This window comes from Mauremys reevesii, linkage group 4, assembly GCF_016161935.1.
Source record: "Mauremys reevesii isolate NIE-2019 linkage group 4, ASM1616193v1, whole genome shotgun sequence".
Lineage (NCBI taxonomy): Eukaryota > Metazoa > Chordata > Testudines > Geoemydidae > Mauremys > Mauremys reevesii.
Window position 1 is genome coordinate 60150702 of NC_052626.1, and position 72089 is coordinate 60222790.

The window sequence follows — 72089 nt, forward strand, 5'->3', positions numbered from 1 at the left end:
CAACACCAACTTTTTTTATTCAAAACAAAATTAACATTTTCGAACTGAACTGAAATGAAAAGAAAATGTTCGTTTTGATTGATTTAATTAAACAAATCAGTGAAATAGTCAAATTAAATGAAAATTTTCCACAGAAAACACTTACCATTTGCTGGATGTCGTAGTGCTAGGATAGCAGCTCAGTGTCATACTGAGGCTCCAGTTCAGAGGAGCATCCCCGAGAATCCCTGGCTGTGTCCCAAGGTCCCAATGGCTCCCTGGGGTTTTGTTCAGTGTCGACTGCTCTAACTTTCACAGTAGAACAGACTAGTCACTAGCTAGTCCCCGCATAGGGGGAGGGTAGTATGAAAAAGTGTTTTAAAGCCATTGTCACCCACGCCCCTTTGCTCCTGGAGAAAAAAAAATTAAAAACAGACTCTGAGACAGTTTTTGAATCAAAACAAACCGTAAATGGCAAGAACAATTTTTTTTGTTTCACTGGCTAACTCTAACAACTCTGACCTACAGTGGCCATCTCTAGAAGTGAGAGAGTCTCTGTGCTTATTAATTCATTGCCCTCTCTGCTGAGTGTGCCAGCAAGGGGGTCAAAAGTGCCATCTGTTACAGTAGCTTTGTGATGAGGACACGTGTCCATTAGAAGCTGGACTGAGGCCACCAACTCATTTCCACAGGCCTCTAAGCCATCAGATGGCTTGGAATCACTACTGACCTGGAAATAAGTCTTATATATATTAATAGCCCCAGTTTTGTGTCTCTTTACTGCTTTAGAGCACTATCTTGATCTTCTGTGTTCAGAAGGTATATGAGATGGCCTGTGAGGACAGCTGAGCACAGACACCCACTATATATTAAGAAACAGCCATAATTTTTATTGTCAACCTGGATTTTATTGCCTGTAGCCTGGTGTGCCCACTATGCCTTCTGCTTCTACAATATAATACTTTTTTTTGGTGCATTTGCAATGAGAACCACAATAGACATTTCGCTGGGAAAAAAGAAATGTTTTTCATTTTATAGGTTTGAAAGTTGCTTTATTTTAGCTGCAGGATAGTTATCGCTAATCTTCCAGAATCTGAGGTGCAGCTGGCCAAAAATATACTTCATACACATATTAATCCTAATTCCTTTGTGGATTTGGCCCCAGTGATTGCTCGGAATAAAGGTGGTTAACATTGGTCTCTCCAAAAAAATGTTTTGGTGAAAACTGTGGCCCCTTTTTTAAATTAGGATTGTAATGGGAAATTTACTTCTTTCATAAAATTTATGTTTCATCCAAAGAAAAGAAAAGAAAAGAAAACCTCCAAATTGTCAGTTTTAAGTTATTTTCTAGTTTCGGGTTTTCAGTGTTTGAAAGCAGGAAAAAAAAAAAAGAGACTGGAACTCGTTTTTTTCCTTCTGTGGCTATCAATGACATTGTCAGCTGCAGAGCACTTACTGGGAGTTCAGTTATCAAACGCTGGTTTCCTAAAGCTAGGCACCTACGTCGACATTTACAGTATGTCTAACAGCAAAAAAAGATCCACAGCAGCACCGCTTAGAGCCAGGGTCAACTGACTCAGGTCTGCAGGTCTTGGGCCAGCAGGTCTCAGGCTGGAGCCTGGACTCTGAAACCCGGATGGGGGTGGGGTCTTACAGCCCAGGCTCCAGCATGAGCCTGCCTGTACATCTACATCGCTATTTTTAGCCCCACAGTGTGAGCCCTGCAAGCCTGAGTCACTTGACCTGAGCTCTGAGACTTGCTGCCATAGGTTGTTTTTTCTGCTGTGTCTAGGTACCCTGAGGTATTTAAATGAGTGCACAGCAGCCCGATTTAGACAATGCAGTGTCCATTTAGGCACCCAGTTTTGAAAACTGTACTACAAATGACTAACGGGATGCTGGAACATAGCATGGCATCACAGACATCGCACAGCAGCCACAGAGAAACTAGGTATTTAGGGGAAGCAGCATCAGGTGACAAAAATTCTCTGCTCCCTGGCAAACTTTTAGGCCTCCATAAAAAGCTGATAGTCTGTTGTAACAAACTCTTTTCCATTATCACAGCAAGAAGGAATTTGGGGAAACTCTTCCCATGCTCCAAGGCAAATGACACTCAATATATTGTGATATGATACAGAAGACTCTTGAACTAAAGCGGCCTGTTTCGTCTCTCTCTAATACTTGCACAAACTGGGCGCAATTCCATTAATGTCAAGGGGGTTGCTCTGGTATAAGTGAGAGGAGAACCAGGCACAAGATTTCCAACATAGTGATAGGATCCCTGGTTCTGATACATCTTCCACTTAAATCAGGAGTAACTTAAATCAGGAGTAACTCCATTGCCATCACCGCATGAAATTGGGGTTAGCAGGAGGAGATTCAGGTCCTTTGATTCCGTGTGTAACACACAAATAGCTGCATGTGCCATGGTAATAAAATGCTATATTGCTGTTCTTGATCATTGTAGTCTGGGCATATTATGTAATTGTGAGGGTTTTTCCCCCTTTTCCTTGCTATAAAAATAATGAATGAAAATTGATATAAAGAGAAGGGGTGAGTACACCAGTATTGCTGATCAAACTGAGGAGTTTGGCACTGTGTGTTGGATAGCTGTGAAACGGGTTCCCTTTCCTCCCTCACTGTGTACAATCTTCGGGGAAGATAATGGAAGGCCACACTGTAAGCACTGCCCCAGGCCTATTCAGCACCTGCCTGTGACACTGAGACATGATACCTCATAGAATCTCTGGGATATTAAAGAAGAGCATTCAGCACCCTTCACTGAGACACAGCTGCCTTATCCACCTGCTTCTGCTCCTGTACACCACAGTGTAAATGAGGAGCAACTCCACTGAGGTCAGTTGAGTTACACTTCCGCAAAACCAGTGAAAGTGAGAGCTGACTCAAGCTGTCTATTACATCACAGCATGTAGGGCTCTACAGTAATAAGACTCAGCTGTGTTACCTCTGCTATGTAATAGCACAGCACCCAGGAGCCTCTAAGACTGAAATACAATTCCATACGCTACACTATAGGACAGCTGCATCCAATAACCTCCAGTGCTATGACACATTATTATCTTCGCCATATTAGACTTCAACCAGGTGGGTGAGGTAATATTTGTTATGAGATCAGCACGGCTACAACGACACTGCATATTAGCGTTCAGCAGTCAAGAAGTTCCTAAACGAAGACAAACTGGCTACATTGGCCCTGTCCTAGGATCCAGGAAACCAACAGCTCTACGATATTACTACTTAACCCCGTTTAATTACGCGTAGTATCCACATTCCTTCAGCGCTCGGCCAGGCACAGCTGTGTTATTTTACTACTACATTTATGATAGATATGGCTATATATATAAACGCTTAAGTGTCTAAACTCCATGTTTATTATACTGAAAGCAAGTCAGCCTAGGAAATGCTCCAGTTCACGCTGGCATGCGCTAAAGCTGCTGACTGCCTCTTGCTGTGGAATTTTGGAAAGAAAATGCAGTATTTTGTAAACAGCACTTCCAGTGAAAGGCTCCATGTTGTTTCCCCATGTCAGTGCATGTGGGGGTGGAGAAGGGGGAGGTCAACTGTGTTGTCAAACATCATCTAGATTGCTTGATAATGTGTACCAGGCTGTGATAAATGAAGCTCCTCCGAATAACATCAGCCTCTCTTTCTGCAGGCGTTTTCACTTTCCAGCAGCTTCTCTTTGCCCTCTGCTCTTGGTGTCACACGCAGGAGATGCTGTGGGAGGGAAACACAGATCTCACTTAGTGATACTTTACACTGCTATAGCACCTTCCATCTGCGGAGCTTGGGTCAAAATCCACAAAGGTATTTAGGTGCTTAACTCCAATTGGGAGGAGCCTCCAAAACTCCAATAGGGAGTTAGGTGCCTGAATTCCTTTGAGGATCTGGACCATGGTGCTTTGCAAACATCAATGAGTTAAGTTTTGCCCTGTGCTGTAGGCAACCCCCACCCCATGCAGTAGGTAAATATTATTAGATACTACAGCAGTGCCTACATACCACAGTGTTGTGTACATTATAAATGCATAGATAGATTAGATCAGACAGGTAAATTGTCCTAACAGTACAGATCGGAGCTAAGGCATAGTGAAGTGCCCAGAGCCACACAGCACATCTGTAACCGTATCTGGCATAAAACCCAGCTCTGCAGACTTCCAGACATGGGTCAGATTCTCGGTTGGTATAAATCACTATCCACTGAAGTCAGTGGAGTTATGCCAGTTAGAGCTAATCGGAAATTTTGTGACAGAACATTTTTCTTTGGGAAATGCCAATTTGTCAAAAGTGAAACATTTTGCAAAAATGTGTCAATTTCGGCAACAGTTTATTTAGAAAGAACAATTGAAAAAAAAACATTTCTATACAGTCAAAATATTCTGTTTCAACCTTTTTTTGGCAGGGACCATGTCCGTTTTCTGCTTCAAAATGACTCTTCATTTCAGGCTAAGATCTTGTTCTATTCTATAATATAAAAAGTTGAGATTGGAATGAAACATTTCAGTTGTATTGGAACAAAACATATTTATTGACCCAAAACATTTTTTTTCCAAAATTTTATTTCACAGGAAATTTCCAGGTGTTTTTTTTCACTCCATTTAAGAATGGAGAAAATTTCAAAACCATGGATTCCCAGCAAAACCAAAAAAAAAAAATGCAGTTCCGGCCCACCTCTAATGCCACTTACTCCAACTGAGAATCTAGCCCCAGGCACATTAGCTACCAGGCCATCCTTCTCAACCAGTGAAACTGCCTAGGACAAGATCTTTTTAAGGGTGAACTGAAACATTTTAAAAATAAATACTAGTGTTAATTAGTAAATTCAATGGAATCAGGTTTAGTGGAATCAAGTCTCAAGCCCACTTCATGAAATGGGACTGAAAACAGTTTTGATCCCTCTATGTCATGCTTTCAGCTCCAGTTCAAGGGGGTCTCTTGCTAAAAAGCAGCTTAAATAATTATACTATGGTTTTGAGCTGGTCCTGGTTTCTCAGTTGGAATCATCAGATTGGAAGAGAGACAGAATTTGCTTCCTGAAGGACCTGAAGTGGATGCTTAGATGTGAACTTTCTCTGTCCCAAGGCAAACATATTGCTTAACATACTGAAGGAGACTTTCAATTGACAAACAATATGCAGGACATTGGGCACCCCATGTTTTGGTCTGTCTGAGCCATTGTTAACTTTGTATTTGAAATAAACTTAGGTACAATGCAGGTTGTTCACTAAGCAAATCCTCCATCCATCTTTCTAATGTGGTCATTAGTCCATTTATAAAACCAGGAATTGGTTGAGCCACTGTGCGATAGAAGCCTTCTTTTAAACCTTGTTTCTAGGCTACATCTCTCTCAGTTCTTTCCAGTAAACTAATTAAATGCTGATTTACAGGAATGGTATTTGTTTACACTTTATTGTTGTTGGCAGTTGGTGAGGATGACAAAATGCCTCTGCTGCAGTTCAATCAAACAAACGATTTCAGGAACTCAAAGATAATGGCACCACAAAGAAGATTTACCATGGACCAGGTGCCAGTATCAGAAGACTTGAAATGGCAGCAATATATTAATCTCATTTGGATCGTCATGTTCCACTCTAAAGATAAAGGAGTTCTCACAACCCTTTCACACACATACATAAATTACATTTTGTTACAGTTTTCACTGGGGAAAATTACCATAAAGAAAACTGCTCATCACCCCACGATGCCCTTTTAAGTTTCCATAGTTCAGGGATTTCTGAGGCTTCTATTCCATTCCCTAAAAAGGGCTAGAGATTAGGACTGGTGGGACTGTGAGCTTCCCTACTGCCATCATTCATACACCTCCCTGTACAGCGATCCCTAGTGGGAGAAGGACAGTCACTCCTATAGTTGTAGTTTACTTAATACACGACCTTCCAGGTCAGGGGCTGGAATAGTCACAAATTCCCCCATAGCCAATGCTCATATAGTAGGTTAGGACTGGAGGTTAGCTTCCGCATTAACTGTGGTCCTACAGTATTCCCTGCAGTGACTCCTGCTGGAAGTGAATAGAGCCAACACACATGCTGTTAATTCTATGATGACTGATTGTACCACTGCCTGAATTGTGGTATGAATGCAGTTTATATAAATACAAATTGTTGTTGACTCTAGCAGCTGTGAGCGTACCTCTTACCACAGTTCCTTCATTCCTTATGTTGACCCCCTGCTGGGAGAGGTGGAGGCTGGAATAGCCGTGAGCTCCCTCACAGCCAGTTCTCCATTCTATTCCCTATAAGGCACGAGCTGCAAAATATGCAGTTGGATTCGGTTTCCGCACCATGAGAATTGGAGAGTGTTTGGATATGGGGTTCAGGCTTAGCCCATAACAGAGAGAAGCCCAAATTGTGGAATTCAGATCCAGGTTCAGCTCTACCTCAATGCGTCCCATCCCCCCCGAAGTTTATGTGTGTTCAGATTTTCACGGTTTAGTTCTGATTTCATTCCTGTCTGAAATGGGTGTTTTTGGTAACAGATGTAAATGCATTTCAGATGTTGACATTTTAAGGGTCTAATTTTATGTTAAAAGTCATAATTTATCAAGAAATAACTGAGGATGCTATTATGCTTTTATTATTATGCTATGGCTGGGTGCTGGCTCGTCTGACCAAGATGAAGATATACTCTGACTATAGCCTTGTCTGCACACAGGTTTTTTTACCAGTTTATTTATTTTGGTTGGGGGGATGATTTTTCTACTGAAATAGTTATATCAGTGTAACCCCTAGGGTGAATGCAGTGGTGTCAGTTTAGAGAGGTTATTATTATTGAAGATGGCTGAGAATTTTCCAATGGAACAGATTGCTGCTGAACATTGCTGATTCAATGGAATCAAAAGGTTCTGCAGCCTGAAAAAATAAATGTTTTGCTCTTTTTGTGTGTGCAAACCTGAGCTGCCAACGTCTATAATTTTCTTGCGAGTCTCACAATATTATGGGTTGTTGTTTTTTAAGTTTCTCATGATCTCCTGATTTCTGCCATCAAACACACAAATATTGCCCTTGGTCAACATGGCCACTGTTTCCAATGACTTTCAATAAGTCTGAAGTCACAGGCTGCCCTCAGCCAAGATGACCACCATCGTCTTCCAGCTTTTGCATGTGAAAGTGAGGCTGGCCCAATAAAGATGGCCACCATCTCCCATTGTTTTCAAAGTGAGAGAAGTCAGGCTGCCCTAAGTGAAGATGGCCACCCCTCTTGCTGTATGGTTAGGGAACTGCAAAGGGAACTATGAGGAGATGGTAATATGAGAAACATGAGGCAGACTGAAGGAGTTGCAAATGAACGTGGGGCACAGGAGAATGGGACTATAGGAGAATTTGCGGATCAGCAGGAAAATGGATGGCTACAGGAGAATGTAGGGACTAGGAGGAGACAGGAACACAGTGGAATAGAATAGCAGAGAAGGACTAGGAGGGGGTAGGATACTGAGGGGAAATAGGGGCAGAGGAGAGGGACAAAATGGCAGAAGCAGGGGATATGAGAGGCTAAGTCGAGTCCCTCCCTCCAAGCAGTAACGGATGAGGCTGGCATTTGTGTGTGCATTTAAGGTTGTATTTGGGACCTGAAATGATCAAAGGCAAACTGGGAACACATGACTTCCTCCTAATGTTTTAGAAGGCAGGTTAAAAAAAATATGACTGATTTTACTATTTTTTTAAACATCTCATTATTTTTAATCTCATGATATTTTTAGATCTAATTCCTTCTTTTTAAATATTCGGGACTGGCAGTACTGGAAAACACACCAGATTGAAATGATCAGCATTCAGCCTGATGCCATGAAAACTAATCTGAAGAGCGAAATCAGTGATGAACAAGGAACCAGCCGGAGGTAAAATGTCGACTGTTTTTTCCACAATTGAAATAATCGTTCTTGTGTTCAGTGTGTGACCCGATTTATAAAGAATCAAAATTCATCTTATCCCATCACATCAACTTTTGTGCCAGGAACAAGGGAACATGGACAAGAGGCAAATGTATCATGCAGAACAAACAAATGTGGCTTTTGCTCTCCATCCAGCCATTAGCTCCATGTTTATCCATCCCATATTGCAATAGTGTAACATGTTCCAAATGTGTGTTTTTGAGAAATGGCACTACCAACCCCTCCCCCACCCTTGATTATGAACACTTCAGTTAAGTGCGTCAGGAATTGGACGTCCTCTAAACAGTGGGACATCAACATGCCCCGCGCCCCCACTCCTAACGACACATTTCAGTTAAAGTTACAGAAATCATGTGTTGCACAATGCAAAGACACTTGACGTCTGTCTATTCCAGCATATGTGGAGGAAAGCCCCTCTTTAATTCCCTCATTTTAGCCTGAGTCTGAGATATTCCAGTAAATGTGTCCTATACTCATACCAGAGGGAAAGGAAATAGTATTTGTTCAAATCATACAACCTTTTATTAATTATTTTGTACCAAAAAGGTCAGTGAATGTTTTTTTCCCTGCTGCTTGAGGGAATGTCTGATAGTTAATGGTAATTGTGCAATATCATATTTACCATTCCTGTAACTTTCTGCTTCCTGTAACTTTCAGCTTTGCTCTTGGGATATGTGTACTGTTTCTTTAAATCTATAGACGGAAGCCAGGCAGGAGGGGAATTGGGGCAGAGCAGGCCTGCACAACATGCAGCCCGGGGGCCACATGCAGCCTGCATGGGCTGACTGCATGGGAGGTGAGTAGGCGAGTGGGCGGGTAGTGGCGGTGGGGCGAGTGAGCTGGTGGCAGTGGAGGGGGGCTGAAGAGGCGAGCTGTGACTCAGTGGCTGACCTGTTCTACTGATCTGGTCTGGCTCCCATCCCTTCTCCACCGGGTTGCAGCTGTCTGGAGGTGCTGCCTTCCACGCCTTCCTCATTCACACCTCATTCATTCAACAGGGCAATTGATTACAGCGGGGCGGGGAAGATCTTATTCTACTTCTAGCAAAAAGACATTTTTCTTTTACCTTAATTATACTACCTTAGGGGCCCGCTATAACATATTACCAAGGTTCAGTACTGCTGTTTTGGTAAGGCAGCACTGGCGAAGGAGGGTTTGTTTCCACGGGGCGGGCGGTGCTGGGGGAGACTATTTCAGGGGGGCTGGGCAGCGCTGGGGGGCATTTCAGGGAGGCTGGGCGGCACTGGGGGGGTGTTGTGTTTCAGGGCGGCTTGGTGCTGGGGGAGGTTGGCGGGGCTGGGGGGGTTTGGCCCTCAGCTGTTTTCTTTGGAGTAATATGGCCCTCACCACTTTACGAGTTGTGCAGGCCTGGGGCAGAGTCTAGGGAGAGGGTCTACAGCAAAGCAGAGACAGAATTGGTATGGAGATTATCCTTTTCTTTATTCTAATACAGTTCCTTATTCAGTGTTTGAAGAAAGCATCTCTATGATTCTTTAACTTGGTTACATGACATGGTGTCAGAAACTGATTTATTTTGATCAAATATAAATAAGACAGAAAAAAAATGTCACAGATCCACTCTCCACAACACTTTTGGTTTGATAAACCACTGGAATGGCTTGAGTGGAAGGAGCAGCTCACCAGATTTTGAACCACAACAAAATTGAATGCAGACAGTGGTGAATCACTGAATAGTGTATGCCATAAGGACTGAAGATGAAAATATGTATAAATCATTTGCCTTTGCTGAATACGGGGATAATAATCACCACGATATTATCTTTAAAAAGGTTGATAAGCATTTCACTCCAAAGAGGAATGTAGCAGACAAATGATAATGCTATTTCCAAAGGAATCCCAGAGAAAATACTAACAAAGATCCCTGCATGAACAATCAGAGCAGTCACAGATTCAGAGATATTAAGGCTAGAAGGAACCATTATGGTCATTTAGTCTGACCTCTTGTATAACACAGGCCAGTGAGTTTCATCCAGCAATGCCAGAATTGACCTCAACTGCTTGTAGTTCAACTACAACATGTCTTTTTGAAAGACATCCCATCTTGATTTAAAAACTGGAACTGACGGACAATCCACCACACCACTTGGTAAGCTGTCCCAATGGTTAATCTCTCTCCCATTGTTAAAACTTGTCCTTTTTTTCCACTTTGAATTTCTCCGACTTCAGTCTCTAGCAACTGGATCTTCTTAGACTTTTGTCTGCTAACCTAAAGAACTCACCAGTATCAGATATTTTCCTCTTGGGTAGGTTCTTGCAGACTAGAATCCCGTCACCTCCTAACTTCTTCAATAAGCTAAATAAGTTGAGCTCCTTAAATGTCTCACAGTAAGGCAGGTTCTCAGAAGATTAATCATTCTCGTAGCTCTTTCCCAAATCCCCTCTAATTTGGCAACATCGTTTCAGGTGTGGACACCAGAACTGGATGCTATTCCATTACTGTTCTCAATGCTGTATACAAAAGTAATATCACTGCCCTACTCCTATTTAATTTTCTCCTGTTTATACCTTCAAGGACCACATTAGGCCCTTTTTGCTACAGCCTCACACTTGAAGCTCATGATCAGGTGGTTATCTACAGAGATTCTTTTCAGAGTAACTGCCTTCCAGGAAAGTACCGAGTTCCCTGGGTGGATCATAGAATCATAGGGTTGGAAGGGATCTCAGGAGGTCATCTAGTCCAATCCCCTACTCAAAGGGGGACCCATCCCCAGACAGATTTTTACCCCAGTTCCCTAAATGGCCCCCTTAAGGGCTGAGCTCACAACCCTGGGTTTAGCAGGCCAATGCTCAAACCACTGAGCTATCCCTGTGGCAGGGGAGTACACAGGACAGATATGACTTGCCCAGCCATTGAAGGTATGTGCAGGACATTGGGAGTGTGTTGGATGAAGTAATGGAATCAGAGAGATAACCCAGGGAAGCCTGAATAAATGTTTGCTTCCAGAGCTCTTTGGCCAAAGCTGTATTCATCAATAGGCTTGGCCTGCTATTTTCCAAATCTGCAATACTGTTGCAAAATTTAAAGCTGATTCAAGTGTAGAGGTGATTGTGGTCTGTTAAAAGACAATGAAGGCCATGAACCCTAGCCTTAAATTGAAATAACCCATGGTGGGGTTCAGTAGCTCTCAGGGGGACAGATAAGTTGCCTAAGTCAGTTCAAATCTCAGACTAGTTACAAAGACAAGTAGTATGTGTTTGACCCCTTTGTCATTAATGGAACCACTGCTAGACTGAACCATTGAGATAAAATGCTTAGAGAATGATAAGAGTGTGTGTTTGGTGAAAATGGGTTGCTAAAAGAACTAGGGAGGAGAGATTCTACTGATAGAGGGGACACAGTACCCGATGTGCTCAGCCTACCCCCGAGGGTCTCAATCCCTCTGCTTCCTAAAGAGAATGGTGTAAGTGAAAGCAGCAAAGAATCCAGTGGCATCTTATAGACTAACAGACATTTTGCAGCATGAGCTTTCGTGGGTGAATACCCACTTCGTCGGATGCAAATAGTGGACATTTCCAGGGGCAAGTATATATACGCAAGCAAGAAGCAAGCTAGAGATAACGAGGTTAGTTCAATCAGGGAGGATGAGGCCCTGTTCTAGCAGTTGAGGTGTGAAAACCAAGGGAGGAGAAACTGGTTCTGTAATTGGCAAGCCATTCACAGTCTTTGTTTAATCCTGAGCTGATGGTGTCAAATTTGCAGATGAACTGGAGCTCAGCAGTTTCTCTTTGAAGTCTGGTCCTGAAGTTTTTTTGCTGCAGGATGGCCACCTTAAGATCTGCTATTGTGTGACCAGGGAGGTTGAAGTGTTCCTCCTACAGGTTTTTGTATATTGCCATTCCTAATATCTGATTTGTGTCCATTTATCCTTTTCCTTAGAGACTGTCCAGTTTGGCCGATGTACATAGCAGAGGGGCATTGCTGGCATATGATGGCGTATATTACATTGGTGGACGTGCAGGTGAATGAACCGGTGATGGTGTGGCTGATCTGCTTAGGTCCTGTGATGGTGTCGCTGGTGTAGATATGTGGGCAGAGTTGGCATCGAGGTTTGTTGCATGGGTTGGTTCCTGAGCTAGAGTTACTATGGTGCGGTGTGCAGTTACTGGTGAGAATATGCTTCAGGTTGGCAGGTTGTCTGTGGGCGAGGACTGGCCTGCCACCCAAAGCCTGTGAAAGTGTGGGATCATTGTCCAGGATGGGTTGTAGATCCCCGATGATGCATTGGAGGGGTTTTAGCTGGGGACTGTATGTGATTGCCAGTGGAGTCCTGTTGGTTTCTTTCTTGGGTTTGTCTTGCAGTAGGAGGCTTCTGGGTACACATCTGGCTCTGTTGATCTGTTTCCTTATTTTCTCGTGTGGGTACTGTAGTTTTGAGAATGCTTGGTGTAAGTGAGGACATTACTGAACTGACACTGTTGTGCTGTTTGATGCCTGTTACAAAAAGAAAAAGAACACATCTGTGTCTCTATAGACCTAAAGAGACTCAATGAAGTAGTAAAGGCATATTCTTCCTCTTCTGGAAAAGATAGGCCCAGATTCACTGGATTGGCTGAATGGTGCCCAGTGCAAGTCCAGAAGATGTGTCAATTAATCGCAGTTAACTCACATGATTAACTCAGAAAAATAAATCCTGATTAAAAAAATTAATTGTGATTAATCGCACTTATAACAATACAATACCAATTGAAATTTATTACATTTTTGGGGATGTTTTCCCACATTTTCAATATTGATTTCAATTACAACCCAGAATACAAAGTGCACAGTGCTCACTTTATATTTTTTTTATTACAAATAGTTGTACTGTAAAAAATGATAAACAAAAGAAGTAGTATTTTTCAGTTCACCTCATACAAGTACTGAAGTGCAATTTCTTTATCATGAAAGTGTAACTTACAGATGCAGATTTTTTTTGGTTACATAACTGATCTCAAAAACAAAACAGTGTAAAACTTTATAGCCTACAAGTCCACTCAGTCCTATGTCTTATTCTGCCAATCGCTAAGACAAACAATTTTATTTACATTGATGGGAGATACTGCTGCCTGCTTCTTATTTACGATGTCACCTGAAAGTGAGAACAGGTGTTCACATGACACTTTTGTAGCCAGCGTTGCAAGGTATTTACATGCCAGATATGCTAAACATTCATATGCCGCTTCAGCCACCATTCCAGAGGACATCCAGCTTCCATGCTGATGATGCTTGTTAAAAAAATAATGTGTCAATTAAATTTGTGACTGTATTCCTTGCAGAGAGAATTGTATGACTCCTGCTCTGTTTTACCCACATTTTCCATATATTTCATGTTATAGCAGTCTCGGATGATGACCCAGCACATGTTCATTTTAAGAACACTTTCACAGCAGATTTGACAAAATGCAAAGAAGGTACCAATGTGAGATTTCTAAAAATAGCTACAGCACTTGACCCAAGGTTTAAGAATCTTAAGAGCCATCCAAAATCTGAGAGGGATGAGTTGTGGATCAACTTTTAGAAGTCTTAAAAGAGCAACACTCTGATGCAGAAACTACAGAACCCGAACCACCAAAAAAGAAAATCAACCTTTTGCTGGTGGCATATGACTCAGATGATGCAAATGAACATGCGTCAGTCCACACTGCCTTGGATAGTTATCAAGCAGAACCCATCATCAGCATAGAAGCATGTTCTCTGGAATGGTGGTTGAAGCATGAAGGGACATATGAATCTTTAGCGCATCTGGCACGTAAATATCTTGCAATGCCAGCTACAACAGTGCCATGTGAATGTCTGTTCTCATTTTCAGATGACATTGTAAACAAGAATCAGACAGCATTATCTCCTAAAAATTGTAACCAACCTTGTTTGTCTGAATGATTGGCTGACCAAGAAGTAGGACTGAGTGGACTTGTAGGCTTTAAATTTTACATTGTTTTATTTTTGAATGCAATTTTTTTTGTACATAATTCTACATTTGTAAGTTCAACTTTCATGATAAAGAGATTGCACTACAGTATTTGTATTAGGTGAATTAAAATACTATTTATTTTGTTTTTTACAGTGCAAATATTTGTAATAAAAAATAAATATAAAGTGAACACTGTACACTTTCTATTCTGTGTTGTAATTGAAATTAATATATTTGAAAATGTAGTAAACATCCAAAAATATTTTAAATGGTATTCTATTGTTGTTTAACAGCGCAATGAATAGTGCAATTAAGCGCGATTAATTTTTTTAATCACGTGACAGCCCTAGTCCAGCTCCCTGGCCATGAGGCCTCAGGACTGTTTTATCACTGATTGATGAAGGCCCCAAAACTATTGGAACCACAGATCATAAAGACATTATGGTTCTCTGGCCACAACCTGTTTTGCCCAGCCATGTACCCTACACCAGAACCAGGAGTGGGGAGTGGTGTTGGAGCCACTACACTGACTCTCCCCACACCACCTAATGGAATCCCCAGTTAGTCTGTTATGCTCACTTTAAATCTGCTCCAACCAGAGCCGCACAAAGCAGATTTAACAGGCTGGTGAATCCAACCCATAATCTCCATGTTAGCTGGTGTAACAACATTCTCTGCACTAGATGGAGCTAGTGGATTCTGGCAAATTCTACTCCACCCTGAGATTGCCAAATTAACAGTGTTTTTGATGCCATGCAGAAGATACTGCTTTCATTGCCTCAAACGCAGTATCAAAGGGAGCTGCAAGGCCTGGTGGAGGGAGCAGAAGTTTATATGGATATCATTTTAGTCCACGAGAATTCAGAGGCAGAATATCATGTAGGGTTAAAACAAGTTCTGGAGGTAAGCAACTATGAAGAAATAGAGAAAAATATATGATATAACAAACTAACTAGAGTTCTTAAGGCATGTTATTGGTAAGGATGGGGTAAGTGCAGACTGAGAACGAGTCAAACCTCTATTGGAAATACTGCCACCTAAAAAAATGTATCAGAACTGATGTGATTCCCCTGTGTGATCAAATTTTGGGTAAATTCTTACCCAGATTATCCTCAAGAGGCCAAACAAACTCTTTAGGAGCTACAGAAAAGATTCAACATAGCTGTTGGGTAAAGCAGAGGAAGATGCTTTGGATAGTCCAAATCTCTATTGATCACATCTCCAGTACTGGCATTTTAAACTGCTCAGTCTGTACCTATGTCAGCAGTTGCCAGCAGCTACATTGTCAGTAGGGTGCTACTCCAATTACAGAGGTTACTGGACATCCATATCATGTTGTTCCAGGTTGCTTTCAGATGCCAAGACCAACTATGCCAAATATAAAGAGATGTTTGGCAAGTACATGGACATAGAAGAGATTCACAAGATATTTGCAGACTTGTTAATTTCAAACTTGTAAACAAGCCACTTGTACCACTAATAAATACTAAAGGCCTGGACAAGGTGTGCCTTAGATGCCCAGAAATTGCTCATACGTTTGACGAAATTTAAACTAATTGCACACTATGTACCAGACAGTATTGAGTGGTGAGCACCTTACTGAGGAACCCTTCCGATCACTTACATCATTCTCCAGAGGCCTGGGAAGCTGTAGATGCACACAGAAGTGGTATTTAATGGGCCTGTCAGCCTCACTACAGAAATTAGAATTGATTAAAATAGCTGCTAGACAACTGCAAGACCTTTCTCCGTTTGTCCAATGCCTCATCTTGCCCTGCCTTTCTGATATCTTCCATGGATGTCCAGCTGGCAATTTAAGCTTAAATTGGCCCAAACTGAGCTTTTGATCTTCCCCTCAAACCCTTCCCCACTATCCATGGTAGAAGGTAACACCTCCACCTCACAGCCTCTCCGTTTTGACATGGCCCTTTCTCTGGACCCATCCATCTGTACCATACTGAAGTCTTACCAATTTTACCTACATAATAGCCAATAGTATTTCAAAAAGTCAGCCTTTTCAGACTGCCAGGGCTCTTGTTCAGCCTCTCTCACCTCAAGCTTCCATTACTGTAATCTCACCATCAGAGGGTCTAGGCCTGATTCCTATTAAAGATAATTTATACTAAAAAAGGGGAGAAGATGTGAGGATATATCGTTTCTTTAAATCTCTAGCAGAAAACCAGGCAAAATTTGCAGAAATATACACGAAGGTCAAAATAATAAATGACTAGGAGATTATAAAATCTCATTTCCTCTCCAAGGGAGTCATTTCTAATAATCCCCATGTCATTTATTATTTTGACCTTTGCATATATTTCTGCACATTTTAGGGTGTGATGTCAAGTAAGATTGGTTGGGTGATGTAAGATCGGTTGGGGTGATATGGCAGTAGGGACTGGCTGAGTCCTTGAAATTGTTCATTTTCAGATATTCAGACCTTTGGGTTATTTTTTTAAAGTGTAGAATTTTTGTCAAGGAGGTATAATGTTTTGGGTGCCAGCTAGGCTCCACCAAAACGTGTATTCAGCCTTGACTATTTTCTAACAATTTGTGTTTGTTTGTTTTCAATTATATACTTTGTAAAGTGCTTTGAAGCCTTCTGAAATGAAAGATGCTATATATGTTGAATTCTGTAGTAGCAGCACTTTTCCTGTATTTGGCCTTCTGCCATTCACTGTGCAGACCTCACTGCCCAGTTTCAGAATATATCGTAGAAATGTGTATAGTAGTCACCTTTATGCATCAGAGGTCCATGATCATGTTGTAATATAAGGATCCTTTTCTGCAGAGCTGTTTTGGGTTTTGTTAAGCATTAGGAGTCTTAGAAAGCATTTTCTAGTGGTTGGCGCAGTAGATTCCTGCGTTCTATTTCACTGCCTTGCTGTGTGACCTTGATCATCTCACGTACCTTTTCTGTGCCTCAGTTTCCCCACCTGTAAAAAGGGGGATAATAATACATAACTACCTTGCAGGGCTATTGTGAGGCTTAGTTTGTTAATATTTGTACAGTGTTTTGAGATCCCCATATGAAAGCACTACAGAAGGGCAAAGCATTATGAATTATTATTGATAACTACTTCATTGGAGCTAGGAACCAGACTGCTGTGGCCTCATAGCATACTTGCTTCTTCCTGCAGTGGAGAAACACCTGTTGCTACGTTGTGTCACCTGATGCATTAATCACAACATCTGATGTGATGAGGCCCCAGCGTTTTACTGTAACAAAAGCAGGGATGCAACAATTGTGAAGCCTTCAGTGTCTTTCTGAAAAAGGAACAGGACTAAAGCAGGTGACATGCTTCATGCTCTGCTGCCAGATGCTAGCAGACCTATTTTAAGCAGCCTGTCCACGTGCTCTCCTCTCACTTTGAGACTGCAGGCCAGAGAAGGGACATTATCCCCTGAGACTAGGCCTGTTGCTATTAGCCTCTCGGCATATGGAATCTGAAATCACATAGGACATCCCTGGCTGACTGCTGGGCTTCCCTTCTGACGCTCCTGCTTTCAGCACATCCCATTCTTTGGGCTCAGTGGGATTTTTACAAAGGGGAGAATGCTTCCTTTCAGCAGCCTGTCGTCAGTGCAGGGCTGCTTTGCTAGCAGAGGTCAATCATTAGGATGCTCAGAGATGGCTGGGATGCTTGTGAAGGGTGGAATATTCTCCACCCCCCTCCTTCTCCCAATGCGGTGCATTGTCACTATGATAAATGAGAGAGTGGGGTGGAAGAAGCTCTTTACCAAGCGTGGTCTGAGCCCCTAGGGGTTAGCAAACTACTGCAAAGCAGCAGCTGATAAAATGGTAACTAATTCAATTAGTGAAATTTAATTTAGGTGAGAAGCGGATGGCGGGTTTGCCGAGACCATATGGGATACCAGTGGTGTTTCCATATAGAAGAACTTAATTTAAACAATGAACTCATGGGTCTTCATAACCCAGAAGCCTTGGAGCCCCAGGAAGCCCTGGAAAGAGTTGTTCTGATTAGCTTTACAAAAGCATGGCAAGTCTGAGGGAGGGGGGAACTGGTATCAAAAATGATCCACATGGAGGAAAGATCTATGGGTAAAACAGGTTTAAGCTTTGAACTTCAGAAAATAATTTTACCTCTTTTTTTTTAATTCTCCTGCTGCTTCCTTGAAACAAGTTGAACAATGAACAAGCTTCTGCCACTCAGGTAAGAGAGAGGCCAGACTGAAAGCTCAGAAGTGCTAGGTGAGAAGAACGAACTAGATACATTTTGTTAATCAGTGGCAGAATTGCCAACGTACTGTACCTGTGTAATAAAGAGTAATTAGAGCAAAAGGCATGCTGTCTGTCCCAGCACCCTGACATCCTACCCTATCCAACTACGGGAAAGACACCTGGGTTTGATTCCTCTGACCCGGAGCTGAGTGTGGCATGGAGTGAGAGAGAGAAAAAGGAAGAGTCATGTCACCCTCGTGACACTAATAGCAACAGTTTCAGGAGAAGAAAGGATTCCTGGTCAGACTGCCCTGTTGGGAGGCTGGTTTCCCTGTTAATCTGGGATCTCGACTGGGAGGATTATAGCAGGAAAGAATTAGAGTTTGTCAAGACTCCATCTGGGATACAAAGAGATCCCTCACCCTACCCCTGGAAAAAGGAATTCCACTGCAAAAACTATAGTACAGACTGAAACCCAGCTTTCACTTCTCTAACTAGAGCTGGGCTAATACTCTCACACACACAAACACAAATCTGCCAATATTCAGTTTCACTTTAGTTCCCTTGGCTGTCCATGTGACCCTGTTGTGTTTGGGAACAGTCATGTGACTGAGTTTTACTGGCTTGAACTTCTACAGAAAGTGAATTTGTTTGTGTGGGTGTTCATGGAAACCCATTTTCAGATTCACCTTTCTGAGTGATCATGCTGGAAAAGTTTGCACACTCATCCAATCAGGGAACCGAAACAATGGTATTGATTTATCTGACCAATCACAACTAACCAACACAACTTGAATAACAAATATTAGTTCTTTGTTAAGTGATTGCACATGTCCATTCCACTTCAGGTGTGTGCACGTCCAATGCACCAGAGTCAGAGATCTTTCCCTTAGAGGTACCTATCATGGTGGCGCATGCACCCTCAGTTGCCTCGTGCTGCTGCACAATGGTATAAAGGGAAGAGCCACCCTACACCTCCCACCCCCTCAGTTCCTTCTTACAACCCGTGATCAGTTGTCAGAGAGAATCAGCTTGCTACTTCAAGTTTCTCCCATTACAGGGAAATGATCTTCCTTTCTGTAAATAGTTAGGTTAGTGCTATTCGTTATTGTTAAATTAGTGTAGGTTTTCATTGTTATTTTTTCTTTGAGTGTCGGTTCCCTCTTATTCTCAGAGTACCAACACCCAGTACTGGGTAAACCCTTTGCTGGTTGCAAGCAATCAATGCTGGCGAGTGACCCTCATTCCACCTGCCTGAAGTGCCTTAGTGAGTGTCACATTCGAGACTGATGCCAGATCTTCAGGGATTTCAAACCCCAGACAAAAACAGACTAAGAGGTGAGACTGCATCACATCCTCATGGAGGCAACCTTGCATTCACCTTCTGAACCTTCCCACTGGGGGCAAGCACCAAGTACTTCAGCATCAGGGAGGAGTGCCCCCTGGACATTGCTTCTACAAGTCAGCCCCCACCCCCTCTAGTGCCAAAAAAAAGTACAAAAGATCAGACCACCATTCACTGAAGGAGCCAAGACCTAGCTCCAATGTTGTTGAGACCAACCCCCATTGCAATGCCAACTCCTTCAGTGCAACAACAGTACCAGGAAAATATCTTGGTAATGATGACACCAGAGGCCTATGCAACAGTATCAAAACTACTCTGCCTCTCGGTGCCGGACTCTCTGATGGCCCAGGAAACAAGCTAGAATGGTGGTTCCTTAGGCCCCAGCCACAGACTTACCTCAGAGACAAAATCTGCCCTCGATACTATCTTCGGAGCATGCAGCACTTTCTCCCCCAGTGCAATAGACGGATAAACCCAGCATGCTATCTCCAGGGCAAATGTCTCCTTTTATGCCCCTTGTTCCCAAGATAGAAGACGACACTCCGCTTTGCCTTCGTCTGTTCCTGGTCCATGCTGGATTTCCAAAGACAGTACGCAGACATGGAACCTTGAAATAGTCACATCTGGGTCATATGCCATACTCATGGCCTTACTGGAACGTATGGGGCATGCTCCTCACTTCTAGATCCTTCCTATTCCTTCATCTTACAGATCTCCCAGCAGATGACAGGAAAGGTCACATGTGGAGGTCCAGGAGGCTATAGTTGGTACCAAGCTCAGTACCAAGCAAGATCCTCAAGACCAGACTCAGATTTTGGAACCTCAACACACTGCACTACAAGATGTCCAACTTCAGCCTCCTCTGCATTCTTCATTCTCCCAATCTGTCCAGGATGACTTTTAAAGAAAGTAGCTACCTCTCTTGATATTCCTGTTGAGAAGGCTCAGAAGAGTTCCCATGGGCTGGGGGACATTTTGGGTTCCGCAGGGCACTCTAGAGCAGCTCTGTCAATGAAGCCATCCTAGAGACTACAAAATCTTTGTGGCAAACACCATCCTCTCTTTCTCTGATAGCTAAGAGAACCGAGAGAAGGGACCATGTCCCTTCTCAAGACTATGAACATTTTTTACACCAATCCTTTGGCAGGTTCCTTAGTTGTCTCAGCAGTGAATGAAAAAACGCATCAGTAATGACTTTTTTCTACCCCCAAAGCAAAGAAATTAGACCTTTTTGGTAAAAAAATTTATTCCACATCTGGTCTACAATTTCTTATCCCTGACCAACAAGCCATATTGGCCCAATATGACTTCTCCCTCTGGGACAATATACTGAAGGTCTCAGAGAAGTTGTCAGAGGATGCCAAACAAGCATTCCAGGCTATGTTGGACAAGGGCAAATTTTCTTTACTTTCTTCAGTTTTCTTTCTTTTTCATCTTCAACACATCTAAAGTAATTAAATACATAAATAACTGTGCTGATGAAGCACTGACCAGGCTGACCCAGCTTAACATGGCATATAAAACATGAACATAGCCCAAGGCATTAGGACTCCAGATCAGCCCTTTGTTCTGAACATATATTTCTCCCAATGCATTATTCTCTTTTGTCCCCCAGCCCATGGCCACATCATAGTCATGGAATTTTCATGACCCTACATTCCATTGTCAATAACATCTGCCTATATTAACTCTCATTGTGTTTTAGGATGTCCTTTCATCACAGATGGGACATACACTTAGAAACTATTATAATAATCTATTATTTGTTAAGGCCCAGAGCCTCAGAGGTATTTAGCTGCCTAACTTCTGTTGAAATCTGTGAGAGTTAGACACCTAAATGCCTTTGAGGATCTGGGCCTAAGTGTCCACAATGTATTTGACACTGTATACAGTACATAATGAAGATAGTCCCTGCCCATAAGGGCTTACAAGCTATTGGGTCTGCAAGGTGTACAGCCCTGCATCTGAAGGCAGTGCAGGGCTGCAGTATCCCATGAGAAGCACTAGAACAATGCTTCCTGGAGCTCCCAGATGTGCAGAGGCAGGGTGCCCATAGCATCATGGGGTGCAATTTACTCCTCCCCCACCATGTAGCTGGCCAGCAGAGCTGCTGCATAGTGGGGAGTAAACCCATGACTCTGCCTCCTCTCCACCCCTCATCCACCTTTTGAATGCTGTCTAACCTTGGGCAGTAGGGCAGAAACAGCACCTGCACTGCAATTGTGGTTGGCCCTTACATGGACCATATTTGCCGGGGAAGGTTCCTTGCACCCTTCTCAGCTGGATGTTTGTGAGAGGGCCAGGTACCATCTAGCACTGTATGACAGAAATGGAGAAGATGGGAAGACCAGAGGATAGAATAATATGGAGTAAATTATATAGTTTTTTACAGCTTAGGATGTTTCATTTCTTGTGGGCATCACAGAAGATGCTTTGGGGGAGGTGTGCGAAAGGCCACAGAGATGGTGAGGAAGGAGGAGGTAAATGGGACACCGAGGCTGGTTTAGACGGGGAATGTTGTTGTCTGAAAAGGTCAGAGATGTGGAACTGTGTAGAGCTCTAAAGGCATCAACAAGAAATTTAAGCATATTGGCTCACATCTTGTGCTGAAATTGAGCTGGGGGCAGAAAGGACTATGCTTCCTCAATCCTGTGGCTGTTCAGGTGGCGGGCTTGGTCTCTTGCACAACTTAGAATTTTTGTGCCAGCTGCCTATAACTTCAAAGGGCCATTCTGGAAGACAGGGATCACCAGAGCACAAAGGGGGCCTGGCCATGCCCCATATGCTCATGGCTGGGAGTGGGGGAAGGAGGGAGGGAGGTGTAGGAGCTACTATAGTGGTTCTGTGCCGCTTAGGAATTCCCAAGCCAAAAAGTAGCCTCTTCTGGCTGGATCCACCAGTTTTAGGACTGCTTTGTGTTGGGTTGCAAAGTAGCCCCAAATTTGCACTGAGGGCGGGGGGGTGGGGGGTGGGAGAAATATCACAGCCATTATACAGTAATTTGTAACTGAAGAAAATTAAATGTAGTGAGGTAAAATGTAACCTGACCAGAGGTTGCCATCTCCAAATGATGAGTAAATAAAAGGCAAGAATCCTTGAGAGAGCTAAATATGGTGGATGCTGCCTTGAGCTGCTCAGTGTTGGACTCTGGCCACAGCAGCAAACACATAGGGAATGCGCCTTTTGGATAGTGTACAGCACCTGCCTGACAATGGACAGCCATGCTCATGGCGTGATCGATTTAAGATGCACAGAACAGCAGGGGAAAATCCAGAGTGGGGTTTTCTGGGTTTTGTTTTTTTTATGTACAGTTGTCAACCAGGAATTATATAAGTATGAAAGTTCAGAAATTGTTTGCGATTTCGCAGAACTTATGTCAGCGTGGCCCAGTGCCTAAAAGTATCACAATTCATAAACATCACTACATGTCACACAGAATGAAGTGCTGGTTCCAGACAATGGCTCTGGGAATTTCAGGGGGTTGTTTAATGGGAACACTCCAGTGACTGGCTATGGTAACATGAGAGCTATGCAATACACTTGATTTGCCTCACAAATGCACTAGAAATTCATTCTAGTTAGTCTGACCTGCATTCGGGGACCATCTGCTGTTCACACAAAATTTTGTCACCATGTCCATAAATGTTTTAGCAGAGTTGGGTATAAACTCTTCTGCTCTTTCGAGATAGCCATGAATACGTTCAGACTGCCATTCACTGATGGTTTTCCAGTTCAAACCACATTCACTAGGAAAGGTCACATGGGGCACAACACTTGGTCTTTTTCTTGTGAACATCATTGGCTGGTCTACCACATGGAATCAGTAGGGTCTACAGAAGCCATTTTACCATGACACTGACTTTCCTGGCATATGTCCCATAGCGTCATGCGTCCATTACAAGTAGCAATGGTGGGAGCATTAGCCGATGTCTACACTAGTGAGCTTCCAGCATCACAGCTGTATCAATGCAGCTGTGCTGCTGGAAGATCACTCATATAGCCGCTCTATGCCGATGGGAGAGAGCTCTCCTGTCGACATAATTAAACCACCTCCAAAGAGCAGCAGTGGCTATGGCAGAAGGAGAGCATCTCCCACCAACATAGCACTGTCCACACTGGCGCTTCTGTCTGTGTAACTTATGTTGCTCAAAGCAGTAGAGTAGCTAGTGGGGTACAGGAGAAGCAGCTGCTTCCCCTCAGCACATTTTAAAAAAAGCAGCGCCTTAAGCGGGGTTACCATGGCGCCTGGGGCAGGGCCCATGCTCCGCTCTGAAGCTTGGCCTGCCCGGCTTCCCCCAGCTTGCTGCATACCCCGCCCCTGCCAGCAGGGGGGAGACAGCTGATCCCGTGGCAGGGAGGGGAAGAACTGAGCAAGCTGGGCTCCTGCAGGTAGGCTTTGCTGGCTTCCCCTAGTGTGCTGCATAAACCCTGCCCCCTCTCTGCCTCACTGATTAGCTGTCTCCCAGCAGGAGGGAGACAGACAGCTAATCAGTGAGGGGAGGGGGAAAGAACTGAGCTCCAGCAAGCTGGGCTCCTGGGGAGGAGGAGAGGCTGGGGCCTTGGGGAAGAAGGGGGTCGGTCGGGACATGCCCCTATAGGGGGCAGGGGCACCCACCCACCCACCAGTCAACTGTTTATGGGGCCTGTGGGGGCCCACGAGCCATCAGCTGTTCAGTGGGGGCAGTAGGGTAGCTAGCTAGGAGAGTGTGAGTGCTCCCTGTTTAGCTAGTTTTTGGCCACCAGCCAATCAGCAAGGGGAACTGCTCCTGGAGCAAGGGGCTGGTCAGCTGAGAGACCCCATCTCCTTCTCCTACCTGCTTCTTGTGGCACCGTGGCAAGTGTGCTTTCTCTGGCTCTACAGCAGCAGCTCCTAACCTCTCACCCAACTAAAGGCAGACAGTAGCAGCAGCTGGTAAGTGTATTTCAAAGGGGGTCTTTCTTGTGGTGAGGGTGGCTGGGGGGGAACTGGAAACCCTGCAGGTGGCTGTGAGAGCCAGCACCTGGCTGCTGGTGGGATGGCTGTCTGCATGGTGGGGGGCAGGGGACTCAGCCAGTGGCATCTCCAAAAACATCCCCTGCACCCGGGCAGCTGGACCAGGACAGGCATGGCAGGGGGAGGTGCATCTCCTGGTCTCCTGTGGGGTGGGGTGTCCCTGCTTGCCCTCCCTGCCCAGGCAGAGATGCCTGCCTCTCAGAGACAGTGGCTATGTAGTGTGCTTGGTTCCCCCTCCCTGGCATCTGGATGACTGCCTCTTAGGGGGTGAGGGGTGGAAGGGATAGGGGTGTGGGGGTAGGAGAGGAAAACTGAGACTATCAGGGGAAATCTTCATAGCAGTACAATCTCTGCCTTGGGGGTGTGGATGGAATTGTCTCCCAAGGGAAGGCTGGAACGAACTATCTGCTGTTGTAGTATGTTTAGTTTAGTCCATGTGCTCTGGCAAACACAAGTCCAGGCACCATGTTGCGGGGCAGGGAGAGGTAGCCTGATTTTCCCTCTCCTATCAGGGAAAACCTGAATTGTCTCCTAAGGGAAGGGCTTGTTATCATGTTGGGAGGAGGGGGAGGCATTGCTGAGTCCCAGGGTTGAGTAATTCTCTGGTGATGGTGGTCATTAAATTACTAATTGCCATTCACTTGCTGCACACAATGGCTGGTGATGGTTGTTTAACATCCACCCAGCCATTTGGTCAATGCCTTGTTTCTTGGGAGTTGCCTTCTGTAACTTCTCTAATTTCATCCCACTCTCCTGTGAGTACAAATTCTGGTTCTAAGGACCTGGTGCCTGGATCCCATATTGCCTTGCACTGGGATTGGGAATTTGTGCCCTGACATGCAACTCCTCCTATTGCGCCGGTGTAGATCCTGCTCTTAGTACATCTATTTGCAGGTGCCCTTGTGTTTAGCTGAAACTGAAAAGTTTAGTGGGGATGGACTCAGAGCCTGCGAGCTAAACTGATACTACTATCCTGCTGTGTGGATCCCAGTGTGCTTATGCATGCCAAAAATTCACAGTACATGTGGCTATATTTATCTCATTATGCTGATAGTGCTACTTCCTTGGCGTGATGATGACATTATGCTAAGATGAATCGTGAAAATGGTGTCCTGATGTGATGGTGGTCACTTTGTGCTGTTCATGTGAATCTTCCATTTTTGTATGCTGGGTTGGTGTAGCCCTGTTGTTCCCAGGAAATTAGAGCCACAAGGTGGGTGAGGTAATATCTTTTATTGGAGCAACTTTTGTTGGTGAGAGAGAGAGAGAGCGAGACAAGCTTTGGAGCTTTCATGGAGTTCTTTCTTCTTCCTGAAGAAGAGTTCTGTGAAAGCTCAAAAGCTTGTCTCTCTCACCAACAGAAGCTGGTCCAATAAAATATTACCTCACCCACCTTGATATATATCCTGCCCCCCCATTATTACCTCACCCAGCTTTCCAGGGGTGAGTTTTCATGATGACATGGGAAGTGCTCTGACTGATCTTGACTTCTCTGTATCAGCCCCTCTAGCTTGCACTGCAGCCCAGTACCTAGGGGCTGGGTGCCTGCAGCGCTGAGACTCTGTGAGATCAGGGACTCACAGATCCAACTGGGAGGGGAAGGGCACCACCTCCTCCTCGGCCTCTCTCTCTTGCTGCCTCCTTTTCCCGAGTGTCTCATGATGCACAGAGCCAGCGTGGCTAGGTGCTGCATTGGAGAGTCTCCCAGTGCAGCCTCCCACCCCCTCCATCCCATGCGAACCCCCAACAGACCCTGCCCACCTCTGTCCGATTGTCTCTCTTATGTGGGGGACTGTGCCCCCTCTCCGCTCCTTTGTGCTGCCTACTTCCAGGGTCCACAGATTAAAGAGCAGCCCCCTCAGGAGAGATGAGAGGGGCTGTCCCACCGGGTGTGTGCGCAGCCCCCCGGAGCACTGCTTTGTCCCGTTATATCTGAATTCGTGTTATATCGGGTCGCGTTATATCGAGGTAGAGGTGTAATTTGATATGTCAGGTGGCGCCTTTTTTTATGTGTTCGCTCTCCCTGATGTTAGAACCTGGCTACGCCACAGGCTCAGAGAGGTGTTTTCCACACCCCTGAGCAACATAAGTTATACCAACAAAAGTGCTAGTGTAGACATAGCCTAAATGTAGATCAGACACTAGTGTTTTTACCACGCTGTCATCCAAACTGGCTCAGAAAAGGCCTAGAGGACATGATGGTAAAAATGTTGGTGGCCAATCTTCAGAAGTGTCCCCAGTAGAGATTTTTAAAGAATAAACTATATCATAGCATGATTTGGCTAAAACCGTGTTTCAAAACCATGTTCAAATACAGTTAACTTTGCAGTGAAAATGGGGCCTTAGGTTCTCAAAGAGCCTCTGCATTTCAGCTAAGTTCTCTGATGCAGCTGAAAAAATTAGCAGACAAAATTTGTATCTTTGCCTCAATGTGTGTCTGTCTTGGGCTTGCTTATTGTTTTCAATTGCATCTGTTGGTGCAAATAAACTGTTATATACATTTTTTGCTGTAGTTTTAAAAGTGAAAAGTTCTCTGGTTCCAAATCCTAACTCAGCCAGCCCTGCCCAATGCCACACCACCAATGTGTCTGGTAGCCCAATTCTGGTTCTGATAGACCCATGTGAATATGTGAGTACCCAATCTTTGCATGACACGTGACCTGGAGAAAAAGGGGCTTTGTTTGAACCCAATTCTTTCTTAATTTCTGCATACCTATGCAAGTGGCTCAAATGAACATTTATGAGGTGGTTTGGGGTTTTTTGGTTTTTGTTTTGTTTATTAGCAGGTTTTGATGGGTTTGCAGCGCTCTCGATATAATGCTTTACCTTGCTAAGGAACAAATTCTGCCATCCTTACTCACACTGAGTAGTATTGTACTCCATAAGTCATCTCACTGAAATGGATAGGACTATTTGCAGAGTAAGGTGCTATTCTATGTAAGGGTGGCAGAATCAGGCTCAAAATGTACACACATACACATCTAACTAATCTCTCCTTTTAATTCTTAAACATGCCAGTCCTTGTTTCAGTATCTCCATTCAGTGAATGGGACTGGTATCTCTCCTAGTGAGAGCTGCCATTTTGATGACACAGCATGGTATTTCCCACAGGAGTCCCAAGTTGATGATGCAACATGGGAGTGAATAAATTATCATGACCTACAAGTCTTGAACCTGGGTCTGCAAGAGTAATAATTGGAGATATACTAATCTCCTAGAACTGAAAGGGACCTTGAAAGGTCATTGAGTCCAGTCCCCTGCCTTCACTAGCAGGACCAATTTTTTTTGCCTCAGATCCTTAAGTGGCCCCCTCAAGGATTGAACTCACAACCCTTGGTTTAGCAGGCCAATGCTCAAACCACTGAGCTATCCCTCCCCCCATGCTCCAAACCTCCATTTGGCAGCCTGCTGACACTTGCTTACCTGGGACCAATGAAGTCCAGCCCCAGTTTGAGGCTCCTCCCCTGCAGTTCTCTTGGTGGAGTCCCAGAGCAACTGATTGGCCTGCTGGCCCTACTTCAACCAGCAGCAGGAACAGGAAGCTGTTTGAACAACTGGGCTCTACCCTGTTCTGGACTCTGTGCCTTGAGCTGCCTGCTTCTGCTTTCTTGGCATCCTGACCTGGCGTGACTCCAGGCATCTGATTTGTGTTTCTGCCCTCCAGTTTGTCTCCTGATTCTGTCCTCCTGTATATCCTAACCTTGCTGATTCCTGTCTTGGGACTGCTGACTCCAGCTCTGAAGGCTGGATCTGGCTGCCCATGACCCAGCCATGACATGAATAGGATTTCTCACTGGGAATCACTGAGCTGAATAAGTTTCACAGTTGTATAGTCTGTATTTATAATGCGGTTGGTAATTTAATAGACTGTTAAAAATAACCCCAGTGTTTCTTAAAAGCCAGTTCTAGAGCTTACCTGAGAGAAGCCAAAACTGGCAGAGTGGATAATACAGAAGAAATTGAGATCGGAGTTAGGTGGGCCTTATCCAGTAGGCTCTTAATGACAGTAGCGCTAGAGGCTGATCCTGCATTTCTTGCAGACCCAACATTCCCAGTGAAGGCAGGGAAAATGTGGAGAGTTGCAGAAATGCAAAATCAGCCCCATTTCTTCCCCTCTCTTTTAGATAACTTTTTCCCAAATCAAAATATCACATTAGCAACAAGACCCTGTCTTAGGCAACCATGCTTTGTGTATCCAAAGGTCACAAAACCATGCATTTTTCTGTTACTGGTTTTAGTGGTCAAGAACACACATGACTCAGTGGTTGCTTAACTGACCATGGGAGAGGGGAAGAGAGAAGCAGACACAACTCAGGTAGCCTGAGAAAACCGTCCCTAGTTTGAGCTACTATTTCAGGTCTAATATTGTTGGTCTCCAGAGAATATCACTGGAGATTAACATACTGTGCGATGTCTTATGGAGCCTGTAGTATTTACTGTTCTCATGGAATACTACTTACTGTACTGTGTGCTCTTCTTGGGGAACATTATAACATCTATCTTCTCTTTCTTGGGGAACCATATTTACCATAAGGTATGCTCTTCTTGGGGAGCTTTCTGTACTGTACATGCTTTTTCTTGGAAAGGTCTCCTGTAATATAGGCTCTTTGGGTCAGGTTCCCAGGTCTGGGCATTATTTCCCAATAAAGCTTGAGACGGTTGCAGAGGCAGCACATCTTTCTCCTGCGGGAGACAGAGTGCTCCATGCCATTGAAGCGTGATCTTGCCATCTAGAATGGCGAGCTCCCAAGAGAGTTCAGTACTACTTGACCTAAAAGGAGGCTGCCATAACAGAGGCCCTTCACACTGGGTGTGTGTTAATGGGAAAGGGAAGTGAACCCAGAAAATTAAGCAGGTCTTTGGCATTCTGAGAGACACAACAAAGGTCTGTATTGGGCCCAGTGCTGTTCAACGTATTTACAAAGGGGTAAACAAGGAGGTGGCAAAGTTTTCAGATGATGCTAAATTATTTGAGATAGTTGATCCAAAGCAAAAAGTTACAAAGGGATCTCACAGAACTGGGTGACTGAGCAACACAATGGCAGATGAAATTCAATGTTGACAAATGCAAAATAATGCACATTGGAAAACAATCCCAACTATACATACAAAATGATGGGGTCTAAATTAGCTGTTACCAATCAAGAAAGATCTTGGAGTCATCATGGATAGTTCTCTAAAAACATCTACTCAGTGTGCAGCAGCAGTCAAAAACGCTACCAGAACATTAGGAACCATTAGGAAAGGTTAGTTAATAAAACAGAAAATATCATAATGCCACTATATAAATCCATTGCACGCCCACACCTTGAATACTGCATGTAGTTCGAGTTGCCTCATCTCAAAAAAGATGTATTAGAATTGGAAAAATTACAGAGAAGGGCAGCAAAAATGATGAGGGGTATGGAACAGCTTCCATCTGAGACAAGATTAAAAAGACTGGGACTGTTCAGTTTGGAAAAGAGACAACTGAGAGGAGATATGATAGAGGTTTATAAAATCATGAATGGTGTGGCAAAAGTCAATAAGGAAATTGTATTTGCCCCTTCAAATGCCACACAAACCTGTGGTCACCCAGTGAAATGAATAGGCAGCAGGTTTAAAACAAACAAAAGGAAGTACTTCTTCACACAATGCACAGTCAGCTGTGGAATTCATCGTCAGGGGATGTTGTTAAGGCCAAAGTAACGGGGTTCAAAAAAGAATTAGATATCTTCATGGAAGATAGGTCCATCAATAGCTATTAACCAAGGTGATCAGGGGGACAACCCCGTGTTCTGGGCATCTCTAAATCTGATTGCCAGAAGCTTGGACTAGATGACAGTTGCCCTTTTCTGTTCATTCCCTCTGAAGTATCTGGCACCAAACACTGTTGGATGACAGGATACTGGGCTAGATGGCCCATTGGTCTGACACAGTATGGCCGTCCTTATGTAGGGGAAGCTATCATGAGATGTATAAGACAGACAATCATGTCTTTATGATAGGGCCAAATCATGAAATGTTTACTCAGGCAAAATTCCTATTAAAGTCAGTGGCAACTGTGAGTGCTCAGCACCTCTGAAGATCATGCCATTTAGGCTCTGATCCAGCTCCCTTCAAAGTTAATAGGGACCTTCCGATTGTTTTCAGTGGGAGCTGGGTCAGGCCATTATTTAGGTATCTAACTTTAGTCATGCAATTTTGAAAATGTTGGCCTAACGGTATACATCTAAAATACATGGTTGCCCCTCTATTGTTGTTGTTATTTCTGTAATTATACTGTACTTAGTACAGTGCAGAACATAGAGGAGATGCGTCTCTGACCCAAGGAACTTACAATCTAAACTAACAATACAATACAGCCACGTAAAGCACCAAGTGATCAGAAGTTGAATTTATCATGCTGCAGGGGTACATTTCTATAATGTGTATACATGATGATGAAGTCATTGATAAAACACATATGATTGATCCAAGGGACTGCCACAGCTCCCTTATGAGAGCCAGGCTGGAGCCACTTTAATTTGTCATGGATACGTATGTGTGTGTGTGTGGGGGGGGGGTGTTAAAAAGAAAATGTTCTGGAAATAACAGAATCTGTGCAGTCAGCAATTTTTAGTCAATAAATCAGACACTCCTTGTCCTTAAAAAATGCCAAAAGCCCTTGTTATCCACACTATGAACTATAGTCTGGCTAAATTACACTTAAACAAACAAGATGGCACAAACCCAGTGCCCAAAAGGTAACTTTTCACATCTATTCCCCCTGTACCTTGGAAGCAGTGTTGTGTTGTTTTGAATTCGTGAAGCAGACTTGGCATTAAGCCCATAACTGAGTTGGATCAGAGAAGTGGCCAAAAGTTGGATTGCATTTCCAAACCAACTTCTGGTCTTGAATGGAATCGGGAAATTCAGAAGAGCATGTAAATAAAAAATCATGTAGGGCCAGGTTCAGTCACCCTAGCTTACATGGAGCAGGACTGTAACCCTGTCATCCACCCTAAGTGACATAGCTGCACTTCCTCAGGACCAGGACATGAACCAGCCTGTGCCTCACCCTATGGGAGAAATTAACTGCACCAGCCTCCCCATCTGTCTCAGTGCTAGGATACTTATCAGCACTGCCCACTCCCTGCCCATGCCCACCCACCCCTGCATGGGATGAGGAGGAGCAGCTGGCAGCAGCTGCTCTCCTCTTCGTGGGGGCTCCAGCAATGCAGGTAGCAAACATAAGCTCCTTATGATCCTTTCTCCCCTGCATGGGTGTGCAAGAGAGGTCATGACTGACCCCGTTGGGGAATAATGCCACTCAATGCCCTTGTCCCACTGTTCAGTCTGAGTAAGAGTGGCAGAATCTGGCTCTTAAAAAATAACTTTTCCAAATGTCGCCAAAAGCTCAGTTTGATTCTGGGAAAGGCTTTGAAGAGATGCGTATGCTCTGGGAGAGGAGGGAATCTTATTTGATCTACAGTTTCCCTTTGGAATCCTCGTCCACCCCAGCAATGTTTTTATATGTTGAGTGGTAAATTACTCAAAACAAGAGTTTATCCTGGAAATGCAGCCAGACCCTCAGCTAAAGCAGAGCTAGCAGCTGGCATTGCTTTCATGAATGAAACATCCTAGTGGAAAAACTGATATTTAGTCTATTAATTAGCTAGTTACATAAACTGTTTATCTCTGTTGCAGGTTTTATGCAATTTCCCTAGCTCAGAAAAGTGACTCTTCAGCTGAAATGCAAATTAGTAATTCAGTCTACTAGTTAGTTTACATCTGCTGTTTCATTCCTTTTCAATGAGTTTTCATGGCCAGCTCCTCTGGCGTTGAGTGTGCTCTCTTGTGATGAGGAAATACGCTCTCACCCCACACTTCAAATCTTCTTTCTTCTCTCCCTTTTTCCATCCCATGGAGTTTCTCTTCCTAGCAGACCCCAGTAAGAGAGCCTTGATATGAAAAAACACACGCATGCTAGCTAACAGAGTGATGGAGGTGAGGCAGGGGATAGCCCTTAGGCATTTCAAAGATAATAGAAGAAAGTAAGAAGGCACCATTTGGGCTAAAGACCTGATAAACTATGCATCAATTGTGGTCCGATATAATGTATCACATAATCCATTTTCTCACCCTTATCCTTCGAGGATCACAAGTCTGTTGATGTTCAAAGACCATTCTAATGTGAGCTATTCACACTGCTGTGTTTATTCAGATCATTGCTAAATGGAATCCAGTATTCTGAGTCCAGCAGTGCCCAATATCTGACGCTCAAGAACAAAGTAAAGCTTTAACTACACATGTTACCAATGTTATAAAATTAGCCAGGCTTTTTAAACCTTGCCCTGATGTTTTCCTATAAAAAGCCTAGTAGGTTGGCTTCTGCAGTGTATAGCTAGGAAGTGAAATTGGTGAGGTGGGGAGAGATATAAGGCATGGAAGATTCCTTGTTAAAAGCAAGAGAACTGTAGACTTTACAGACAAAAGCAAACAGCCCCTAACTCCTTCCCCATCTTTAAACCATGTTCATTTAAACAAATGGTCACTCTTTCAGTTAACTCATTATACAGAATCATATAAATCCTAGATGGAAAAGATCTTTAGGTCAAACTAATTTTGTTCAGGGTAAAAGTGTTCCCAGCACTAGATTTTCTGATATATCATCCAGTCAGGCTTTAAGTAACTCAAATCACAGGCCTCCCACTACTCTCCTTTGGGAACTGATCCAGAGGCCACTTGTTCATAATTAGGAAGATTTTTTTCATATTGACTTTCAATTTTCTTTTGCTCACGTGTCCCATTGCTCCTAGTTAACCCTCTTTGCACCACTCTGAACAAGTCTTCCCCTTTCTTGTGTTTATATCCTTTAAACTCTTGGAGACAATTGTGTCCAACCTTAGCTATTGTATAGACATAATAGCTAATTATACTTAGTTATTATAACCATCCCTCAGACAGCCTGATTCTCCTCTCACACTGGAATAAATCAGGAGTATCTCCACCAGCACCAAGAGAAGTACATTGGTGGAAATGAGCAAGGAATCAGGGCAGGATCATTCCCTTAATCATTCTTTCTTCAAGTCTCTCTGGTTAGTCAGTATTTATTATGAATTGTTGTTGTTGTTGTTGTTATAGTAACACCCAGCACTCCTAGTCATGGACCAGGACCCCATTGTGCTAGGTGCTGGGCAAATGCCAAACAAAAAGCTAGTCTCTACCCTAATGAGCTGTGGAAGAAAACAATGTCCTCAGAACCGCTCTACATCGGCTCTTGTTGCAAAACAATAAGTTTGGATGGCGTGAGCCCCAAAGGGACAGACGGCCCCACGGGCAGTCCTCCTACGACACCCCAGTAGAGATTTCAAAAGGTCTCTTACCTCTATTATGGCGCCATGGGGTTCTCAGGGCAACAGTCCATAGTAGTTTGTCGCTGTCTCAGCCTGGCGTTGCCATCCGAGTCACGGCACCAAATTGTGGAAGAAAACAATGTCTTCACCCTGAGTTTGAAGCAACAAGCCAGAGGCAGCTTTATTTTGAGCAATTGCAATATGCACGGGAGAGCACACACAGGCAGGTCTCCGCTAAATAAGCAATTAGGGCAAGCTTTTATACCTTTTGTGACATACAATAATGAGCAACAGCTGCATTTTGTTATACATACCGGTATTTCTTCCTGATAGCTCACTTTTCTCATTAATTTCTGCCACAGTCTACATTCCATTCTTATCTAGCATAAGGTCAAAACAGTATCTCTTACAGTCTGTTCTCACTCGCTTTCCACCTGCCTAGGCCCTGCCTTCAAGTCTCACGTTATTAGAGTCAGTGTCAGCCTGACTTTGTTAGCCTGACTCTTGCTCTATTCCTAGAGACTAAGATTCATAGATTCATAGACTCTAGGACTAGAAGGGACCTCGAGAGGTCATCGAGTCCAGTCCCCTGCCCTCATGGCAGGATCAAATACTGTCTAGACCATCCCGGATAGACATTTATCTAACCTACTCTTAAATATCTCCAGAGATGGAGATTCCACAACCTCCCTAGGCAATTTATTCCAGTGTTTAACCACCCTGACAGTTAGGAACTTTTTCCTAATGTCCAACCTAAACCTCCCTTGCTGCAGTTTAAGCCCATTGCTTCTTGTTCTATCCTTAGAGGCTAAGGTGAACAAGTTTTCTCCCTCCTCCTGATGACACCCTTTTAGATACCTTTTAGATATCTATGTTCAAATTCCCTTTATCCCTTTCTCCACTTCCACAGAGTTTACAATCTGGGATTGTGGTGCCCAAAACTCAACATTACAGTTAATTTGGGATGGAGTAAAACAGATATGCTAATTAAACACAAAATGATTTTCAAAAATGTAACTACAGAGGCTAAACAAGAGCTCTTATGCTATGGCAGAGGAACACTTAACAACATGGCTGGTTAGCCTCAGGTGAGCAGCTGGGGCTGTGCTGTCTCTGCAGAAATGCCTGTGTAAAGGAAGGAAAATACTACATCAGCCTCTCAGTTGCCTACATATTATTTCACAGGAGGGCAGATTTTCCCCTTGCCACACACACCCAGGCGATGCAGATGGCTAGGCCCCCAAAACAATTGGCTCCTCCAGGAACTGTGGTGGCATCGGCCATCCGGACAGAGGCTCTGTGCTGTGCCTCTCTCTGGCTCCTTCTCGAGCCCTCGCAGCCCTCTGCTAGCATAATGGCAGCAGCTGTGCTGTTATGGATTTCCTTGCCACCTCTGCCCTCAGAAACCCCCATCCCTATTTCCCACTTCCAAGGAGCTGTTCCAGAGGTGCTTGTGCAGTGTGAGGGGAAGGAGAGAGCAGAGGTAGGGAGGGATAGCTCAGTGATTTGAGCATTGGCCTGCTAAACCCAGGGTTGTGAGTTCAATCCTTGAGGGGGCCATCTGGGGCAAAAATTGGTCCTGCTAGTGAAGGCAGGGGGCTGGACTCAATGACCTTTCAAGGTCCCTTCCAGTTCTAGGAGATTGGTATATCTCCAATTATTATTATTTCTCCACCCTGCCCCCAGGGGCAGTGCTTAATTTGTGCCAGGGTTTGCCAGGGCTGAGCCCCGGCATCTCTAGGCTTGTCAGTTCATAGCCCCGGCATCTCTAGGCTTGGCAGTTCATAGCCCCCGCATCTCTAGGCTTGCTGCATCAGTTATGAAAGTACAAAAATTGCTTGAGCCTCAGCACCTGATTGCTTGAGCTCCAGCATCTCTTTCATTACAAAGTAAGCACTGCCCCCAAGGCACTGACAGAGGCAGAGTGTGCAGCAGGACCCTTGGTACAGGGTTTAACTATGAATGGATGCTCCCTTTCATTGACATTTAAGGGATGCTGAAAGGTTAAAAATCAGACATATAAGAAAAATAAGCCCTTATCTTCTGTACTTATAAAGCAGGAGTCAAATCACACCATCCCAAAGAACAGCCTCCTCCTTAAGAGCTGTGTTGGCATTGCCTTCTGCTCCATCACACTGGGGAGGGATGGGGGGGCGTCAAGAGCACAGAGCAGGTTCTGCAGGAGAATGCTGAGGATGTCCATCATTAACTTCCATGGGAGTGTTCCTGGGGGCTTGCAAAGCCCAGCTGTCCCTGACCAGGTCCCCCTTTCACCTAGCCTATCACCCTCTACTCTTGCCAAACCCCAACATGCATTTCCATACAAGCTAGATCATGTTTTCATTCATTTTACAGTTAGTCGCTTCCTCATTTCCTTTGTTTATTGTAGGTGGATTTGGTGATTTCCATGTACATGTGATGCAGAGCTTGGCACATAAGAGCAGCACATGCACTAGTTTAATCATGTGGGTGACTGGCGTCCAGTCTGTTGGACTCAGAAGAAGAGTCAAGCAAGCTGGCTGGGGCTCAGCTGGGATCACGTCATTTCTCTCCACTTTTCTTGGTCAATACAATTCTGTGGAACCTGCCGTCACGGGGGCTTCCTCCAAATAGGGAGAGTCTGGAATGCGAATGTAACGTTTATAGTCACACCCAAGTGTGATGTAGCTTCGGCTTTGAGCTGCTTCCCACTGCCCAAGAGCTCTATGGCGATTATAACATAAGCCCCTAGGGTATCAGGGTGTCGCCCCTTTGTTATAGCCCTGGTTGGGCACCTCACAGTTTCCCCTCCTCATGCTGGAAACCTGCATCAGCTCATCCTCTGTCTCTCTTCCCAAACAAACAGGCCAATTCTCATGCATTGGCTTTTCCCCTGGGCCTCAGCCTCCAGCTGCCATAGCACGGGAGTCTAAAGCAGGCAGAGGAGAAGGTAACACACTGAATGTTGGGTCTGGGGGCTCAATCTAATTCCTGTGCAGGAGGCCCCAGATTTGCTTGCACTGACCCTGCCAATGATCTTTCCTGTACCTGACACATTCCAAGATAGTGCCATTAAGGCACAGACCTAAGAAGCAGCTGATGTGGTGTCTCCTGGGTGCCCTTGAGGTGCGTGCCACTCATTAAGAGAGTGCAGCATGAACTCCCTTCCATGGGCAGCTCTGCATGCAGGGTGGCAGAGCTATGACCCTGCTGGCTTTAGGCCCTTCCTAGCCCCTTTGACGAGGCTGGTACTTGCAGGGGCACGTGCCCTGGACTCCCTTTCCGCTCAAGGTAATAGGAGCACTGCAGTTATGGCCAACCCAAGCCCAGGGACAGATGGCTGGGGAAATGGCCACAATCTGGTCCAGTCATTACAAAACCCTCTCTCCTACAGTAACAACACAGTACCAATGGTTTCCACATGCTTCTGGCTTGGCTTCTTGCACAAGGTGGGGCACCTTTGCCAGTTGTAATAAGCATCGCCAGTTACAGCGATAGGACAATGGTCTGTTGGTTAAGGCTCTAGACCTTGCTCTACTATGCACTTTCTATGTGACCTCGGGCAAGACACTCCATCTACCTGGTGCCTCCATTCCCCATCTGTAAGTATCTGTACTTCTCTTCCTCACGGGATGTAAGTGTGTGAGGTGCTTAGATATTGTGGTAATGGCAGCCCTATACATACAATAGCAAGTTGTGGAGAGAGGCAGGGCTGCTACTTTCCCCCTCCCACCTCTCCTCCCAGGCAGCGGCAGGGAATGGAAAAGACTTTGATTCCACTGCCACAAAGCATTAGCCAGCAGAGCTGAGCCACAGGCATTAGCATACTACTTCCCCCTAAAGCTGGGTGGTAATGAGAGAACAAATTGTGACTCAGAATGTAACCCCAGTCTGCTCCACGGGCAGTACAGTGCACGCGGTCCCTTTTCTCAAGGCAGAGAGTGAAGTTACTGTCTAGCCCTGGCTGATCTTCCAGGGGGACTTCTCTTTCCCCGTCCCTCTTTTTCTCTCCCTCCCTTTCAAAAAGTGCTCAAAACACTGATCATTTTCGTACCCCCAAAGTCTGTGAAGAAAGCCCCAAAAGTCATCATGAAGCTGATGCTGCATCCCTGCCCCATCTCCAGGGGTGGCTCCAGGCACCAGCACGCCAAGCGTGTGCCTGGGGCGGCAAGCCACGGGGGGCGCTCTGCTGGTCGCCACAAGGGCGGCAGGCAGGTTGCCTTCGGCGGTATGCCTGCAGAGGGTCCACTGGTCCCGCGGCTTCGGCGGACCTCCCGCAGGCTGCCGCCAAATCCGCAGGACCGGGGACCTCCCGCAGGCAAGCCACCGAAGGCAGCCTGCCTGCAGTGCTTGGGGCGGCAAAATACCTAGAGCCGCCCCTGCCCATCTCCCCCAGATTTGGGTCTCTCTTGTTCAGAGTCAGAGCAACAGCTGGCCTGCACTTCTTGAATTTCTTAACCTTAATGTTATTTCAATGCAATATTTCTTGTGTGATGACGAGCAGGCTTGGAAAGCGACACCTCACTATGGGCCATGTGTGTAATGAGGATCCTGCCATTCTTGTGCCAGGCGCTTTTCTTCCTAACGACCTGGTCAGTGCCAGTCCCTCGAAGGCATCCATTGCAGCAGGTTAACCGTCACCATGGAGATTTCAACAGCTCCCTCCCCTCCCCCCTTTCCTTTTATAGTTTGCTGTTGATTGTAAACAGCATCCTGAGCTCAGCACAAGCTGGCACTTCTTCTCCCTTTGCCCAGGTCACCTGCCTGCCCAAGTTGCCTCTCAGCCTGCTGTTGCCTGGGAGAGCAGCAATGCCACCCTTTGAAAACAACCCACATGTGATGGAGGGGTTCTTTTCATTCCTCTTTCTTTTATCGGCTTTGCCTGGATTTTTCATAACAGCTGCAGGAGCCACACTGCCAAGAGGGAAGGGGGAGCACTGTGAAAGGAGCCAGCTCTGTGGACACAGCCCCTGAGATCTGCAGCATTTGCCTGCTTCGTTGGGCTCCATGGAGGTTAGAGGGCTCCTCTCACCTCCTGTGCACTCTGCCAGGTCTCCACCTCCCTCCCCCACAAACAATGGGGCATACAGAAGAAACTCAGTTTCCATCATGTTCCTCTCAAGGAAAGCAAGCAACAGAAATGCAGTGAGACCCTTGTGGGGTTTTCTGCTGGCTTTTGCTCTCTTTTTTTATTTTTTTGAGGGAGAGGGAAGATTTGGCCCCCCAAGAGATTTATAGTTGTTGTTTTCCCCTAAAATCTACTCTCCTTCCATTGGCCGAATGTTGTGATCTCACATGCTGCATGGCTTGGGTTTGCCTTTCCTGAAACACCAACCATCGGCATGGCTCCCTTGTTTCACTCACCAGTCAATGCCCTTTCATTGCCATTCTGATAGGTGCCAGGGAAACTTGCATTGGGGTGGAGAAGGGAGAGAGTAAGTTAGCAAAGAGTCTTCTTTTTAGAAATTTTGGAAAAAATATATATGTTAAAGTGCTCCCTGTTTCTGCCCCAGTTACCACCTTTCCTCCCCCCCATCCTCCAATTTGGTGCTGATGTGACTGCTGCTGGAATACTCTGTCTCTCTGGTGACCACAGTTCAAGAAGGAAGTAGATAAATTGGAGAGGGTTCAAAGAAGAGCCATGAGAATGATGAAATGATTGGAAAACATGCCTTATAGTCATAGACTCAAGGAGCTTTAGCTTAACACAGAGAAGGTGAAGGGAGTGACTTGATTACAGTCTGTAAGGATCTACATGGGGAACAAATATTTAATAATGGGCTCTTCAGTATAGCAGAGAAAGAAATAACACAATCCAATGTCTGGCAGCTGAAGCTAGACTAATTCAGACTAGATATAAGTCATCACATGTTAACTGTGAGGGTAATTAACAGTTGGAACAATAGCCCAAGGGTTGTGGTGGATTCTCCATCACCAGCAATATTAGAATCAAGACTGGATGTTTTTCTGAAAGCTCTGCTTTAGGATTGATTTTGTCTAAGTTCTATGGCCTGTGCTAGACAGGAGGTCAAATGATCACATTGGTCCCTTCTGGCTTCAGAAGCTAAACAACTGGCACTTCCATGGCAGATCACCAGAGGTCTCTCTGTTTTTGGCACTGTTGTAGGGGTCACATTTCCTCCTGGTTGAACTGTTCCCAAAGAATTTCTACAACGTAAACAGGCTTTTCTTCAAAGTCAGGCGTGCATTGCTGCAACATCTCATATTTATTGTACACAATGCCAGTAAAATCCAGCTTTCACTTTCAATATGAATTCCTTAACATCCCTTCTTGCAACATCTCTGCGGAATAATGGAGTGTGCGATCCCATTACCACACACTCTTCCTAGAGTAGGTCAGGACAGTAATGGAGTTCAGCTTGTGTTCCTCAAAACTCCTCTTTCAATATCCTACTGCGGTATATGATCTTCATCCTCAAGCTGTTACTGGCCTGCTAGGTGTCCTTGAGCAAGTCACATCACCTCTCTATGCCTCAGTTTCCCCAGCTGTAAAATGGGCTAACCCGTTGACCTATGACCTTCTTTGTAAAGCGTTTTATGACCAGTGGATGAAAGGTGTGTTACCCCTTGCTGATCCCATCAGCTAGTCTTAGTCCAGAATCCTGGGAATTTTCCAGCTGGGCCTTGAAATTGATGTTACAGTCTGGTATTGTCTTTGATGCAATTTTGTTTATTTACAAGAAATGTATAAAGTCCTACTTCTCCTAATGCAGAAGGACCCAAAGGCAAAAGAAGTAGTTTTGTAGCTTATAAGCCAGACCGCCCACCCCAGAACCTCTCCCTAGTTTTCTCTCTGGGTTGGTCGGTCAGACTCATGCACACTACCTTCCCCAAATACTATTCAGCAAAACCCCTCTCTCCACTACGCCAAAACTCCTGGGCAGGTTCACAACCCCTTTTGACTTAAGGTGGGGGGGGGAGCTTGTGATTAATTTATCCTGACAGTTATGTTAATTGAAGGGTGCATTCACACCAAGTCTCAAAGAGGTTTATTATTCATGCAGTCACCAGTACCTCTCAGCGTCACAGGCACTATATATAAGCCACATATTGTACGTACTTTAGATTCCCAGAGGATCCCATTCGCTCAGGTTTTTCTTATAGTATCCCAGTGCCATAAAGGGATGTAGAACCACCTCACCTCTGTCTCTTTGAGGGCATTCCAGGCATAGGTGCTGACTCCGTGGGTGCTCCAGGGCTCAAGCACCCATGGGGGAAAAAAAGTGGGTGCTCAACACCCACAAACTGTGGCACTGCCTGCGCTCTGCCCCGAGGCCCCATCCCCGCTTGGCCTCTTTCCCCATAGTCCCACCCATGCTGCGCCTCTTCCCCCAGGGCCCCTGCCGCTCACTCCTCTCCACCCATCACTCACTCTTAAGGCAGGATGGAGCAGAAAGGAGCAAGTGACAGGTGGGCGGGGCCTCTGAGGTGGAGAGGAGTAAGTGGCAGGTGGGTGGGGACTCTGGGCAGAGGCGTAGACCGTGCTGTCTGGATGGGGGGCCCTGGCACAGCGCAGGAGCCTGGGGCGGGACCCCGTGGGTGGGGCCGGGCGGCACAGCCCGGTGGGGGACACTTGCAGAGTGCGCTGGGCAGGAGAGACTATCTCAGGGGCGGGGGGGGGGGTATCCGCACCCCCGGGAAGCCCGCAGGAGTCCTGAGTCGGCCCCGGGGTTAATCTGGGGGGGGGGGAACAGGAGGAGCCAAGGGGGCATGGCGAGAGGAGGAGCCAAGGGAGGGCACCTTTTTTATGTTTGTTCCCCCTACACTTAAAACCTGGCTACGCCACTGGGTAGAGCGTTACAAACCTATCAATAGCTACAGAGTGACCAAGGGGAAATGCCACCAGTCTCAAGATACCCACAAGTAGCTGAGGTAGCTATGCAACACCACCATGCTACTTCCCAGACCCACATCTCATGGCTAGGGCCCTATCAAATTCACAGCCATGCAAAATGTGTCACGGACCATGAAATCTGGTCTCCCCCTGTGAAATCTGGTCTTTTGTGTGCTTTAACCCTATACTATACAGATTTCACAGGGGAGACCAACATTTCTCAAATTGGGGGTCCTGACCCAAAAGGGAGTTTCAGGGGGGTCACAAGGTTATTTTAGGAGGGTTGTAGTAGTGCCACCTTTACTTCTGCGCTGCCTTCAGAGCTGGGTGGCTGGAGAGCAGCAGCTGCTGGCCAGGCACCTAGCTCTGCAGGCAGCAGCGCAGAAGTGTGGCAATACCATACCATGCCATCCTTACTTCTGTGCTGCTGCTGTTGGCAACTCTGCCTTCAGAGCTGGGCTCCTGGCCAGCAGCCATCACTCTCCAGCTGCCCAGCTCTGAAGGCAGCGCCGCTGCCAGCAGCAGCACAAAAGTGAGCATAGCAGTACCACAACCCCCCCTACAATTACCTTGCGACCCTCACACCCCCACAACTCCTTTTTGTGTCAGGACCCCAACAATTACAACACTCTGAAATTTCAGATTTAAATAGATGAAATCATGAAATGTATGGATTTTAAAATACTATGACCGTGAAATTGACCAAAAGGGACTGTGAATTTGGTAGGGCCCCACTCATAGCAGTACAACTTCCTCAGCAGTCACTGCCCATTGATTCCTCAACAACGTCTGCCACTCAAGAAACCCTCAAAGAGGAATTCAGACTGCAAAAGGAGGAGCCGCTGTACAATAATATGGACAGGATCAGCATTATCTTATGTGGGATGAACCTTGCAGTGTTGGGGATTTTTTTTATGATGGTGGGGATTCATAGATTCTAGGACTGGAAGAGACCTTGAGAGGTCATCGAGTCCAGTCCCCTGCCCTCAGAGCAGGACCAAATACTGTCTAGACCATCCCGGATAGACATTTATCTAACCTACTCTTAAATATCTCCAGGGATGGAGATTCCACAACCTCCCTAGGCAATTTATTTCAATGTTTAACCACCCTGACAGTTAGGAACTTTTTCCTAATGTCCAACCTAAACCTCCCTTGCTGCAGTTTAAGCCCATTGCTTCTTGTTCTATCCTTAGAGGCTAAGGTGAACAAGTTTTCTCCCTTCTCCTTATGACACCCTTTTAGATACCTGAAAACTGCTATCATATCCCCTCTAAGTCTTCTCTTTTCCAAACTAAACAAACCCAATTCTTTCAGCCTTCCTTTAAAGGTCTTGAGAACATGACCTATGATCATTCTTGTTGCTCTTCTCTGGACCCTCTCCAATTTCTCCACATCTTTCTTGAAATGCGGTGCCCAGAACTGGACATAATACTCCAGTTGAGGCCTAACCAGAGTAGAGCGGAAGAATGACTTCTTCTGTCTTGCTCACAACACACCTGTTAATGCATCCCAGAATCACGTTTGCTTTTTTTGCAACAGCATCACACTGTTGACTCATATTTAGCTTGTGGGCCACTATAACCCCTATATCCCTTTCTGCCATACTCCTTCCTAAACAGTCTCTTCCCATTTTGTATGTGTGAAACTGATTTTTCCTTCCTAAGTGGAGCACTTTGCATTTGTCTTTGTTAAACTTCATCCTGTTTACCTCAGACCATTTCTCCAATTTGTCCAGATCATTTTGAATTATGACCCTGTCTTCCAAAGCAGTTGCAATCCCTCCCAGTTTGGTATCATCTGCAAACTTAATAAGCGTACGTTCTATGCCAATATCTAAGTCGTTTATGAAGATATTGAACAGAGCCAGTCCCAAAACACACCCCTGCGGAACCCCACTTGTTATACCTTTCCAGCAGGATTGGGAACCATTAATAACTATTCTCTGAGTACGGTTATCCAGCCAGTTATGCACGCACCTTATAGTAGCCCCATCTAAATTGTATTTGCCTAGTTTATTGATAAGAATATCATGCGAGACCGTATCAAATGCCTTACTAAAGTCTAGGTATACCACATCCACCGCTTCTCCCTTATCCACAAGGCTCATTATCCTATCAAAGAAAGCTATCAGATTGGTTTGACATGATTTGTTCCTTACAAATCCATGCTGGCTATTCCCTATCACCTTACCACCTTCCAAGTGTTTGCAGATGATTTCCTTAATTACTTGCCCCATTATCTTCCCTGGCACAGAAGTTAAACTAACTGGTCTGTAGTTCCCTGGGTTGTTTTTATTTCCTTTTTTATAGATGGGCACTATATTTGCCCTTTTCCAGTCTTCTGGAATCTCTCCCGTCTCCCATGATTTTCCAAAGATAATAGCTAGAGGCTCAGATTCCTCCTCTATTAGCTCCTTGAGTATTCTAGGATGAATTTCATCAGGTCCTGATGACTTGCAGGCATCTAACTTTTCTAAGTGATTTTAACTTGTTCTTTTTTTATTTTATCTTCTAAACCTATCCCCTTCCCATTAGCATTCACTATGTTAGGCATTCCTTCAGACTTCTCGGTGAAGACCGAAACAAAGAAGTCATTAAGCATCTCTGCCATTTCCAAGTTTCCTATTACTGTTTCTCCCTCCTCACTGAGCAGTGGGCCTACTCTGTCCTTGGTCTTCCTCTTGCTTCTAATGTATTGATAAAAAGTTTTCTTGTTTCCCTTTATTCCCGTAGCTAGTTTCAGCTCATTTTGTCCCCCATCACTACCAAATCTTGGGCTTTGGATGATTTTGTTAGTTGTTTTTAAAAAAGCCTCATTCACCTCTTCCACCTGGTTAGGTGGCCTGTAGTAGACTCCTAGCATGACATCACCCTTGTTTTTTACCCCTTTTAGCCTAACCCAGAGACTCTCAACACTTCCGTCTCCTATGTCCATCTCCACCTCAGTCCAAGTGTGTACATTTTTAATATATAAGGCAACACCTCCTCCCTTTTTCCCCTGTCTATCCTTGCTGAGCAAGCTGTACCCATCCACACAAACATTCCAATCATGTGTATTATCCCACCAAGTTTCAGTGATGCCAACAATGTCATAGTTGTATTTATTTATTAGCACTTCCAGTTCTTCCTGCTTATTACCCATACTTCTCGCATTTGTATATAGGCATCTAAGATACTGGTTTGATCTTGCCTCCCAGTTTTGCCTTGACCCTCCTTTCTCTCTGCCATTATAGCCCATGGTCTCTCTTGTTTCAGACCCATCTCCCAGGTCTCCATGTTCCCACTTACCTGTAGGCTTTGCTCACTATGGAGATATGCGATCCTACTCCTTAGCTCTGGCTTCCCTACTGTGGAGACTCAGCCATCTGGAAGAACGTCCAGAGAGGCAGAAGTGGGGCAGGAGCAGCGGGGTGACATTTCAGGCTTCTCACCCTTCCAACAAAAATTGATCCCCATAATTTCCCCCACCATACATAGAATTTTTCGAAAGACACAATCTGGCCATTAGCCAGTTATTTCCAGTTGAAGTTATAAAGCAAGATCGAAATCTTACAATTAATACAGTATTTTATCGGTAGCCCATGAGCAGTTTTGTGTGGAACATGTTGTCTACAGAGAAAGAGACCAAATTCCATTTTTCTCCAATTGCTTGGTGTGGTAACATGGAAAGTCAAAGTGCAGACCAACTGTAACAAACGTTCATGAGCAGAACTGCAACTGGGTTTAGGCCCTTTGTGCCTACTGAGTGAGCTTTACTAGGTGAACGCTCCTGAATTGCTCATTTTAAGTTTGATTAACTTGATCCTCCAAGCTCAGCATGAATTTCAGGGGTTCACACAGGCTGTGCTCCTCCTAGTTTCCCCTAGTCCTTTCAGAATGAGGTTCTTCTCCATTTGCTGCTGCCCCTAGACCCTCCCTTCATGGGGGAAGCACATGATGGAGGAGATAGAAAGAAGGTAAGACTGTTAACAGGCTCAAACATTTAGGAGTTGGCCAAAATAGTTCCCTAAATATTTCACGTGGGTTCATTAATACAGCTATCAATGGAAGTGGAGCATTTCTATGAGCAAAAAGATATAGGAGGAACAGTGACACAGAATCAACCTACACTGAGCTGAACAGAAATGCATTCTACATAGCTCCAAGCCACATGGAATAATCCCAACTGCTGTTCACTGGGGAGAAGAGAATAACCAATTTCAAGCAGAAGTTAAAATCAAAGGGATAAATTATATAAATGAATTATAGAAATTAGCGAGGGCAAAGGCCTGTTATATAATATAGTCCATCCCCTGCCCTTACCTAATGCAGGATTGTTCCCTGCCTTGCACACATGAAGAACAGAAAGAGAGAGAATGAGATAATGAGTTAATTCAATTCCTGCAATAGAGCAATCCCAAGGCTCTGGTCTCATCCCTGCTTTGCCTGAAACATTCTCTGGGGCCAGTCCTTCAGTAAGTAACACCATGCTCTCAAGTAAGCTGTTTGTGGAACTGAAATGACTTAGAGCTGGACAAAACAGCAAAACAGTATTAAGAAATGTTCTTGCAAATAAAACTGTATCTTTCTTTCCTTCCCTGGAATCCACAACCCTGTTTTTCCACAGACATTCTGGGAAGCAAGGTTGATTTCCAAGAATGGACATGGAAAGGAATTTCACATTTTATGACTGTGTAGATCAGACTAGCTCTTTGCATGAGCATTTGCACAGGAAGTGGTCAGGTGGCCAAGGAGAAAATTGGATAAAACAATCTATCATGATTATAAACAGCCATAGATTTGTAAACAGGGAAAAGACCTCCCTCTGTCTATGACATTTAGGCTACTCAAACAGGGAGCAGAAACAAATCAGAGGTGGTCAGAAAATGGAGTTTTAATCCTGTAAAAAATGGAGAGTTGGAGGTGTCATGGACTCACAGATCGTGCCCACTCTTGGCCCTGTGCGGTACGTGGAGGGTGCCCCTTTCAGTGAGACAGCCCTTCTCGGGGGTCCACTCTCGGGGTCAGGCCCCCCCATCTCCTGGAGCCGCACCTCTCTGAGCCTTAGCACATCTGTCTCTCTCCGTGGGCCCCCTCAGGGAGTCCACGCACTCTGGACCCCCCAGGCCTCCTCATCCCCGAAGGGGTTGGTGCAACCCTGTTCTCTAGACCAGAGTGACTCTCAGCCAGCAAAAAACAGGAGGGTTTATTGAGAGTTGAACACAGCGCAGGAAACTCTCAGGGCCTCAGGCCTGGCCTCCCTCAGCACAGCACATCCCAGTCTCCCTGCATCCAGGTGGGCTCTGCCTGCTCCCCGTCTCCAGCCCAGAGCCCCCCCTGCTTCCCAGCTGGGCCTCCGATATCCCCTGCCCCAAGCCCCGCCTCTGTCCATTGTCTTCTCTCCAGGTAAACAGGGTCGTAAACAGGAAGGCCTGGGTCTCCTCTCCTCTCAGCCCTCCTCTGGCCCCACTCCGGCTGGAACCTGCTGGTCAGGTCACGGGGGTCCTCTCTTCGCAGCCCATTGTCCTTCCACTGGCCAGAACCAGCTGTGACTCTTGAGCTGGGCCTCCAGGTCACCGATCGCTGAGGTCTCCATCCTCCAGGCTATGGGCCGGGGTCCCAAGTTCCCTCTCCGGTCCTCTGTAACAACAAACTCCCTCTCCCGTCACCTTGTTAAACCCATAACACCCAGGGAAACTGAGTCCCACTCCCTCTGCATGCAACCCACTGGAAAACACAGAAAAACCAAGAAACCCCCCCACTTCATCACAGGAGGGAAGGGGAAAATCTCAAATCAGGACAAAGCCAAAATGTTGAGATTTTTCCTGAAAAAAAATCACATTGGGTCAATTGAAGTGTTTTCTTTTGATCAATGTAAAATGTTACATTTCAGTGTTGATCTTCAGAGACACACACACACACCCCTTCTTATATTGGAAAACACATTTCAAAACAAAGAGTTGTTTCAAAATGAAACATTTTAATTTAGGAAAAAAGTCAAATGTTGAGTTGACTTTTCTGGTACAATTTTTTTTCTAAACAAAATTTCATCAAAATCAATGTGATTTTGCAGTTTTACCAAAATGGCATTTTCCAATGGAAAACTGTTTCATTTAAATGTTCCAGGCAGCTCTAGAAAAAGATGATCATATTGCCTGAAATCACCAAGTACAACACAAGGTATACTTATGGTGACCCCGTCACAATCCACCTATTGACTGAAATCCATTCACACAAACGATTTCTTGAACCGTTGCAAGTCATGAACAAATTGGCAAAAGCATGATCTGTTTGAGAGTAACTTGTGACTGGAATAAGAAGGCTAAATTCCTTGGATCAATTAGTTACAATGGCTCAGTCAACACTTCATAGCAGACGTCATGGAAAAGGGTTAAAGAACACCTCCCCAGCATCCTTTGTGTCTCCTTGCTGGAACTGTGTGGGGTAGTGAATGTTCCTCATCCTTGTTAAAATGGTGCTCTGATAAAGACAGGTGGGATTTCTTCACTATTCTACATGCATAACTAAGTTTAATTTACAAAACAACAAGTACCTAGTTGGCACATGTTCACACTCACACACGCACACATACACAGTTGGTTCACGCACATGCGCAGTGCTAGTTCACTGGTACACACTTGCCTGGATGGTACACAAAACAACTTCAGCCACGACTTGAGCAGCAAAATATGAAAGTGTAGTCCAACACTGGACAACAACATGCAAAAAAAAACGTTTGCAGCATGTGCAATATCTTATAAACAGGGCCATAAGCAAAACAAACAAATACACATTGTTTTATCTAGGTCACAAGTTAACATGCCATGTACTTTCCTTTCTGAAAGAAGAAAAAAGAACCTTTTATACACACTGAAATATACTTGATTAGTGTTTCCTGGACTATTTGTGAAGCGATCTGTGGTTTTAAAGAGGATTTTTGTTGCTGTCATGGCCAAGATTTTCTTTCTGCTTGATCCTGCAGGAAAGTCACAATCCTGCATCTGCAAACACTACACCATTAAAATGTATGTGATATATGAACTCACCATTATGAGTTTGCTGCAAGAGAAGGGTTGAAAAAAAGCTTGCACTTAAACAGAACCATCTGTAGTAATCAAGGAGATCTGAGGTTCCTTCCATGTCCCCCATTTTAACCTTCTAGATTCTGCTTTGTAGCCACAAGTCTTCCAGCAGAGGAGTGGACAGATCTCCACAGGAAGCCCATTCACACTGTTGTTCTTGACTGGCAAAAGCGGTAATACACATCCTGTGTCTCAGACACACACACAGCCATGTGAAGTCCTATGTGAAGTTTTCATGAAGTAGATGGTTTTGACTAAAGTGCCTCTTGCTCTGTTTTGTCTCAGCGTGAGCAGAGAGCTGATCATAGATATGAGCCACCCACTACCAGACATATGCATGGTATCGCCGCTACAACTGGACAAAAGAACTGGGGAATCCAGCCCCTAAAGCAGCTATAAGGGAAATAATAATACCTAGTTCTTACCTAGCACTTTTCATCCATAGATCTCAAAGGGCTTTGTGAAAGGAGGTCAGCATCATTATCCAAATTTTTCAGATGGGGAAACTGAGGCACAGAAGTGCAATGACTCACCCAAGGTCACCCAGCAGGCCAGTGATAGAACCCAGGTCCTAGTCCAGTGGTTTATCAGGCCACACTGTTAGCCCAAAACAGTTTAACTATGTTCTACACAGATCAGTAGATGAGCTGTCTGCAGATCCCCCACCCCCCTGCATCTATCATCAGGTGATTTATTAAGACAGAAACAGAATAAATGTAACACACAAATATTTATTATGCCACTAGTTAGTAAACTAGACAATAAACAACATAAGCAAGACACACTGGGTTGTTAACAGTTACCGGAGCATGAAGCTCAGAGCCCTTAAACCCCCTTAACCTATGGATGGAAAACAGAGGAAAACCACAATGGGTATTACCAGGGCCGGCTCCAGGCACCAGTGCAGCAAGCAGGTGCTTGGGGTGGCCAATGGAAAGGGGCGGCGCGTCCGTCTCTTCAGCAGCAATTCAGTGGCGGGTCCCTCAGTCCCTCTCGGAGGGAAGGACCTGCGGCTGAATTGCCGCTGAAGAATGAAGCATTGCGGCTTTTTTTTTTTTTTTTTGCCGCTTGGGGTGGCAAAAATGCTGGAGCCAGCCCTGGGTATTACAATACCATATCCTGAAGACAGGGACACAGTGACAAAGACTCAGGATACCAACAGGGATAGTGGTGAAAATCAGGGGCGCTGGACACCAAACAGGAACTCAGGAACTGGGTAGTCTTCTCCCTCTGGGCAGGTCTTCTCCCTCTTGGGCAGATCTTCTCCCTCAGGTAGGTCTTCAGTGCTTGCCCACACAGTCTCTGCTTGACCTCGTAGTCCAGTGCAAGTATGCGCTCACTATGGTGTGTAGCAGCTGAGTGCAAGTATGTTAATAGCAACCAAGAATCCAAAGTCCTATGAGTCCTGGTCCCTCTGGGGCTCCTCGCAGCTAGCTGAACTGTGTGAGACGCTGGCTGCCACTCAGATGGACAGCCCTGAGTAACAGGTGTGCCACTTACTAAATAACCTGCGCCTGCTAGGCAGATTATGGCTATCACATGACTCTAACTGCCCTGACCTTTTTCCGCCTTAATTTGAAAAAGTCTGAAAGGGCACTAAATCATCTGAGGAGAAGGGTATCCAAGATGGAGGCTTAGCTGTCCTTTTACAAATCCAAGATGGACACTACATAAAAACAGGTCAGAAATAGATTTTACCCAACAACACTGGTCCCCCACCCCTGCCCCTGCTGCTGAATGACACTACAGAAAGTCAGGTATCAGAAGGGCAGCCGTGTTAGTCTGGATCTGTAAAAGCAGCAAAGAGAGTCCTGTGGCATCTTATAGACTAACAGACTTTTGGAGCATGAGCTTTCGTGGGTGAATGCCCACTTCGTTGGATGCAACAGAAAGTCACAAAATCATGCCCTGACTTTGTGATTTGCATCAGGGCATTAATTGCATGGATATTTCTAGACACTGTGGTATGACAGTACACCCATCACAATGCAATGTCAGGGTCAGAGATGACGCTTGCCCCCACAGCTTTGGGAATGTTGGGAATCCAGCTTCCAAGAGTGTGGTAGAATATCTACTACATGTTTGTGGAGTGAGTGAGGGGACTAGTGGAAAGAGGTTTCCTTTTAACTGAAAGGAGTGGGAAAGGTGTGATGCTCCCAAGGGGGAGAGAGAGAAACCTCCTGAAGGGTGATGCAACAGCCCATACTCCACACCAGCTGACACTGGAGCATTCATTCAAATGCACTTACAGGCAGTCCTATAGGATATCAGGGTTGGAAGGGACCTCAGGAGGTCATCTAGTCCAACCCCCTGCTCAAAGCAGGACCCATCCCCAGACAGATTTTTATCCCAGATCCCTAAATGGCCCCCTCAAGGATTGAGCTCACAACCCTGGGTTTAGCAGGCCAATGCTTAAACCACTGAGCTATCCCCCTATAGTAGTCACCATCATACTATTTGAACACCCCTCAGACATTACCAAGTTTCCTCACAGTAACCTGGAGAGGCAGGCAAGAACGAACATCCCTATTATACAGAAGATGACACTGGGACAGAGAGGGTAACTGACTCATCCAAAGCCATGTGCTAAGGACAGAGCTGGGGACAGAAACCAGATCTCCTACCACCTCATCCTGTACCTCAAGATCATCCTTATTCCCTTGAGTCACCTTCCTTCCAGCACTTCACCCTGTCAATGGGGAAAGGAACTCCCAGTGCTGGGTGGGTGCTCTGTGGCTGCCAGTTTGGCAGCATGGCTGACCCAGCCCTGCACCCAGCGGACCCTCACACCTCTTGTCTTGTCACCAGGGTAATGTATGTTTAGGATGTTTCATCATTTCCCAGCTCTGTTTCAGGGCTCACATCTAAACCTCACCAGAACCCTTTGGGTTTCCTTTCTGATTTGTATGTGCCTAGGGTGCTCCCTGTAGAGGTTTCCCTAGTATTTAATGGAGTGGCTTGTTTGTCTGAGGACACATCCTGTCACTTTACAGAGTGCTTAGCTATTGTTTGGTTTAGGGATGGGAAATTTGTCCAGGAGAAATCTGTTAGGCTTTCACCTCGATGAACATTTCCTTTTCTTTCTTCCCTTCTCCCCATTATTTAAGCTGAGGAGACAGTAACCAAGCTTTCCCCATTCTTCTCGCTCCCATCAGGCCATAATAAAACCACAATAAACTAGGGATGAGTGGACCACTAGGACATTCCACCTCAGCCCCTCCCTCAAGCAGTTTGTCCATTCTTAGGCTGTTCAACAAAACATTTTAGCATATGTTTAAGCCCCATTACAGTACTTATAAGAAATTAGCCATTTTATAATAGAAACAGCTGGGGATAATTTATCTGTTTTTAAACTGTAGCCCTAACACTAAGAGGCCAGCCTGTGCATTTAGCTTAGATCCTCAAAGGCATTCAGGCACCTAACTCCCATTGACTTCAATAAGAGTTAGGCACCTAAATCCATTTGAGGATCTGGACCCTAGTCTGCATGTTGTAGACCTTGCATCGGCCTTTCATCTGATTGTTTGTTATTTTAGATTTAGAGCTCTTTCAGACAAGGGCTGTGTTTTCCCTATGTGTTTGTACAGGCCCTGGTGCACACACAAGTTCACAAAAGGAAATTGATTTTTAAATTAAGTATATTTGGTTGCCTATATTTCCGTCACATATATAAACACCCAGAGAGAGGGACTGCATCTTCCTGTGCATTTGAACAGAACCTAGGACAATGAGGCCTGACTGAGACCTTTACCTTTACCAATAAAATCATAGAATATCAGGGTTGGAAGGGACCTCAGGAGGTCGTCTAGTCCACCCCCCCGCTCAAAGCAGGACCAAACCCAACTAAATCATCCCAGCCAGGGCTTTGTCAAGCCTGACCTTGAAAACCTCTAAGGAAGGAGATTCCACCACCTCCCTAGGTAACCATTCCAGTGCTTCACCACCCTCCTAGTGAAAAAGTTTTTCCCAATATCCAACCTAAACCTCCCGCGCTGCAACCTGAGACCATTACTCCTTGAGACCTAATCCTACCCTCTGTAGAGGGGACTTTGCCTGTACAGCACCTAGCACATTTCACTTGCTAACATAATATAAATAATAATAATAGCCCTTTCTTGGAGTCTGTTCCTGCACTTAATCCATCTTTGGGTTCAGCTGCACCCTCCACAGGACTCAAGATCTTTTCAGTTAAAACTAATATTGTGCCACAGTCAGTTTACAGATTTTGTATTTCTGGTTTGAAAGCTCCTGCTTGAGATGCAAGTTTGTTCTTAGACATTCAAGAAGGGGGAAAGTGGAATTCTCCTGGCAAGCATTTCATAGCATAGGTGCTGACTCTGTGGGTGCTCTGGGGCTCAAGCACTCACTGAAAAAATAGTGGGTGCTCAGCACCCACCAATCAGCAGTTTGGCAGATGGGGAGGCGCTTGGGAGAAAGCAGCGAGCAGCAGCCAGGCGCCTCAGGAAGGGGTTGGAGCAGGGGTGGGAAGAGGTGGAGTGAGGGCGGGGCCTCAGGGGAAGGAGTGGAATGGGGACCGGGGCCTCAGGGCGGAGCCAGCGTGGAGCACCCCTGGGGAAAAATAAAAGTCAGAGCCTCTGTTTCATAGTGAGGCTCATTTGGAAGATCTTGAGCCAAGTTCAACTATGGTGTTACACCAGGGATGAATTTGCCCCTCGTCTATGAAACATTCTAAATAGCCTGCCTCATTCATCTGGGTGGAATTAAGAAAAGGCAGAACACTATGGTGATTGGTGAGAAATAGGTAAAGTTCCCATTGTCAGATAAAGAGATTTCCTTACCGTCTCTATGCTTTTTAGAATTAATTTCACTTAATTCTAGTAAAATAGGTAAAGTTCCCATTGTCAGATAAAGAGATTTCCTTACCGTCTCTATGCTTTCTAGAATTAATTTCACTTAATTCACTTGTGCCTAGTAAATAAGGAAGTGTTATTTACTCCGTCTCATAACACACGAACTAGGGGTCACCAAATGAAATTAATAGGCAGCAGGTTTAAAACAAACAAAAGGAAATATTTTTTCACACAACGCAGAGTCAACCTGTGGAACTCTTGACAGAGGATGTTGTAAAGACCAAGACTATAACAGGGTTCAAAAAAGAACCAGAAAAATGAATGGAGGATAGGTCCATCAGTGGTTATTAGCCAGGATGGGCATGGATGGTGTCTCTAGCCTCTGTTTGCCAGAAGCTGGGAATGGGCGACAGGGAATGGATCTTTTGATGAGTACCTATTCTGTTAATTCCCTCTGGGGCACCTGGTATTGGCCACTGTCGGAAGATACGATACTGGGCTAGATGTAAGGATAGCAGAGGATAAAGTATGGGCCAGATCAGACGAGAAACATTCACTTAAAAAAGAATCTGACACATCAGAAAAGGGCAGACAAATAAACAGTGACAAGTTTTTAAAGCACTTGTACACAAATGCTAGAAGTCTAAATAATAAGATGGGTAAACTAAAGTGCCTCATGTTTATGGGTGGAGGCATAGCTCAGTGGTTTGAGCATTGACCTGCTAAACCTAGGGTTATGAGCTCAATCCTTGAGGGGGCCACTTAGGGATCTGGGGCAAAATCAGTACTTGGTCCTGCTAGTGAAGGCAGGGGGCTGAACTTGATGACCTGTCAAGGTCCCTTCCAGTGATAGGTATATCTCCAATTATTGCCTTTATGTTAAAGGAGGATATTAATATAATAGGCATCACAGAAACCTGGTGGAGTGAGGACAATCAATGGGACACAATCATTGTGGGGTATAAAATATATCAGAAGGACAGAACAGGGCGGGGGCAGGGAGTGGCACTATATGTGAAAGAAAATGTAGAAGTACAAATCTTAAATGAATCCATATGTTCCACAGAATCTCTATGGATAGTAATTCCATGCTCTAATAAGAATATAACAGTAGGAATCTATTACCGACCACCTGACTAGGACAGTGATAGTGACGATGAAATGCTAAGGGAGATTAGAGAGGCTATCAAAATAAAGAACTCAATAATAGTGGGGGATTTCAATTATCCCCATAATGACTGGGTACATGTCACTTCAGGACAAAATGCAGAAACAACATTTCTTGATACTTTAAAAGACTGCTTCTTGGAGCAGCTGGTTCAGGAACCCACAAGGGGAGAGGCAATTCTCGATTTAGTCCTGAGTGGAGTACAGAATCAGGTCCAAGAGGTAGCTATAACAGGATCATTTGGAAATAGTGACCATAATATAATAACATTTAACTTTCCTGTGGTGGGAAGAACACCTCAGCAGCCCAACACTGTGGCATTTAATTTCAGAAAGGGGAACTACGCAAAAATGAGGAGTGAGTGCTTGAGCCCCAGAGCACCCACAGAGTCAGCACCTATGCTATGAAATGCTTGCCAGGAGAATTCCACTTTTCCCCTTTTTGAATTAAGCAGTTAAACAGAAATGAAAAGGTACAGTGATTAGAGTGAAATCCCTGTAAGCTGCATGGACACTTTTCAAAAACACCATAATAGAGGCCCGACTTAAATGTATACCCCAAATTAAAAAACACAGTAAAAGAACTAAAAAAGAGCCACTGTGGCTTGGCTTAACCATGTAAAAGAAGCAGTGAGAGATAAAAAGGCATCTTTTAAAAACTGGAAGTCAAATCCTAGTAAGGTAAATAGAAAGGAGCATAAACACTGCCAAATTAAATGTAAAAATGTAATAAGAAAAGCCAAAAAGGAGTTTGAAGAACAGCTAGCCAAAAACCCAAAAGGTAATAACAAAATGTTTTTTAAGTACATCAGAAGCAGGAAGCCTGCTAAATAACCAGTGGGGCCCCTGGACGATCGAGATACAAAAGGAGCACTTAAAGATGATAAAGTCATTGCGAAGAAACTAAATGAATTCTTTGCTTCAGTCTTCATGGCTGAGGATGTTAGGGAGATTCCCAAACCTCAGCCATCCTTTGTAGGTGACAAATCTGAGGAATTGTCACAGATTGAAGTGTCATTAGAGGAGGTTTTGGAATTAATTGATAAACTTAAGAGTAACAAGTCACTGGGACCGGATAGCATTCACCCAAGAGTTCTGAAAGAACTCAAATGTGAAATTGCAGAACTATTAACTATGGTTTGTAGCCTGTCCTTTAAATCAGCTGTACCCAAAGATTGGAAGATAGCTAATATAACGCCAATATTTTAAAAAGGCTCTGGAGCTGTTCCTGGCAATTACAGACCAGTAAGTCTAACGTCAGTACTGGTCAAATTAGTTGAAACAATAATAAAGAATAAAATTGTCAGGCACATAGAAGAACATACATTGTTGGGCAAAGGTCAACATGGTTTCTGTAAAGGGAAATCATGTCTTACTAAGCTATTAGAGTTCTTTGACGGGGTCAACAAACATGTGGACAAGGGGGATCCAGTGGACATAGTGTACTTAGATTTCCAGAAAGCCTTTGACAAGGTCCCTCACCAAAGGCTCTTATGTAAATCAAGTTGTCATGGGATAAGAGGAAAGAGCCTTTCATGGATTGAGAACTGGTTAAAAGACAGGGAACGGTAGGAATAAATGGTAAATTTTCAGAATGGAGAGGGGTAACTAGTGGTATTCCCCAAGGGTCAGTCCTAGGACCAATCCTATTCAACTTATTCATAAATGATCTGGAGAAAGGGGTAAACAGTGAGGTGGCAAAGTTTGCAGATGATACTAAACTGCTCAAGATAGTTAAGACCAAAGCAGACTGTGAAGAACTTCAAAAAGATCTCACAAAACTAAGTGATCGGGCAACCAAATGGCAAATGAAATTTAATGTGGATAAATGTAAAGTAATGCACACTGGAAAAAGTAATCCCAACTATACATACAATATGATGGGGGCTAATTTAGCTATAACTAATCAGACAAGAGATCTTGGAGTCATCGTGGATAGTTCTCTGAAGACGTCCATGCAGCGTGCAGCAGCAGTCAAAAAAGCAAACAGGATGTTAGGAATCATTAAAAAAGGGATAGAGAATAAGATGGAGAATATCTTCTTGCACTTATATAAATCCATGGTACGTCCACATCTTGAATACTGCGTACAGATGTGGTCTCCTCATCTCAAAAAAGATATACTAGCATTAGAAAAGGTTCAGAGAAGAGCAACTAAAATGATTAGAGGTTTGGAATGGGTCCCATATGAGGAGAGATTAAAGAGACTAGGACTTTTCAGCTTGGAAAAGAGGAGACTAAGGGGGGATATGATAGAGGTATATAAAATCATGAGTGGTGTGGAAAAAGTGAATAAGGAAAAGTTATTTATTTGTTTCCATAATATAAGAACTAGGGGCCACCAAATGAAATTAATGGGCAGCAGGTTTAAAACAAATAAAAAGAAGTTCTTTTTCACACAGCGCACAGTCAACTTGTGGAACTCCTTGCCTGAGGAGGTTGTGAAGGCTAGGACTATAACAGGGTTTAAAAGAGAACTAGATACATTCATGGAGGTTAAGTCCATTAATGGCTATTAGCCAGGATGGGTAAGGAACAGTGCCCCTAGCCTCTGTTTGTCAGAGGGTGGAGATGGATGGCAGGAGAGAGATCACTTTATCATTACCTGTTAGGTTCACTCCCTCTGGGGCACCTGACATTGGCCACTGTCAGCAGACAGGATACTGGGCTGGATGGACCTTTAGTCTGACCCAGTATGGACAGTCTTATGTTCTTATGGACCTTTGGTCTGACTCAGTATGGCTGTTCTTATGTTCTTATTATTTGCATTGTTTTGCGGAGAATGAAAAGTGAATGAGGTGAAAGCTGGTGACTCCAGAAGAGACATGACTGTAGGGAGGGGCTAGAAGAATATTTCCTTCAAACACACTTCCAAGAATCCAAGAATCTTTAATAACCAAGAAGCTCTGTTATATTTGTATTTAAAACAAACAAAATAATACTCTATCAACCTGTGTTAACTTCATCTTCTGGTCATCCAGTGCAATTTGTGCCTGAACTTCTCTGTGTACTTGGGGCCTGATCTAAAGTCCAGGGTTTTTGGTTTTTTCCCATTGACTGTAGTGGATTTTGTATCACAACCTTATGTTGTAAATGCCATGGGGCAGGATTTAGTCTCTTCTATGTAATACCAAGCTGCTAAAAATAATAATAAATAATCATATCCAATACAAATATTCTACATCCACTGCTATTCACTCTTGCCAGTTACTGTTTATAAAATAGGTAGGTAGATAAACAATAATACTAATAATGAGATGAATATTGATGCATTTGTATACAAGCAATGATTCTGATATGATCATTTTCATAATCCTAGTGCTTATCTTTTGTATCCCATTAACTTATTCATGGTAACAGGATGTAGTGGAGAAATACCTTGAATTGCAGGTAGAGAAGGTTGTGCTGTGGATATCAAGGAAGGGGCGGGGGAGGGAAAGGAGCAGATTAAACAAACACTAAACCATTCCCGCCTAAGTCCATCTGCTATGTTCTCCACCATAATCAGCAGTGTGGAAATCTCATTAGTACAACGGTGCTATCCACACTACAGCTTGCTTGCTCTTTGATAATAGACTTTAACCTCTATAAAAGGTTTGGTTATATTGGCTCCCAGCTCATCTCATTTGGGCAAGTAGAGAAATTGTAAAGAAACCTGCTTCCTCCTGGAGATGCTCTTTAATGTGTTTCTTTCTACTGAGTATGCACTTTCTATTTTTTGTATGATGTTTTGGTTTAATGTTGCATTTCCGCTAATGTGTCAGTGTATGTCACATCAGTATATGTTACTGCTAAACAAACTTCAGTGCCTGTATATTTCTCTAATGTAGTTAGTTCCAGGCAGTTCAATGGCTGTCATCACCGTAGCACTAGACACTAATGCCACCTAGATATGGGGATGGCTGGTCTTCTACAGGTTAGATAGGTAACTTCTATGGTCCCTAAGGCCCCCAGGCAGTAAAGCACTTAAAATGCCCACCCTCTCATTATTTTGTCCACCCACTAGGCCTAATGCCCCAGACATCAATTTTGGATCATTAATTTCCAGACCCATATTGCCACGTTTACCAGGCCTGATCTACCGCAGGCTGTGAGTTTCAGCAGTTCTGCTTGGACTAGTTCAGCCTGTCTCCCTTTCACACCTTTTCCCATCAATTTAAAGTACTTCGCTGGATGAGGACCGAACTGAACACAACTTCCCTGACACTCATTCCACTGCAACACAGAATTTGGCCTGTAAATAGTGTCTGAGGTGCTCGTTATTAAAGATACGACCTTACCAGATACTCGCCTTCGTCTTCAGGAGCAATCTGAAGGATTGACCAGATCACACAACCTGTTTATTTGACTTAACCAGGAGCTGCTCTATTTCTTCTATCTAGACCTGCCAGGAGAATTCCTCCATGAAAACACATTTCCTAGCTCCAGCTCAGTAGCTAATCCCTGACCATGCAATTTTAAGAACAAACAATGTACACAATTCAGCACAGAGGATGCTCGCATTAAATCTCTTTATGGCTGTGTTTTTAGTGGAGCCATATATACAGCCACAGGCTCTCAGAACAGAATTAATGCATTGCTCAAACAAATAGAAAAACAGCACTACCTGATTCAAACAGCCCCATAAATAAGAATGGACATTGAGCAGAGATGAGGGAGAGGGGAATTCAGATTTAGCTTCACACTTCAAATCTTGAGTCTCTCACTCCTCCCACCCCCAATGGGCTGAACTGGAGAACCAAATTCCAACAATGCCCGTCTTCGGGGAAGTTCAGATCTGGATCCAAATAATCATACTCAGTGCTTTAAGAAGTAAGCCCCTCCATGGAAACTCCCATGAAGCAAAGCTCATGCAAGCAGTTCTGCTGAACTGGGTGGGTGTGGGTGAACCATAACCAGGGGTGGGCACTCCCTTTGCAATGCAGTACGCTGCTACTTGGTACATTATACATTCATCCCTAGATCTCAAAGCACTTTACAAAGGAAGGTAAGAATTATCCTCATTTTACAAACTGGCTGACTAAGACACAGAGAGGTTAACAAACTTGTGGCTTGCCCAAGATCACACAGCAAGTTACATAGCAGAGACAGGACTAAAACCAGAGCCCTGGTTCTCCATTGCCTTGCGCCTTGTATTACCTATGTGAGGGTGGACTAGAACACTACCATTCAGAATGTACAGAGATTTGCACTCACTTTGGAAAGAAGTAAATGATACCCACAAAGTGGAAGGCAGTGGCAAATCAGGGCACAGGTGTGTTATCTCCCAGTAATGTGCTCAAGGCACTAGACCACAGCTACCCCTCTGCAGATCTGAATTTCATGGCTTGGACCCATTTCTAAATAAATAAAGATCTGAACCCGGACATTTGAATGAGATTTAACATCAGGGCTGGATGCACTTGACTCTCTTGTAGAAGCTTATTTGTATTTTTTAACTGACCCATTGTGCCATTATCACAATATAAAATAGAGATTTTTCACAAAAGTTATTGTTACCCCTATTCTGCAGCCACCAATACACTGTGCAGCGGAAATTTAGCCCACACAATTTTTTTTCACAAACCCACAGAATTCTATTAGATAAGAAACCACAAGCAAGGCAAAAACAACAAGAGAAAATTCAATTCAAGGTTTGCCCCAGGATGGACGTCTTGCTACGATAAATTAAGGTGTTTTCCATTATTAAAAATAAACAAAGCAACGAAAGTGAACCATGTCACCATTCATATACTTAAAAAACATCTTTAATCTGCTTGGGAAAATCTTTTTTTTCCCCCCTAACAGGAAAAAATATTAGTTGTCCCGATAACAAGCAAAACAAAATCAACTAAAGGGCATCAAGAGACTTCCTGAAATTGAAAAAAAAACAATGTTTCATGTTACGAGTTAAAAAAAAGCATACACAGCAGAGCAGAAGGATTCCTCCAGCGTTCTACAGGTCGCTTCTGGTTTCAGGAACATGAGGAGGAAACATGCAAATTTAGGAACTTTTTTTTTTTTAACCTTGCAGCATTTTATAGCTGGCTTTTCCCAGTCTTATAAAACCCATGAAACCGTTTGCCTTTTTGGGGTCTGATATTATCACCTCAGCTTAGCCCTTAATAGATGGTTCTTAACATAGCAAAACCAATAAAATCTGGCAACATTTGGACTCCCCAGGGCTGAACTAGCAGGACTGTTGCAAATGAGGATGGAGATTCATTGGCAGAGCTGAGTGGGGCCTAATGGTGGACTAGGAAGGATTTGGCGTAGCTGATCAGAACTGAAATGCACTGGCAGAGCAGTGCATGTGGGGAAGTTTGCACAGCCACTGCCCATGCTACACCTGGCTCAGAGCCAGTGCTATTAAACCTTCATTTTCATGGACTCACAAATATCATCTACAAATGTCAGATTAAGACAATTGTGGACATGGCATACACTCATTACCAGCTAATGTCTTTTGGCTACCCATGTATACAGAAGCATGGAAAGCATTAACCCTGGGCACTAGCAGTTATTACAGCTGAACGAATAATTCACAATGAATAATGTATCTGATTAATTGAGTGTCTCTTGCAGCTTCTAGCTATTTTGGATATCCTTAGATTTATTTGTTTCAGAATGTATTCAGTGACAATCTTTTCATTTTTTTTAGTCTGTGGATTGATCACAAATATGATTCAGACCTTTCTGAAGTGGGAGGCATTTGCATGTCACCAGATTGAGTTGTGAAAATGCCATTGAGATAAAATCTAATAGCTCTGGTGCTTTCTGCATACCTCGTCTCTTTTGCTAATGTAATATCCTTCTGCTCAAAAGGGTGGTTTCCAGTGGTCCAAAGAACACATGAAGTGTGCCTCAAAGGGAACTACAAGGATCTCGTTTCATTGAGAGCAGCATGTGACTTCAGCAGCTCTCTGTTTTTAATGCGTAATGTATCAGTTCTGTGTATGTTTTAATGCTTTCCCCTATCCCTTGCAGGGCAGGCTTGCTCCCACTCTTCCTCCTCCACCAGAAGCTGCAATGCCAAGTGTTCCCCCACACGGTATCTCAAAACACTTCACAACCCCCTGAGGTGACATTCACCTTTGTGCAGGGACAGCACAAGACCTACGTGTGTATCACTTAATTCCCATTTAAGCCCTATTTTGGCCCATTGCATAGGCATGAAATGGATACCAGTAGTGCAGTGACTGTGCAGACAAATGGAGCAGTGCGATGGGAACCAGACATTTTACCTTTGGATTTTTCTCTAGTCTCAGATTCGTGTACCCAATCAAGTGCTAGTTCCTCCAAGTTAATTATCTTAATTAATAACTTACATAGCACCTTCCATTCAACAAGCTCAAAGAATTTTACAACTATGAATGAATTATACCTCAACTACTAGGTGTGGTATTACTATTTATACCAATTTTACAGATAGCCAAACTGAGACACTGAGAAATTAATTGAATTGCTCAAGAGCCTACATAGCAAGGACACAGAAGTCATCACACAAGTTCTCTTACTGTAACCACTAGACAACACTTCCTTTCCAGCTTTTGGTTTTCACTACTGGAGTTACAGTGTACAGCACGTGACAGTGCACGTTAGACACTGGGCAAACTTCTACCCTCAATTATACCGGTGCAACCCCATTGAAAGTCCATAGGGTTGAACTGATGTAACAGTGGAGAGTTTGGCTGGGTAGAAAACATATTTTTTCATAGATTCCAAGGCCAGAAGGGACCACTGTGATTATCTAGTCTGACCTCCTGTACAACACAGGCCACAGAACTTCCCCCAAAATCATTCCTACAGCGTATATTTTTAAATTGTCAGTGATGGAGACTCACTATGACCCTTGGTAAATTGTTCCAGTGATTAATTACTCTCATGGTTAAAAAGGTACACCTAGTTCCAGTCTGAATTTGTGTAGCTTCAACTTCCAGCTGTTGGATCATGTTATACCTGTCTCTGCTAGACTGAAGAGCCCATTATTAAATATTTATTCTCTGTGTAGATACTTATAGACTGTAATCAAGTCACCCCTTAATCTTCTCTTTGTTAAACTAAATAGATTGAGCTTCTTGAGTCTATCAATATACAACATGTTTTCTAATCCTTTAATCATTCTCATGGCTCTTCTCTGAACCCTCACCAATTCAAATCTCTGCAAACCATTGTTCTGCAAAATAAAAGTCTAATAAATATTACTTTTACACAGTTAACTTATTTAGTTCATCATGCAAAGCCACCAGTATCCTAATGAATCAAACTTTATTTACAAGAATGTACCATATCTGGAGGGATACTTAATAAAACACAGTATGTAATCACACTTTATAATCAGTTATTACTTGTTATCATTAGAGATGAGCAATAAAATTCCCAGCAAAAAAAATTTACACAATGAATTTAGCTTCATTTTTCTGCCGATGGGATATCCATGAGCAGATAATTTCCCTCATTTTTATTCTTCATACAAAAGTGTTTGATGATTTTTTTGTGTCATTTTTTGATGATTTTTTTTTTAACTCTGTGGACTGATAATGAACCATTCTCTGTATCTGATATTTGCTATTTAAGTTGTACAGCTTAGTTGTGATTGGTCAGAAAAGTCATGTGGTATTGTTGCGGTCACTGAGTGGATGAGTGCACAAGCACTTCTAGTGTGACTACGCACACTTACAAATTTAAAAACCATTTTCTGCAACTACTCACACATACCATTTCCAAATGCACTTTTTGTAAAAACGTTTGTCAAAAAACCGTCGCTGAGTGAATGCTAACAGAAAGCAAACACAAGAAGAGCTGTAGCATGACCCAATTCATTTAAAAATACAGCCAGATATTTGCTGGAAATTGGTTTCAGTGTTTGCCCTGCTCAGGTTATTGTTATGAAATACTGTATAATTGATATGAATGTCTGGGGTGATCTCGCCTGATTGTATCAGCAAAGTATGGTATCACTCACTAATTACTTTTAACGTGATTTTAGCAGGAGGGCACTGGATGCTGGAGAACACAGTTGTCTTTTAAAATACAGCAAAACACTGTCTCATTATAAATTAAACTCCAGACTGGGAGCAGCTAAAATTCTTAATGGCTAACTTTGAGCAGGCAGCATTTTACCATTAAACAAGTAAAAATTCAAATCCTGTTTCTTGTGATCATCTTACCCATCAAAGCAGCATTTTTCTAAAAAATCATTTTGTTGCCCTAATGAGCATTTAAATTATAAAATAGCTGGCTGCCTGGAGTTCACGCACCACCTGCTTTTCCTTGTTTTGTTTTCTAGCCACTAATTACTGAGCAGAGTCAATTCCTAATGAGGCAGTTTGATTTCCTGTTTTTCATACTTCTTGGGCCACTTAAAGAGCCAGTCCAACATAAAAGGAATCTTTTGTAAACAGATTTTAAATTAATTATAACAACGTTGGTTGTTGTTGCTGTGTATGTGTGTCTGAGTTTTCCACGGCTGTATTTCTCATTTAATTCTTCAGCACCAAACAAACCCCCTTCCCCTCGTGCACGCGCGCGCACACACACACACACTCTCTCTCTCTCTCTCTCATTCTTGATCAGGAAATTGTAGCCACAGAAACACTGTGTCTGGAGCTGAGGAGGAAAAGATGATGATGTCATAAATAATTGGACTGTGAGAAAAGATGGAGCACAAATAAAGAGGGAAATATTCTGACGTCTGTCTTAAAAGCAGGAAGATAAACACTTGTTGGGTATAATGCATACTGGTTTCCAAAGGGCTATGTAGGGCCTATTAGAAAAAAATATAGATGATGCCAATAAAGTCCTTGGGCCCTATTCTAAATCCACAGGATATGAGTAACTCCTGCTGCATTCATAATTCAGGGCCCTCTATATAGCTGTACAAAAATTCCAGTGGCTCCATAGATCCGCTGCAACCCCTTGGATACATGACAGCTCAGTTTACTTATGTTTTATTAATCCACTCTCTTGTCACTTCCTACCATGCTCCACCCTCGGGTTCCCCACTACTCCCTCATGCTCCCCTGCTGCTGTGAGCTGCGAGTCCTGGTTCAAGTGGCCGTTGCCATCAAGGCTCTCATTGCCCTTGTTTGGCCTGAGTCTGGTGCACCTAACTAAACAAATAAGGCTGGAAATGCAACAAGGCACTGGCAGTGAGGTGGTATAGGACCATGGGTATATCATTTCGCCTCTCTGAGACTGATTCTCCAGGGTAACGGCAAGAGATGTAGTCACTCACGCCTGAGCAAAGTGGGGGTAAAATGCTACCACATCAGGAGGCTCCACATATACCAGCGATAGCATCTTGCACCCTCTTTGCTTGAGTGCAAATGATGACACAAGGTGCAAGGCCATGGAGAATCAGGCTCCCCTGCATTTCAGTTTCTCCATCTGTCAAACTACTGAGCTCAATTCTCCTTGCATCTAAGCTCTGGGGAGTGGGAGGGCCATCAGGAAACTGGCTATGGCTCCTTGATTCTGCACTGCCCCACCCCAGCATGACTTAGAGCGAGCTAGTGGCTGCTTAAATGTATGGCACTGGTGTAAAGCCCCTAGCACACCTCTTATGCTGGGAGTGGGCAGCTGGTGCAGAGAATGGCTGTACCACATTAACACCAGTGGGGAGTTCCCCTCCCCCTGGAGAATTCTCCACTGCCCACTTACCACCAGAATCCAGCCACTTTGCATTGCCTGAACAACGTAAAATGGCCAAAGCGGAACTAAGAATCTGGCCTATTATTCTGATGTATTTGAATGACAGCAGCACAGAGGGACCCCTATCAAGGAACAGGGTCCCATTGTGCCAGGCCACTCTACAGACATACGGTAGAAAGACACTCCCTGCCCCTGAGAGTTATAGTCAAAATGAATGGGGTTACACCAGTGTAACACCGTGTACTCTTGGCATCAGCCAGCACTAGATTTATAATGTGCAGACTACACATGAAATTCATTGAAAAAACTTATGCCGGAAACATATCAAATGCCAGTGCTATTGCTCCAAAATTAAATTGTGCATAGGCTGGGGAGAGCTGCATTCCAACCCCACCCAAATCATAAAGCTGAGAAAACTTCAGTGGACTCCAGCCTGTGGAGTATTATTATTATGACAGCGTTTTCCTCTCAGGATTCAGACTCTCACTAAATGGTGGGAAAAAGGGTTTTAAACAACCTCCAGTCTCCACATGACAAAGTGACTGCCCGTTCCTACAGTCATCTGAACAGAATAGACGGAATAAGCTATTGTCTGTGCTCCGGGCTCAGCCACTGCAATGGCACTTGATTGGTCCAGGATGTAGAAGAACAAAAAGGTCATTGAATAAAAGAAGAACAATACTTTTCATGAAACAAATGAGCATTTGCTAATTTATAACATGTTTGGTTTGGGTATCATATACATCATAATGATGTAATTAGTAAATGTCATTTTCTGGAGAGGGAGAGATCAGCAAACCCTTTAATTATGGGAATTTCCTGACCCCGCCTGGAGCCTCTATACTGCAGGGACATCATAGAGATGCTGCATTTCACTACTAATTAGAATAGGTCTGAACTAAAACCCAGATTCTGCACTCCAGAATGTTGGGACCTACACCAGCAAAAGGACAAGGTTCACTCATGGATGACATGAGGCTTAGTGGAAGGCTCAATTATTATTGTTCAAGGTTTAATGCAATAAATGTGCTGGCATTGCGCCTGGTTAAGGACACTCTTGCATGTTCTATACCTGATGCTTGCACTCTGCCCGTATGTTCTTTGCACTTTTAGTGAGCATTTAATATCCAAATCTGGTTCTGAATTATGCAAATAGCCCTTGTCTTTGCAAACCAAAGACCTGAAACAGAGGCTGAAGCAAACCCTCCAATCTGAATGTCCCCAGACTCTGAAAGTTCAGGTCTGGATCTGAACATTGGGGCTGGTCCCTTTGTTTATAAGGGGCAGAATCAAATGCCCAGATCAACACATACCTGAGGTTTGGGGATGTTTAGATTTAGATCCAAACTTTTGCAGCTTGCACATAGCTTTGTTGAAAACATTAATGCCCAGAAATAGTTTTCAACAGGAGATCCCAGTATACTTGATGCCTTAGTACTGTGTGATATTAGCTCAGTAAAACAAGACCAGCCTCCTACCCCAAATCTTTTCTAGAACCAAACATGAACTTCAACTGTTTGGGGTTCTGAAAGTCTTAGTTAAGACACCACACACAATCTGTTTCACACACGACTTCACGCACAAGAAAGACTGCTCTTAAGATATGCCTCGCCCAAATGAATGTCCATAGTATTGAAGATCTCACAAGGCAGACTTTTTCTCACAAAATTTCATTCCAGTTGGCACAGGGCCATCCTTTGGGCCCCTTGAAACCAGCAGGCACAGGTCCTGAGGCCCACTGCCAGATTCAGGGGAACTAGAAATGCACAGAACACTGGCAGTACTTTTCTTGGGAAGAGCAGGCTTGAAAATGTCAGATGAACTACAAACTGTTCACCTCATCACTGGGAGCATCGGCTGGGCCCCAGCTGTGCAGAAGGCTGGGAAGGACATGAAGGTTGCACACACATGCACACTTTTTATGTAAAGTGTGTCAATTACCCTTGGAAGTATCCCAAAGAATCAGTTCACTATCCTTGCCCCAGATCCTCCGGCCAGTCCCATCCCTAGTCCTGTGATAGTGATGGGCAAGAATCATTTATGTTTGGGGTGGAGAGGAGGCACAGTGAAAAAATTGTTTTAGAGGACTGCCAAAAAGGCTAGGGTCAGACCTCCTTTTGCCATTCGGGTAGTGGTTCATAAATCATCTACAAGAGCTTTTTTCCTGGAAGGAAAGCTGTCACAGAGTCACAGGTCCAATGAAGTCAGCCAGCCACCAGGACTCTGGTGTAGCATGACCCCTCAGGGCACGCTGTCCAGGGCAAAAAGCCTCCTCAGCTATGGCCTTTCTGGGTCTCTCCTCAGAGCATTCAGCACCCCTGTTCTCACCGTGCACTTCCCAAAGCGGGTCCACCTGGATGGGATCCCTGGGGAAGCCAGAGGACCCTGCACCCCAACTTTGCAGTCAGCCATGACTCTCAGCTAGTGTGGAAAACAGAAGGGTTTATTAGTCGACAAGAACACAGCACAGAACAGAGTTTGCTAGCACAGAATCAGGAACTTGCTGCAAAGTGCATCTTGGGGTGACCCAGGGCCTGGTGCCCCTGAACTTCCCCCTCCAAGTCCCAAACAGGACACTGACTGAACCCAGCTGCCTGGCCTCCAACATGCCCAAAGCCCATCCTACGTCTTTTGTTTTGCTTCCTGGGCAAAATGTTACCTGGTCACATCTTCTTCAGGTTCTCAGGTCACCCATTGCTTTCATGCAGGCAGCTGGGCAGCCTCTCCTGCCCCCGAGGGCCTCGGCAAAAGTCACACACCCTTATTCCCACCACTTTGGTGCAATACCCAGGGAAACTGAGGCACACACAGTATTCATGCAAAACAGTAAGATTCACATACAACATAACAAGGGGGTAAACCCCACTTCGTCAGAAGCCTTAGGGATTCCTTCCACTTCCCCCTTTGTCACCCCATGCCTCTTGTGAAAGCACCTGCACCAGGCTGATATATGCTTCTGGACAAGGAAATTCCCACTGCAGCATGATGACACCGCATGTGGACTGGCCGGAGGACAATAGCTCCAGAGCAATGTGAAGTGTTCACTGCCCATCAGACCTAGCTGAAAGCTGCAAAGGGGCTGTAAACATGATGGGGGAGAGAGTGGAGCTGTTATATAGAAAATCATTTCTCATGTGAAAAATCCAGTAAACAGATTTATGAAATGAAACCACCCCTCACAATGAGTGGATCATTCTCTAGGCTGTGTGATAAATAAGTTATATAAGTTCATGATTGCTCCTTTGCGGGAATTACTCAGATGCATGTGAAACAATAACATGATCCGGAAAAACTTCCTTGATCCTTTCTACTGTGACTTTGTTCTCTGTGGCAAATGAACTCACAGCCTACTTGTAAACTCATTTGTGATACCAAAAGGTCCACAAGCTATAATCTTTCTGCCAGTAATGGACTTGTTAGAGCTGGAAATGCTCAGCTTTTAGGGAATTTTATCTCTGCTTTGTGTAAAGGCAGCACACCTCTAAATGTGACGTTCTTCCCCCAGGAAATACCCTTACACTCTCCTTTCGCTCCATAAGGAAATGGCTGAAGTGTATATCATTTAATTCACACCCTTTGCTTTCCTTTACTTTGAAATGCCTTTCTGCTGCCAATATTTCTGTCTTTTATGAAGACTGATCTAGCAATGCCCACATTTGCAAACAGCTCCAGAAGAAATCTGTTCAATGAATAACCTTGAGGTGACACAGCTGAATCCTCCTGGGTCCCAGTTCAGCAAGGTATGTAAGCATCTGCCTAATTTAAAAAACTTGAAGAGAAAACATTAGTCAAGTCACTCTGGATGTTACCTGCTCTTGTCAAAAAGTGAAATGGGATCATTAACTGAAATCATCTCACGGGTGATTATGTAGCTGGAAGCTCACCATCTCCCACAGAGAATGGCACCTCTAGATCATCTGTGGCATATATAGCTTGAAACTGTTCTGCCTTTTCCTCTGTGCACTGTACCTTTAAATCTCTAAAACTCTGCCAGTGTGCAGAAAGCAGTCATTTTGTTCTCAGAGTTCCTCTACTCTACAGAGAAGCCTCAGATATGTGCTCTCTCGTGGAACCTTTCCTTTTGTTCTTGTCATTGTTTTAATCTAAAATAAAAGCCACTCAGGTTGATAGGGTTGTTCTCATGGCAGAACAAGACACTGTATCACTGCAGTAGGAAAATGATCTTTGGTGGGCCGGGTTGAAAATTGCTCGGACATTAGTATAAAAAAAGCCAGACAGTTTTCAGCACTCATTACAGAGAGCATGCTAGCACTCTCCTGGAACAAGATGTCTAGTGTGCTTTTCATAATGGGTGTTTAAAATGGTTTGGCTCTTTCTACGCTTGGCCTGGTCTACACCTAAAAGGTAGGTGACCTAGCAATGGTCACTCAGCCCTGTGCAATGTAGTTAGGTCAACCTAACCTTCACTGTAGACACCACTAGGTCAATGGAAGAATGTTTCCATCAGCCTAGCTACTACCTCTTGAGGGGGTGGAATTACTACAGCGATGAAAAACCCCTTTTGTTGCTGTAGCAAGCGTCTACACTACAGCACTAAAGCGATGTAGCTGCGGAGCCACAGCCATGCCACTACCGTGCTTGTCGTGTAGACAATACCCTCAGGCCTGGTCTACACTACGTGTTTAAACCGAATTTAGCAGCATTATACCGATTTAACCCTGCACCCGTCCACACAATGAGGCCCTTTATATCGATATAAAGGGCTCTTTAAACCGGTTTCTGTACTCCTCCCCGACGAGAGGAGTAGCGCTGAAATCGGTATTGCCATGTAGGATTAGGGTTAGTGTGGCCGCAAATCGACGGTATTGGCCTCCGGGAGCTATCCCACAGTGCACCATTGTGACCACTCTGGAAAGCAATCTGAACTCGGATGCACTGGCCAGGTAGACAGGAAAAGCCCCGCGAACTTTTGAATTTCATTTCCTGTTTGCCCAGCGTGGAGCTCTGATCAGCACGGGTGGCGATGCAGTCCCAAATCCAAAAAGAGCTCCAGCATGGACCGTACGGGAGATACTGGATCTGATCCCTGTATGGAGAGACAAATCTGTTGTATCAAAGCTCCGTTACAGCAGACAAAATGACAAAGCATTTGAAAAAATCTCCAGGCTATGATAGACAGAGGCCACAGCAGGGACTCAGCACAGTGCTGCGTGAGAAGAGTAACGGAAAGCCAAAGAATCAAATGGACGCTCATGGAGGGAGGGACGGGGGACTGAGGACTCCAACTATCCCACAGTCCCTGCAGTCTCCGAAAAGCATTTGCATTCTTGGCTGGGCTCCAAGTGCCTGAAGGATCAAAAACATTTTCCCGGGTGTTTCAGGGTGTATGTCGTCAATTTACACCCTTCACCCCCCCGCCGAAAGAAAAGGGGAAAAAATCGTTTCTCGCCTTTTTTCAATGTCACCCTGTGTCTACTGCATGCTGCTGGTAGTGGTAGACGGGGTGCTGGAGAGCTAACAGCAGCATCCTCTTCCCTCCCCTACCCGGTGGCAGACAGTACAGTGCAGAAGGACTGGTACCCGTTCTCGTCATCAGCCTGTGAGTACTCCTGGCTGGCCTCGGTGAGGTCAGCCGGGGGCGCCTGGGTAAAAATAGGAATGACTCTTGGTCATTCCCAGCAGATGGTACAGAATGGCTGGTAACCATCCTCATCATAGCAACTGGGGGCTGAGCTCCATCAGCCCTCCCCCACCCATCATGTATAAAGAAAAGATTCTGTACTGCCTGGACTATGATAGCAGTGGAAGGCCGGTCTCCTCTCCCTCCTACCCTTTAATGTCCTGCCTGGACTATCATAGCAGCTGGAGGCTTCCTCCCCCTCATTTTATCTCACTAAAAAGTCTGTGTTTCTTATTCCTGCATTCTTTATTACTTCATCACACAAATGGGGGGACACTGCCATGGTAGCCCAGGAGGGTTGGGGGAGGAGGGAAGCAACGGGTGGGGTTGTTGCAGGGGCACCCCCTAGAATGGCATGCAGCTCATCATTTCTGTGGGATCTCTGGGGCTCTGACACGGAGCGGCTGTGCTCTCTGGTTCTCTAGTACACTTGCCCCATATTCTAGGCAGGACTGACTCTATTTTTAGACAAAACATAGGAAGGGAATGACATTCCCATTTTTGCCTATGCGCCCCCGGCCGACCTCAGTGAGGCCAGCCAGGAGCACCCATGATAGCAGCAGACGATACAGAATGACTGATAACCGTCATCTCATCGCCAATTTACAATGGCATGGTAGACGATACAATATGACTGGTAACCATCTCTGCTATCTTGCAAAGGCAAATGAATGCTGCTGTGTAGCAGTGCAGCACCGCGTCTGTCAGCAGCATCCAGTACACATACAGTGACAATGACAAAAGGCAAAATGGGCTCCATGATTGCCATGCTATGGCGTCTGCCAGGGCAATCCAGGGAAAAAGGGCGCAAAATGATTGTCTGCCGTTGCTTTCCTGGAGGAAGGACTGAGTGACGACATTTACCCAGAATCACTGTTTTTGCATTGGGATCTCAACCCAGAATTCCAATGGGCAGGGGAGACTGCGGGAACTATGGGATAGCTATGGGATAGCTACCCACAGTGCAACGCTCCGGAAATCGACACTAGCCTCGGTACATGGACGCACACCGCCAAATTAATGTGCTTAGTGTGGCCGTGTGCACTTGACTTTATACAATCTGTTTTACAAAACCGGTTTATGTAAAATCGGAATAATCCCGTAGTATAGACGTACCCTAACACTCTCATCCTGCAACTTCGGGCACGCAGGCAGAATGTACCACCTGTGCAGCACCTCTGATGTCAGTGCGGCTCCGTGAAGACACAGCAATTCCACTGCTCACAAGAAATTGTAAGAACAGAGCCTCAGATCCCTTACTTTTACAGTTTAAAGACTTCATTTAGTC

At 44.4% G+C, this 72089-nt stretch overlaps 2 long non-coding RNA genes across 2 annotated transcripts in view; both read right to left on the reverse strand.

Moving 5' to 3' along the window:
- The window catches only part of LOC120403262, a 5673-nt gene extending 5384 nt beyond the window's left edge, over positions 1–289 (reverse strand). Inside the window, exon 1 of the long non-coding RNA XR_005597508.1 lies at positions 146–289. This is a non-coding gene — a long non-coding RNA (uncharacterized LOC120403262). The remainder of the gene's footprint in view (positions 1–145) is intronic.
- A 20446-nt stretch (positions 290–20735) lies between these two features.
- On the reverse strand, positions 20736–34025 carry LOC120405070. Its single transcript, XR_005598350.1, has 3 exons — positions 33968–34025; positions 33684–33803; positions 20736–20788 (listed from the first exon to the last, which is right to left on the reverse strand). It is a non-coding gene; the product is annotated as an uncharacterized LOC120405070 (long non-coding RNA).
- Between the last annotated feature and the right edge of the window lie 38064 nt (positions 34026–72089).